This window comes from Apteryx mantelli, chromosome 4 (genome assembly GCF_036417845.1).
Source record: "Apteryx mantelli isolate bAptMan1 chromosome 4, bAptMan1.hap1, whole genome shotgun sequence".
Taxonomy (NCBI): Eukaryota; Metazoa; Chordata; class Aves; order Apterygiformes; family Apterygidae; genus Apteryx; species Apteryx mantelli.
Genome location: NC_089981.1, coordinates 83,567,503 through 83,639,591, shown reverse-complemented (window position 1 = coordinate 83,639,591; position 72,089 = coordinate 83,567,503). Strand labels below are relative to the sequence as shown.

Below are 72,089 nucleotides of genomic sequence, written 5' to 3'. Positions count from 1 at the left end.
TCTAAGTCTGAAATTTTTGGCTAAATATTTTAGCATAATTACTCCTGTTTATACTAATCCCTTTATGTCCCTTGCCTTGAATGCAGTTGTATTAAACTAAAAGAAAATGTTAAAACTATTCAATTTTAGTTATAGGCCAATAGTGATAAAATACTTCTGGTATTTCGGAACTGACTGGGTTTTGTAATGTTAAAAACCAGTGATATTTAATTTTAAATGACATGGTTTTAGTGGTCCTTGTTTGTCTTTTACATAAAATCCAGTTCTTGTTTATCATCTCAATCTGTTTAGTTTTCATCCCAAATGCTTAATGCAAGATAAAGCGACTCAGTGTATGGCTGCACACAGCCCAGCATTTTTGTGGCATTTCTTATACAGTTTTTTTTTTTTTTTTCCTGAAAGGAGAGTATCTGTATCTAAATGGAAAACAGCAGCGATACAAATAATGCCCCTGCTACGTACAAGAAACTGTATGTCTCTTACCAATACCACTTGTCTGCTCAGGGAAAGCTAGTCTATAAATAGATGAGATTCCTCTATTTATAAACGGGCTCATTGCAGTTAAGTCTAATCCACAGTGCCCTGAAGCCCCAGGGGGAAAAAAAAAAAGCATTAGGTCCAGGTAACTTTGGAGCAGATGCTATGTGAAGGGAAACACCTTCAGACGCAGCTCCAGGAGCATTTTTCTTTTAAGAGTCTGAATCTGATGCACAACAAAAACGTTTCACACTAAAGTAGAGGAGCGCACACAGAAGTATGACTCTCATCAACAGCCTTAGATAAGAGGGTTGTTTCCCGTTAAATATTTTGAAAGTGGCTAATACCGTCTTGCTGTGAGCTCAGGATACCGGTGTCAGTGAGAGCAAACCCGTGCAGCAGGTAGCAGACGCCTGCACGGCAGCAAGCCCGGGCGAGCGGCTTTCCAAGCAGCGCAGCGTCGCGGGACAGAGCACGGAGCCTGTGTGACAAGATGCTGCCGTAACCCTCTCCAAGGAGGCGGGACAAACAGGCATCTTTCTTTGCCCCAACCGAAAAAAGACAGAAAATTAACTGAAATGTTCACGATTCAAGAACAACATAACCATTTGTTCATTTAGATGCACTGGCCAATTAAAGGAAAGCCACGTGAGAGTGCAAGGCAAAGTGATGCAGTACTACTGCAACACAAAGCGGTGACGCCTCGATCACGATGGATATGTGTCCTCTGCTCCCTAACTTCTCCCTGCTACAGCATCCCCGGCCATCTCACTCACTTCTGCATACTGAGTGATGGTTAAATTCAGCCTGTCCTTCTCCACAGGGGGACGAACCTATGTCTCTCCCCTATTCAGCCATCGGTTTTCATGAAAATCGGGAGAAACTGGCAGTCTCTCAGACTTGATGGAAAGTGCCCAGGGAGTTTAGAAGTCTGGGGAGACACAGCGCGATTCCCTTAAAATCAAATCAAATGAAGAGATAGGATATTTTCATGAACAAAATGATAGCGAGAGGTAGGACATACGTAAACATTAGGCTCACTGCTGAGGCTGTTATTTTCCCAGTATTTTTTTTACAGAAACAGCTTAGGTTTTTCTTGTGCTGAGCCTAGAACAGGAGCTTTTAAGTAAATGCTATAGGAAGTCGCAAAAGTAGTAAATGCAAATATACTGAAAAACTGCTAGAAAGAAAAGTGGTTTGAGACAGACAGAGAATAAAGGGCCAGACCCACACCCTGTTGCATTCTCAGTTTGCAAAAGGCTCACTCTGCAGCAGCCTACCTAGATAAGCAGGTAGATGGCTAGAAAGACACAGAAGTCTAAGGGGTTAGGCAGGAAGGAGGTACAGCTACAGCTAAGCAGGTAGTCGTGTAGTTTTGGGGAGCTGACAGATCGTGGTCCTGGTTAGAACGTCTTTTTTCAGGCACAACATACATAATTTTTCATAGCATCTTGTAGCTGTGCAAGTGAGCATGAAAAGCAGCTGTTTGCTTTGTGTCCTTTGCTGCCTGCAGAGCACGACCTTGCCGTGGGGAGAAGTCCTCCACGGACCCGAGACCCTGCTACCTCTCTCCCTTCCCCAGCCCCACCACCTCTCATATGCCATACCCCAGCACAGGAGCCAAAGCTAAAGGGTTGCAGGCAAGACACGCTCTTGCTGGTGTGTTGAAGGCACCCAAATATATGATGTGCTGCGCTTCATGACGCAGGTGGAAGCCAAGAGCGATTCGCAGGCCCTACCTGTGGGACTCACAAACCGTTTTACCGCTGCCGCTGAGATGGACGGGCTTGGGAAGCATGGGCAAACACACCAGTGCAGAGGCTACGTACTCGGTAGGGCTAATGCGAAGGCAGCGTGACGATTCCTGTTGCTATGTAGCAAGTGGATGAAGCCACCAGCAGCTGTATTTATTTAAGGTCATGGAAGAACAGGTTCTTCAAAAAGTATTGAAAGTGGGTGAGAGTGACGACTTCGCGAAGCACCTCGGGGAGGCTGTGAATTGTGGTGGCAGGGGAAATGCCAAGAGGTTTGCGGAGAAGGAGGTGCACAGGCTGCTGACGTTGGCACCTAGGGCATGGAGGATGTGAGGGGGTAGCAGGCGAAGTGGGGAAGAACTCGAATTATGCAGGGCACAAAGGCAAGGACAAGGAGCTTGAACAAGATGCGGTAGAGAAAGGGGGAGTCAGTGAGTGATTGAAAAAGGCTGGGCTGATCTTGGCAAAGACAGAAAGGGATTTCAGCAGCTGTGTTCTGCCTGGGTGGCAGGGAGGACAGAGAAAAGGAAGTTTTATTAAATAACTAATAAGCAAATAATTATTCTAGCTTTTTAACAGTGTGATTTGGAAGGCAGAATTTAGCCCTTTCTTTGCATGCTCCCCATGCACAGACCCTGCTTGACTCCTGCCAGTGCTGGAAAGAGCTCTGGCATTTTATTCAGCTTTGCTTTCATTTTTATTGAATTTTTCTTCCTCAGCCACATGCATGGTAAATGTTTTCATTTCATCCTGGCTCAGAAGTGCTCAGAACCCTCTCTGATCTCTCTTACTCCAGCTCCGTGTTGCTGCAAATCCACTGCTAACAATGCAGTTACTGCAGATTTTCTGTGGTGTAAATGCAAGAAGCATCAAGCCTTGTGTTTGGATCAGGAGGACTGGCTGCCTCTTAATAGAAGCATAATGAAACCATCAAGAGTTTTCATTCACTTAGACTTCTTTTCCCTCTGGCAAATGATTATAACACATTTATAGCGTAATGGGCAATTACTTTATACTCCTTGTCTGTTGACATCTTATTAAGTCTACATTTTCTGTCCCTGACAAAGAGATCAGATATAATTGTTAGGAACTGCAAGGAATACATAGGAACTACCAGACTACATTTAAGCAGAATGAATACATATCTGTTAGTGAGATACATGATATGTGATGGCAAATTTCTCCACTCTTTTCTGCAGTGGAGGACTCTCAATTGCATATTCTTCTATTTCTTCATACATTACCTTTTCCTCTGATGTTAAAGACTGATCTTTGTGCTGAGTGTGTGTAGATTATACAATGGATTCTGTACTTGTGAATAAGGGATTGAGAGATGCGATGAAGGCTGCAGAGGAAAGTTTTGTCCCTGGAGGCTTTGGAGGTATGTATAGAGTTGGGTTTTCTTAAACCTGTAGTGGAAAGGCAGGGCAGGGGCAAGAACTGATGAAGTCCGAAACACAGTGGGTAAGGATGCGACTGTTTTCTTTAGCTCAGTGACGTTTCTTATCCAGCCTCTGAAGAAAATGAATCTTCCTGCGGTGCTCTACCACTTTGAGATGCCTTGGTGCCAGATGTGTTCAGCATGAATGTGTATTAATGGGAGCTGCGCATACATACCGCTGAGAGCAGAATACAGCCTTCCATCATGCTACTTACAAAGCTCTAGCATGAGGAGTTTAATGGTCAGGATAATCCCGCAGATCATTGCTCTGGAGAGGCACTTTGCAGAACCAGCTCAGGTCACACACACGATACCAATGGCCTGGGATTCACCTGGCAGTCTGGAGACCTCACATCCATGGCAATAATTCCCTTTTGAATAACCTTGCTCACTGCACTGCAGTGTTCACAAGTCTTTCCTTAGGGATGCTGTTAGGTGATGGGCCAGGAAGCATCCCATAGCAGCATTAGGTTTGTTTGCTGTTACCTTCATTGAATTACTCTGTTAGAGTATGTCCTATACCACTAAGACATGAGCCCACTGGTTGTAGTAAAACATCTGAACGTGTGTGGGACACATACAGGACTTTGCCAATTGCGAATGTTCAGTGAGGGCTGCAGATGCCTTAGCGCTCCTGTCGTGGTCCATGTTGATGGTGTTCCAGACTCGTCACATTATAGTTTCTAATAACGGCAGTGGCTGCTGTCTCTTTACTGCCAGATTAAAGGGGAACAAACAATACGTACAAAGACATGGAAGGCCTTTTTCACCTGCTTAGGTTTATGCTTTGTTATTTCATTATGCTCTGTGACTATATACCCGTGACTGACAGGATAAGAAACACCACATCCTGATAGAGTTGCCTAGGAATCCTGAACATAAGCCAATAATCCCTACCTGGCTGGCTGCAGCGGTATCAACTTACAACTCAACTCAGGAATCATCTTGTAAAGAAGAGCTTTAAGAAACAATGACCGAGTAGTAACCCAGAAAGCTACAGAGCCTGAGGAAGAGGTGAACTTTTCATGTAGAACAGCCTGGAAAAGTAGTGGGCTGCATAGAGATACAGCTGGATGTTGTTATGTTGGTGCTCTATCCGTAGTGTCAGACTGTGACAGAGCTTGGTGTGTCATATCAACCACGGCAGTGGAGTCCCAGCTGGGACTATGGGACAACTGAAGGAAGCAATGGAATCAGTAAGGTGGACAAAACCACTTCATCTGTGAGTCCATTGCACAAAGATCTTCTTAATCTGAGCGCCAGAGACCTGACTCGTCTTTATCTGCTCTGTACACTTCCCCGCACTTTGAGCTAGGCAGGGGCACACTGGCACTTGGGACAGGTAGACCTCAGATGTAAGGCCTTCAGCATGTTAGAGTTAGCATCCTCGTCCAAGTGCCAAAGTGCTTCTCTGTTTTGAATGTGCTTTCAGGCTAACTGACCACTCACAACAGCTTGGAGGATTTTTTTTTTCCGCCCTTAATGCCAAATTTGGAGTTTGGGATGTTTTTCTCTAACCTCTTCAGAAATACCCACATGTGGTCCCAAGCAGAGATGGAGCTTCACGTGAGTTAAGCTGGTACCCCTGCTGATGCTGGAAAACCTCTCAAGTAGCTGGTGATTTATCGTTAACCAAGCTGGGGTTAAACTGATGATAGATCTGGCGTCAGGAAGGAATTTGTGCCATAGATCAGATGGGCACAGGCCATTGGTCTAGGGCTATATTTTTTTGCTTTTAACCATAATGTGGGGTAAAATCTTCTCCAAAGTGTCACCCAAGTTTTCAGTATTTTGCACCAAAAGTGTTAAATTGGTCTCGGGTGTCAGAGAATATAGTGTGACATAGAGGCCGGGAACAACGATGCAAGTGGAACAGTGTGTGTGGTGTTCTCTGAATCTTCCTGAACGGGACATCTGTCACCAAATCGCATATGGGGACAGGGGTGTACTCTGGGAAATGGGCAGCCCTTTTGAATTCTTTGTCCCGTGCATGTATCTATGCATTCCTCTGTAAGATAAATATACAAAAATCTGTGCTTTTGCCTACTGTTCACTCTTGCCTCTTCATCCCTAGATTCAAGCATTACTATTTTTTTAAACTCCACCTAAATTATCCATTTACCACCCATTTTCCACATATTTCTTTTTTGAGACAATTACTTGTTTTTTTCTTAAATTAAATACCTGTATGTATTTTGTTTTCAGAGTAAATATGAATTTCATTATACTTTGATTATTGTTTAATAGCACTGGGGATACGATGTTTGGAGGCAGCTTGAATTTTGATTCAAAATGTCAGGTCTTTTTCTGAATAGCTCCTTCGGCTGGAGACCTTCCCCATTAGCTCTTACATAAAGAGAAAGAAGACAAATGGGAAGATAAGCTAACTAGGAAAGAAAGAGATATTTCTTCCCTTGACCTAGAAGCCTGGCAGGACTCTTTCAATGCAATGTATTATGTAGTGGTTTTCACTATTATGCATATATTTAGAAACTGCCGCTCACCAATCTGCAAAGGGAATAGGATGGTAAAAGATGGAATGCAAGGGAGGATAGAAACGCAGGAGAGGTTTTGTCTCTGCTTTTATATTCCAAAGACCGTGCTGGCATATAACCAAGAATATATCCCCATTGTAATGTGGGACTCTGTAGCTTTTAATACCTTTGGCATCTCTCCATTAATATGCTTCCTGGCGACATTTCTTAACAAAAACACCGCTTAAAACTGCTGTCAAGACCAATCAAGAAGAAGGTCTAATTAAAAACAAAGGTAACAAGATGCACCACAGCACAAGGAGGAATGCAGGGCCTACTAGAGAACATATACCAGAACAGTCCTCCTCCTCCAGCTAGAGAATATGTACTGAGAAAGTCTGTCCAGGAGCTGGATTTTGTGCATCCTGTAGGCATCCTGTTAGTTCTGCTGAGTTCCTACTTTGCCTGCAGTATCTATGCCAGCTTGCAAATAACTTTCACCAGTGAACTCCGGCAGTGTGAGTGCTTGATACCTGCTAGCGTTTAGAATCTCTGTTTTAAAGACCTGTTGGGGGAAAGTATATATAAACGTTGACGCATCGTTACATATTCTGAGTGTTCTTTGATTCCTTGCCATTATGCCCTGGCAGATTATCCAGTTTGCAAATAAATCACTCCTGTGTCGGGCACAGTGCAAGCAACACAGATGGAGAGGGTCTGGTGCAGAGTCACAAAAATGATGCTCTACCCTTTCAGAGTCTTCTTGACCTGGAACCGGACCCACCAAGCAAATGCGGCACAGAGACATGTTAAGTGACTTTACAGACAGCCAGTCTGGGTCAGGTTGAATTCAGCACTGGCCTTACTAGACCCAAGCTGTGTGGAGACAGCTTATTAACATGGTCACGCAGATACACAGACTTGTTATCCAGACCTGAACTGCCTCAGTGCATTTGGGCTGTGCCAGAGTAAATAACCCCTTGCAGGACCCAGAATGTCACAGAGAGCAGTGCACAGGCTGCTCCAGTTCTGGCAGCAATAGCATTATCCAGGTTTTCCTTTTTTTCCACAGTGCCCCTGTTCTCCATCACACCTTCTAGTCCAGAGCTGACTATATATTATAATGTGACCCGTGTGAAGTAGGCTAATGACTGAGCAGACCTGGCCAAACTCCTCAGTGCGGGGACTGTGTTTGCATAGCTCCTACTTGACCCTGCTGGAGGTTCCTAGACATGGCCACAGTGGACATTATAATTAATAATACTTCAAGCTCGGGCTTTCGAAGCAGCAAAGAGGATCTGTTTACTCAACTGCTAGCTTTAAAATGTGACAAGCAGACCAAGAAGACAGGAACTGGTTCTAATGGAGGATATGAGACTAAATGTCCTGCTTCAGCCATCGTGTCACTGGGCCTCCATAAGGACAAAAGAAGAAGACAGAGGGGCTTTGATTCCAAAAGGAGAGGTGAAACCCTGAACCATGATAAGCAACAGGAGGAACTGCACATCTGGTAAAGCCACATTTGAAAGGAGGAAAACAGAAAAGAGTATAAAGGTAATCGGAAGACCTTAAGCTTGTCACCAATACAGATTTGTGAAATAAGACAGTTCTTCTGAGTAAACATATAAGCCAAGGAGAAATAAAGCCAAGGGAAGATAAAATTTTCAGTATACACTGCAGTTAATTAACACATGGTTGGTGGGCCATCTCAAAGCAGGTGTTTTTTGCCTTTATGTGTTCAGATATTTGAAATTATATTTGAAGTTCATTGCAGTTTCTTTGTTTCAGCTCCTCTCTGATCAGAAACAGTCCTTTGTGATCGCTGAGTATTTACTACTAGAGAATTATTCACTCGATCAAACTGCACGTACAGTGAAACATGCTCATCATCAGCCCTGACCTGCCTGAGTCCCTCTGCAATTGCAGCACAAATCCCCATGCAGGAGAACTTGAAATACATTTTCTAGACACAGAGGACCTGTTTCAGAGGACACGTGCAGTGCCTGTGACCAAACAGGGGTGCCAGGCTTCAGCCAAATACACTCTCAGAAGCGGTGTCAAGGGAGGTAGTTCTGGCTAAAGTCGAGTCACTTAAAACGTCAGCATTCGTGGGCACTCTTCACTTTATTCAGCACTGCACATGTTGCAGCAGACAAGCATTTTGGTGAAAGCATCCATGAAGAGAGTAACCCGAGCACTTACAAGGTGCCTGCTGTGGATTCGCTCTCCGTTCTTCCAGCTCTCATCAGGAGATTACAGAACAAAAGCCTTCAGGTGAGCCCACATCTCAGCCCTCCTGTGTTCAAGGGCTCATAATGACATAGCTTCTTCAGGGACACTTTCTGTTTATTTTGCAGCAAAAGCCCAGCTCATTTTATGAGGTGTTTAGTCCCTTTCAGAGGCTTTTAGAAGCAAGGTGTGTGGCTCAAGTTAATTCTGTTCAGTGATCCCAGCAAGGAGAATTATTTCCTAAGTATCCATCACACATTGTGACAGCTATTTTTGAGTGGGCACTAAAGTGACTGAGAATTCCTTAACACCTGGATATCACCTGGTAGATGCAGCTACCAGAGCCCAAATGACTGACAACTAACCTTCCAGCAAAAACAAATCCAATTTCATTTTTCTTCATCCAAGTGATTATTGATTGGCTTAAGGCAAAGCTGGTGACTAACCATATGGGGACGTCTGTTATACGATTGGATTAGCGTTTGCATCTAACTGCACTCCATCTCCATCTTGGGGATCGATAGAAGATGAGGGTGATAAAGAATGATTAGCCTTGTAGCTTCATTGCATGTTGTAATTCTTCAGCTACATAGAACAAAAAATAAGAAACTAATCAAGAGATTCAGAAAAATATCTATCATCTCTAGAAAAGCCATTCCTTCATTTCCTAAGCTGAGGGAATATTCAGCAATCAGCAATATAGTAACATCAAATGCATCTTTTTATATAATTTAACTCTTCTGTTTTAGAGAATACCTTTACTGCTTGGAAGATGCAGAATTTTAAGTGTTTTAGCTGTAACTTTACTTCAGTCTAATTCTCTGCCAATTTTACAAGCAATTTCTTTCTTAAAGGATGGGATGAATGATTTTCTCTTGTGAAAATACAAATTCATGAAGACATTCTAAAGTTTTCTCTATATTTTTTCAAAAATATATTATCTTTCCTTCATTCTATTTTTAGAACATACCATAGGGCTGTTTTTTTCTGCTTTGAAATTAATGTGAAAAATAGATTTCAATATGAAAGAACCCCCTACCTTCCAATATAAGAAAAGGCTTGGGTTACTAATCCCTATTACCAGGAGCAGATGCTGATTGTCCTATTAATCAAAGCGAATCATTAGGCATTAATTACACTTAGTAACAGAATAATTGCTTGGTTTACCTAAACTGTGGTAGGAATGTTTTTTTCTCCCTGAGTAGGATAAGCTTGTTTAAATTATGTCATGTTCTTGCTCACAAAACATAATGAAAGTAAATCAAAATCCACTATAATCAGGTTTTGCACATGGAAGAGGTGAGTCGATCTTTGAAACAATGTCAGCGGTTTGATGTATACCATCTAAGAAAGGCTCAGCTTCAAGTACAGCTTGCAGAGGGAAAGATTGTTATGATATAGGAGAGGGAAAATAGTCAATAAATCTTATATCTTAATTGTTGCAAGTACTGGCAGCTGTTGTTTTTTCTGCTTCCCTCAGCTGCAATTTGAATGCTGGGTGTTCAGCCCTTCCACTGCAGTATTAGCAGATAGTGCGTATGCACTGTGCCTGGACTTCAGGGACAAAAGGGACCTTTTCTGTCCATCTGGTGCTGGAAAGAAATGTTGGTGCAATCGGGACCTGGCCCTCTGTGCCCCCGCAGTTCCAGGTGCATGGGAGAGGTCACAGCTGGGCTCGGGAAGGGCAGAGTTTCAGCACGAAGATACATCTGTGAGTGAAAACATCCGACTGAATTGTGTTGGCTTTTCCTGCCAGTACCTATCTCTCCCCTTAGAAAGACTGTGTCTTTCTCTGCCGAAGCGAGACTATGTCCCTGGTGAATGGAAAAAAAAAAAAAAAAAAAAGGTTCTCAGCCAAAACTTAGAATCTCTTTCACCAGGTTTAAATTCTAATTTCTTGCAGCAAATAGCTCAGCATAATTTTGCTGTATTTATTACCTACAGACTGTCCTGTAGATGTTTGTGAATATGGAAACTTTCTTTTCAGTACCCTGATGAGGCATGAGTCTTTTTTTCATTCTCATTTAAAAGAAAAGAAAAAGAGAGAGATGGAAGCAGAGAAGTGACTTCTTCCAGGATCCCAGGAGATGAACCTAGTACTTCTGTTGCCTTCATCCTAAAGACCCTTTCAGCCCTTTTTAAACAACTGACCTTAAAAAGATAAAATGTAGAAGCCCGTGTAATAGGTAAATTCTCAGAAGCTCACCCTTGGCCTAGCAACCCAATAGAGCTAGTAAGAAATGTGTGTTGTCATGAGTAAGTTGAAGTGTCCTAGGCTGGCAGGGATTCGCATCTCCCTAGCCAAGAACAGCAGCCCTCTTGCTAACCATGATCAGAGGACACTGTTTCTCTCTTGAAGAGCGAACGGGAGCAGCACCCAGAGCAGACAGTTCAGAGCAAGCTCCACGTTGGACTAAGCACGAAAATGTTTCTGATAAATACTGATTCTTGTGAGAAATCGAAACATTTCTCACAATGCCTGTCAAGCAAGATATGAAGAGAGCCACCATCAGCTGGAATATTTGCTTTTCCATCAACACTGAAAGGTTTATCAAATCCGGCCAGTGCCACAGACTTTACTTTTCAGATTGTCATTTCAGAGTTTGTATTTTTATACTGCAAAGAAATATTCCATCTAATTACTTGAAATAAATGTTTCAACTGACCCCAGACATTTGTAAACCATTTTCCTCATGAAAAACTATCTTCCTCAATACAGAAGAAAGGTAAATTTCAAAATGTCAACGCTTCTCATAAAAGCTTCCCTCTCCTGTGCAGCTTTAGTCACAGGTTTAGGTGACGGCGGTCTAAGTCAGTGCCCTGGATGCTCTTTTCGAGCGCTGCGTCCCTGGGTGTTTGCACCACGGAGTCGATCTGAATGCTCTGTGTAGCGAGTGCTGCAGTACGGCAGTATCGGCCACGTGGAGAAATGACATTTTCAGGTGAGGCCTGAAAAGAGATGTGCAGAGGCAGTTACAAAATCAGTCCCTCACGCTAGAGGCAGGAACGGCTTTTGCAAATTACAAGTTCAGCCTTCATGGAGGAGTGGGAGAAGTTGCCGATATATGAAAAGAGGAAACAGGAAGGGAAAGAGGCAAAGTCAATGAGACCGGCTGGACACACCAGTGGAGAAGCTGGGAGATGGCTTATGCGTCTGTTTTAGCCTGAAATCCTGGGATGAGTCATGCTTATGTATTACTAATATTATCATTTAGCTTTATTTGAATAGTTACTGCATGTTCAGACAGAGACTATAACCCTTTGTGCGAGGCACTCAACTCCTGCATAGTAAGAGCTTAATCACGCCCTGTTCAGTTTGCAATCTAAACAACCAAAACATATGAGGAATGCAACATAACAACTGAAGGTAAGTGAAATTGAAGAGAAGTTAGATTTTTTCCCTATTGTTCAGTCTAATAAAAAAATTATCTCCTCTTAAAGACCTTATTGCTCTTAAAAATAATAATGATGATGGTAAGGTCATTATTAATGTTAATTTTTACCCATTGAGACAGGAGGTACAGGTAAACTAGTGACTTGACCAGAGATTGACAGGAAGCTTGCGACAGAGCTGAGGGACAAAACCATCTCCCTAGAGGCTAAGCCTAATGAAACAAATATATTTGGAGTTTGGCCATTGCTCTCAATAGAATAGGACAGGCCCCAGAAATGGGGACACTGCCCTCATGGTTGTTCTACTTACATATTTATTCAATGGCACTAATAGACAAGGACATTGGCTTCTTTAACATGTTTACATTAATTCAGCATTTTTTTAATATCTGCACTAGTACTAGACCTTCTTATATCAACATGTGCTTCAGGAGGTGAGAAGGTGACAACCAAGGTGTGTACGTAACGGTGAATGTATTGCTGTGTGTTTGTGTACGTGAGTCTGTGTTTATACATATTCAGTTTGTAGAGGAAACTCTCTTGCTGAACATGCATGCTTGAGCAGGCAGGTCCGTCAGCCATAGGAGCATGTGAATGGTACTTAAACCACGCTGTAAGTACTGGCAAGAGGAAAAAGCTGAAGCAACATGTACTTTGCCCTTGCTGACTTTCCAAGACTTTGAGAAAGTGTTAGGAATGTAACCAGACTCAGTTAACACTTGCCTCATTATTAAACTTAACTCATATGATAAATACTGCCGCTTTTGGAGAGCTCTGTCAACAAATTCATTTGTTAAAATCAGCTGGTACCTACAGCTGTAACAAGGAGATAAGGAAGCGAACTCTGAGTCCAAAAGATTTGCTCCATCCATTACAAAAGATCCCACACTCAGTGACACATATATCCTTCATAATGACGCTCTGAATGTCCTGGCATTCCTAACAGTATGTCCAAAATCAGGCCAAACATGAGTCCTGTTCCAATAGCGTGCAAGCAGCTGAGATGCAGAAATCAGTTTCAGCAGAGCCTGTCAGCCTGGGGCAATACCTAGATTAGTGCAGCCAACTTCACAGACTAAGACAGACTGTTTTGGCATGTTCAGGTCAAAAATGCAGCCCGAAGAGCCCCAGCATTCCCAAATAATGAGTCATGCTGTAAGCAAACACACAGTGAAAAGATACTTTATGCAGGGGTCAAAAAGGGCTGGTGCACAAGGAGAGTTTGCCAGGCCTGGCACTGAATACAAAGGGGAAGTTACATAAGTAGGGGCACAGAGAGGCTTTGAAATTCCTGTATTGGGCTTTCCGAATTTCCATTCTTTGCTACCGTCCATCTCAGCAACAGTTCTGCTATCTGAGGAGCAGACTTGAGTCTGTCTTCAGATCACTGCCCTCCTAAGTTGATGTAACCAGCTGTTAAGGTACTAACAATAAGCAATAAAAGCAGTGAAAAAGCACTAGCAGTCGTCGGGCACATCATGGGTGTACTGCACAACTTTCACTGGAGCCAGCGCACAGTGGGGAGACGATACTGATGAGGTGAAGCATTTGGATCAAAGAAAAATGACTCAGCTGGAATTAACAGGATCCTTTTGGGGACCTATTTTTCCACCCAGTGCTCTTTCTTCACAGTTCTTGATCCTGTTCTGCTGTCCTGCCCTCTTGCTTTTATCTCTCTGTTTTCCTGCTTGTCCTTCCCTGCTTCAAATCTCTGCTTAAATGCCCCATCCTTTCACTTTGCACATGCCTAGCACTCTGCTCCAGATCTTAAGACACGTGCATTAACTAACCTATTGCACCTGGCCAGCTGATATTGTCAGCATCTTGAGGGCTTACCAGCAGTGATAAGGTTGATCTGGGGATGCTGTAAACAGGTTCAGTGAGTCACATCCACTTCTCCAAATTTATTTTCTCTCACAGCGTAATAATGTAGGGGTAGAAAATTGAGGATCAGGGGCCTGAAATGGAGGCCAAAACCTGCCTGTTTGCATGTTCACTCTGGCTTCAGTCTCATTGTTGCTGGAGACTGAGTGGTGGCAGCATATGGCCCTGTGTTTTTCACTGTGCACTTGTGTCATGCTGTGTTTAATGCAATACAAGCAGAATTACTAGGGATTAAGGGTTTGTTTCTGCTCCTAACTAAAATAAATGGCAAAATCCCCATCGACTTTGGTGATATGGAATCAGGCCTTAAATGACCCATCACTGACATTTGTAAGAATCTTCCCAAATGCAAGATGTCTTGGATACAATTTGCAGAGCCATATGGATGGTCTTCTTGTCACCTCCTGCAACAGCTGCCAGAAGCTGTAGTTCTGCCTCTAGTAATGACAATAAAAATAACCCCAATAGAGATGGTATTTACTATAGGAAAAATAAGGCCAGATTCCCAGGCCATTTACCTGATATAATGCTGTTGACTGCAGCACCAGTGTGATATAATAAATCATGCTAAATGCTGAGATATATGTATTTATGCCATAGATCTACCTTACTCTTCCTGAATCTGGTTCTGAAAGCACTCGAGTGTGCAGGCACTGACTAATCCTACATAGAGTCTTAGATACAGTCTGTAGAAAACAAGGAAAAAGTGTGTCATATCTGTGGCACTAATTGTCAGTCTGTCTTTGATACCAAAGGTTTTGTCCATGACATTTTTCATCTTGCTATTTGTCTCTCTTTCCCTCACCAAATTTATTCTTTCATCATCTTTCTAGACTGACATGCACTTGAAAGGACATTCAACACTTTGAAAGCTGCTGTTTTTCAGGTTTTATAAATTTCTCCCAGCTTAAGTTCTTGATGACAACTCTGCTTGGAGCACGATTTGTCAGTAACATTGATCTAGTGGAAATGGCCCAGTTTGAATTTGGTGCATGATGCATTTCCAAGACATCCTAACAAAATCTGGCCAGGAAGAGGAATTCTGTCTTAATTGCAGCCATCACAATTTTCAAATCACAAATATTTCTTTTAAGGCATTTTTTTCCCATTGCAAATGCTATGAAACTAGCAGACAAAATTATTTATTATTTTTTTAATTTTTTTTTTTACTTGTTGCTTTCTTTATAGTGAGTACTACAGGCTTGACAGAGCCATCTGACTGGTATTGAGAGGTCCTATGCAACCATAACTCTCACCAGCATCACCAGAAACCCAAGGTGCTTAGCGCTTGTGGGAAGCACTCAGCATTTTATGACCAGCCTATCATTGTCTGCCCAGTCTATTTAAACTGTAAAACCTTTAAGGTCTGGACTCTCTCTCATTATGCCTAACACAATGCAGTGCTAAATAAAGCTGCGCCCTCTGGGTACTCCTGTAATACAAATGATAATTGCTACATAAGTCTCCCAGCTATAACTACAAAGAAATCCAGATGCATGTTTGCCTTTACTGTTTAAGGGAGAATAGGAAGGATTGCTCCCAAATCAATCCTTTGAGTCTCCTGTCATAACACCAGTGATGTTTTCCCAGCTAGGAATATTTACACCAAGTTTATCCAATTCTCATATACACTGAATAAGAAAGGCAACCTACTTTTTATTTAGGAGTAGCTGACTGAATAAAACTAGGCTTTGGTCCAATATTACAGAGTTCCTGAAATCTCAGCAATATTATCAAAATATTTAGCAGTGTTTATTGTTTTCTTTTGCCCATATCAATGTCAACACTGGTTATACTGTGTAGGTCTGCATAGCTACATTGCAATTACAGTGTAATGCAGTTATATGTTTTGATACCTAATTACCATTTAGTCACGAGTGGAGGGTTAATTATATGACTTCAATATTTAAACTTTGCCTTTCTCTCTACTTTTTTTTAGATCCTGGTACATTAATTAAACTATATTCATGCTAAAGCTCTCAAAGATATAGTTAACCTTCTAATTATAAGGATCACTGTTTCACTTAGAGAAATCAGAGGTATAGTTCAAGGTTAACTGCATTGTTACAAAAGTACGATAGCATTAGTCACTGAACTGTAATATAACAAAGCCAGCTAATAGAAGCACACATTTGTTATCCATTACTGTTCATAAATCACATAAACAACCCACTATTAATTGGAGAGGGGTTTTTTTAAACAATCTTCCCTCCAAATTTTTTAGTTTGTGAGAACTGATAGATTTGCCAATAAGTGATACGCTAACATTTATTATCTAACATCTATTATCTTCTTTGTGCAATAAGATTACCGTAAAGAAAATGCTGATAGTTGGTCAGTGAAGTTGGGCAAGACATTTAAACCAGCATTTCCAAAATGAATGTTTACAGCTAAATACATCCATCCATGCTTCAGCATCAAAATTCATGGTGTATTTCTTAGAACTGAGTATCTGCTTATTTTGTTAGGTGCCTAAAAATTGATTTTGTTGTTTAACATTAGAAAACTGTACTGACATTTCCAAAAATACTCTTTCTGCTTCAGTTTTGTCTTCTGTGAAATGGAAATACCTTCTTCCACTCAGGAACTTGCAAAGGTAATAAATGTTTCCAAAACACGAGAAGTTTTCAAAAGAAATGCTGAGAATTACATTTTCATCTTCCTTGCTTTATTACAGCAAAAAATTATTTTCTGAAGTTGTTCTGCACAACTTAACAAGTACTAAAAATGTTACCAAGCCTGAATTATAAGTACATGACAACTGATCGCTGAGCTCCAAAAGCAGGAGGGAGACATTTGCTGATCCCAACTTCATTTTGTAATTTACAAAGACAATGTATAAGCACTGACCATCAACTGTCAGTCCTGATATGATGGTCATAACAGATAACTTAACTATTTCTGAAGCTCTGGAAGAAATCACTAACCCAGCAGCACTCCCTTGTCAAAAACATCACCATAACTGACAATGAAAGCCACAAAAGACAGAAAACAGAAATCCAAATCATTATTTTACTTTATGCCAATACTTGCAAATGATAAAAGCACTCTGCCCAGCATTTGACAACCTACTTTATTGCAGTAGCGTCAGCTCCAATAAAACTCAACAAGGGGAACTAAAATACATGTAAAATCCACCAGAGCATCTTTCTTTTTCCATTTTGTGATATAAAATGTTCTGTATTAAAATATGGACACTACAATATGTGAACTTGCTGCTATAAACCTGCAAAGTGGAGCATAATGCTGGCAGCCTTGTGCTGTTGTGAAAGTGTAATTTGCACACTGAAAAAGACTTATGCCTCAACCCTTGGCACTTGCTTTGCATCATAGAGATGATGCTCTCTAAGTGCCAAAACAACACTAAAGCAATTTTGGCAACATAGGAATTCTTCTGTTTTAGAACAGCTATGCCTTTCTCTTTCTCCAAAATCACATGGGGACATGAGCAGAAGGTATGCATGAATCTACCACATCCCAGCAAATCCTGGTTATTATAATGACAGAGGCAGGCCAGGTAACTTAGAGTGAATTCATAGATGCTTTTATCTATGAAGATAGCTGATCTGTATCTGATCATTCCACTGTAATATTTCTGATTTCTCAAAAAAGACACTCTTATGCTCCTTTGAAACTAGCACAAAAAGCTCTTGCCTACCATTAATCTCCTCAGATCCTTTATGTGGATGTCTATCCCTTGGGAATATTACTATTGACAGCTACGCAGATAAATGTCCTTTACATACCCATAGATGGTCCAGTGGTACGAGGAGTAGCAATAGACTGAACAGAAGATCTGAGCTGACATTCCTGCTTGCTAGAGACTTCCTGCAGGACCTTCAGCACTCCAATCCCAGACTCAGTTCCTCATTATGTTATTGAGGATTGTGCAATGCTCAGCGACTGTGATAGTGTGGCTATATAATTACCTATAGCAGATCCATAATTTCAATGCAACACAAGACAGGTTGTTCCAGTGTCCTACTGGTGTGTGCCAAGAATGTTTCAGGATTACTTAAAGAGCAGTGTGAACAATTAATCTCCCATGTCCATTAAATTACTAGCTTTTTTATCAATTCTTAAAAAAAAATGTCACTACAATAGGTAATTTTGATACATCTCTGTCTAGAATGGATGATGACACTACATTCTTATCACGTATGACACCAGACATTCGACAGTTAAAATTTTAATCATCACTACTACCCTACATTAATTTGCAGTTAGCAAACTAGAATTACAAGCTTATGCAGCAACAACAGCAAAACCCCCCAAACACCACAAAATGTAGAGCCACTTTCATCGCTTTTAGTTATTTGAAGTTAGGTTAAAATAGAAAATCTATCCAACAGTTTTTGCAAACAGAATGTTTCCCTTGTGCTAGCAAAAAACCCTGCCTATTTTGTGAAGCCTGGTAAGAGCACAATCCAAGGTAAAGTGGAAGTTTACATGAAGTAACGACCTGCTTCTTAGAATCAGCTTCTTCTGAGTGCTCTGGAATGGATGACTAACTCAGATCTAAAAGCACCTCTGAAGTTCAGTGTTGAAGTTTTCAGTGTAATCTTTTTTACATCTCTTTTACCAAAACCCTACAGCTCTTTGGCCTCTAATGATGATTCATAAGTATTAGTTCACAGTGGGATAGGAATTGAGCTTGCCCTCTACAGAAGGACAAACACAACATTTAGTTGAAAATGCAATTTTCTGGAGCTGGAAAAAGTCTAAGAAGCCATGTTCTACATCATCTTACAAAACAGCAGCAGTGGCAAGCAATGGGGTGTGCAATGAGCACAGGTGGTCAGGGCCTTAGCTTAACATTTTCACATCTAAGATGGAATTGGTAGTAAATTGGAATTTTTTTGAGAGCATCTTCCAGCTGTGAGGGAGAAAGAGAAATAGGCAGTTGCATATGATAAGTCCTTCAGTGTAAGTATCAATGAGAAACATGACTGATCAAGTGTTTGGGGTAAGATTCCCAAGGCAAAAATCATTCTGAAGCATGTACTGTATCAGGTGACATTTGTCAACCCATGTGGCATGATTTGAAATTGTGGTACACACTGGTCCTGCTTTAGGTAATGGCTAGAATGCATCAAAGGCTTGGAACCTCCCTGAAATCTAATGGAAATATTACTTACAACAGATTTTGCAGATAACTGTAAGAAACATTTTTTAATCACTTCTGGACTATAGCTTCTGGACATGAGCTCTCTGCAGCTGTGTTACTATCACTGATCACAGCACCATGAGTTTTGTGGAAATAGTACAACTAGCCAAACATGTGCCCCAAGAGAAAGAGAAAAAGCAGCAAGAGCCCACAGTTAGCTCAAGGCAGTCCTACCCCAGCAGAGTAAGGAGCAGAGAAGAACTGCAAGCTCCAAACTGAGATTCCATATGGATTGTCAACTACCAAGCTTCCCACCAGTCATAACATCTGGTTCCCTACTAGCCAGAACTTTCATCACTTAACCCTAGGCTTCTTTCCCTGATTTTCTGTAACCCTAACCTCAAAGGTTTATGGAATATAGCGTGCTGTGAAATAATTTTGTGGATTGTGAAACAACATGGAAAATCAAGTTTATGTTATTAAAATATTTGATGTTAGTTCTCCTAGAGGATCACAACAATCAAATTGTTTGCCTGTTGTATATGTTTAAACATTTTTTAATATTGAATTGTCCATCTTTTGATATTTTCCTTTATACCCTTTGAGTAGCATCTATAATCCGAAATTAGTAGCATCTGTAATCTGAAATTATATACAGGCTGCATATTATTATTAGTGAATACAGTTGATTATTGAAAAGAAGAAAATCTGGGACACAGCAAGGTGGGGGGAAGAACTTACCTTCTCAAAGGTAATGTGTTACAAGTGCTAAAAAGAGCATCATCTTCACATCAAATCAAGCAAGGTACAGGATTCAAGAAACAACGTGCCAAGAGGCAATTTCTCAGCAAGATGTTAGCATCAGAACACAAAGTGATGTGTCTGGAAGCAGAACTGCTGAGCTGCAAACAACCTGGGTGTGAGTCAGAGAATATTAGGACAGCGCCTGTCCACCAGGAATACAGACTTGATTGCATGTGACTTGTGTCAACTCTGGAGACATCAAGAGCAGAACATAAAAGCAAGGCAACAGAGATATTTCTAAATGAGCCATTCAGCCTCTAAAACAACTAATCTGGCAACAACTCAAGTTCCATGAGAAAAAGTAAGTATTCCAGGTTTGTGATCCATGGTAACAGCTTTCACTCATTTTTTTCCAGGAAGAAGATCACTGAAACATCACATTTTAAATTATTAAAAAACAGAATCATCTCCTTTTAGTTTAGCCCATAACTGTGAAACCAGAATCCACTTGCCTGTTCAGGCTCATTAGTATCTTTGGATCCTAATGACCCACTCAGCTGCAGTAAATGAAAAACTAATCCTTGTTTTATGCAATTGGCCGAAAAAGATTAACCAACTCTTGCTACCCATGCAATCAGCCTTGCAGTGGGGAGATTACTACCTCTAATACTGTAAGTCTACACATTCCAATCTGTTACAATAAGTAGCACTTAAAGCTTACTTCCTTGAAATGCTTGAGCGTATTAATGCTGTAGTATAAGATTGTTTTCTTATGATACAATGATTCTTCCACCACTGCCCCAAAGTTTGCATTTACCTATACATATTTAGGCTGCCACTTTACTTCTAACGTGAAGTTTTAATTATGTTCATAATCTTGAAATAAGAAATGAAACAGAGATGAATCTTTACATAGGGCCTAAATTTGCCAGGCAACCATGTACAGAATTTCCATGGAGTTCTATACAGAAATTTTTTGGACTGTGTGGAAAGACTGCAACTCAGACTGTCAACAGTTGTAACTGAAACCACGGTTTTAATTAACTGTTTGATTTTTAAAGTTCCAGGTGATATTTTTTCATCCTACAGTTAATCTTAACGAGTAGCTAAAAATAGACCCACTACTTACATTCGGTGTTCTCTAATCAACACTGTGTGCTGTAACTCAGTTTCATAACAGTTGCATCACTGCACTTCTTCCGACCCAGAATTCTGGTTGCTGTGGCTATTTTACATATTAAATGAGTGACCAGTCATGTGAGATGAGTGTACCATGTGACCTTACATATACATTTTTTTCACATGATGGCATCATTGAAAAATGAATATGGTAAAGAACCAATTTTAACACTACGATATGCACTGAACTTTTTTCCAGATGTAAAATCGAGGCGCTCTTGTGTTTTTATCACCTTAAGCATTACTTATAACAGCAAAATAAAAATTCTCCTACTGCATGTTAAGATGTGTATGTGTTTGATATTGATAGACTTAGCCATGAAGTTACGGAAAACGAACAAATTGCTCTAAATTGGGAAACCCGATTTTTGAGTGAAAACAGTTTGATGGATATCTAATTTTCCATCAAAGGTGCTGTGTGCAGCAGTAAACCAGGATTACATTAAAATAAATGCTATATCCCACAAGTGCTGGAAGTCATTCCAGTAGTCTTTACCTGCTAGTTTTTAAATTATTTTTTTTAGCCTCAAACCTGTCCATCTGTTGCTTATTTGTTAGCCAGATATACTGGACTGTTTATAAGCATACTTTATGTTTGCATATCAGTAAAATTACTAGTAAAATAGTTGATAGGGTCCTGGTTAAAGAGTTAGAGAAATAATACCTTACAAAATATAATGAAATTCCCAATGTTATGGTGCTTTTAATTGAAAAATGCTACACAGCTAAAGAGCTCTTTGTGGAAAAATAATTATTGGAGGGTAGTGGTTTTTTCCTCTTAACTCCTTTGTCATACTTAATATTTCTTTTTACTGTGGGATAAAAATTAGTATCTTGTAAATGGAAATATCCTATGAACAGTAAAGCAAATATGGAGAAATGCTCCTTCTGTTATTTCTGATCAGAAAAATGAAATTCCAGTACAGGTAATATTTCTCTGGGACAAAGATACCCGAGGCATCAGTGTCTTCCTCCTGGCAGCAGCAGGTTACTAGTGTTTAAAAATGGTACTCAACAAATTCAAAAATGAACAGCTTTATCCAAATGTCAAGATATTCCCTATGATTTTGATGATCTAGTACATGTAACCAGCATTGATCCATAGTCTTCTATAATACTGGGCAGTACACTAGCTCTCATAAGGAATTTTCATGTGAAACAATATTCAGTCAAAAATGCCATTAAAAAATAAGATGGATCAATAAAGATAGCAGAGTCCTGAAAAAACATTTGCCTTCTGATTAGGATACTCATATAAGATTCAAAGAAGATTCAAAGTCAAATTTCTGCTCTGCTTATTTAGAACAGGGATTTTTTTTCTTTTATTACCTCATCACTGAGTTATGAACCTGAACTCTGCTTTACTAGGTACAATACAGGGACAGAAGAAAAAGACAACCCCCACCTCCAAGGGTTTACAGTTCAAGTATAAAGTATAACCATATCATCACTTTAGAGACAGCTGCACTGCTTTTAAGAGATTACAGCTCCCCAGCTGCCCATCGCTATCCCTCTGCTGGAGGTTACGGTCTCTAATTATGCATGTGCTACCTGTTTCTCATCTACCAGAGTCCAGAGTCAACTGAGTTAGCTTTCTACACTTTCAGCCGTGATAAAAATCAAGATTCTCCACGGAGGAATGAGGAACAAGCACACAGTCCATTTACCGTATCTGCACCATGGGGGCAATAATATCAAACAACAAGTGGTAATGAAAAAATAGCACTTTCTTCTCAAACAACCCCAGCTACATTGACAAGAGGATCTCTGCTTACAATTTCAGACAGGAGATGGACATAGCCAAGTGTGTATGTAAAGGACAGAACAAAACAAAATTGGTCACTGTGATGGGTTTTAGTCTCAGCAATCCAACAACATAACTGCTATTGATTTATAGGCATTATAAAAAAGAATCATTTTAAGGCAGAATTTGACAGATACCAATAAAGTAGCTCAGTGAGTGTTTATAAGCAGCTTCTCCTAACCATATGTCACAGCATGAACATTATCTCAGATCTCAGAAAATTATCCCAAACACTGGGTAGTTGCCTCTTCTGTGGTAGTTTTCTCTTTATTGTTATTAATCAAGCTATCCAATTTGTGCATATAATCATCCAGCAAGATCTTGGACTATGTTTTCTCCCACTCCAGCCAGCAGCCTTGACTACTGAACTATAAAGGTCAGAGACAAGGATGCCACAATTCATCAGATGACAGGAAATGAAGGTTCAGTTATGGAATAACTAAGCTAATAAAATTGCACTTTCTAGCCTTCTAAATTATCTCAGAAAAATATCTGTCAGTAGCATACACTAAAACATTACCCAAAAAACTTAAGTCAGCTCTCAAATTTGCCTACAGCTTAAGTGTTCAGATGTCCAGGTATGCAGTAGATTAGAAAAGCTGTTTAAAACAGATGAACAGATAAATAGATAAAGTCCACCAAATCCATGTGTTCCACTTCTTATTTGCTGGATCTCAGCAGCACTTTAGTTAGGCTTCCTGAATCCTTCTTCAGAATCCTTCAAAAATACCCAACTTTCACCATTCTCTAGGCACAAGAACTTAAGGACAAGCTGGGCTGCATAAAGATGGTCCTGAGGCATTTAGGGGTTTGGCAGATAAGGAGAAGCTGTGGCATAGATAACTGAGCTCTTGGTCATTTAGGGCTTTGCAGGGAAAGGGGACTCTACTCCCCTTAGGACTCTGTTGACAGTTCATTGGCAGACTGTGCAGACTACAGTGGTAGGATGCTTTTTATCAGCCTGTTCCACTCACTCCAAGTGCCCCTCTGTCTAGTTTATGCACTTGCAATGTTTTTGGTGAAGTTTGGTGAATGATGTGGTCTCCCCTTCACTTGCTCTGCTTACCTTCCAGCATCTTGCTTGCCTGCTGTCAAGGGTAATCCCTCTTTATGGTAAGTGACTGAGAAATGGACTTCCCTTATGAACTTCAAAAAGACTTTCAAAAATTAATAATCTGTGTTTCACATGTAACAGAAAAGATTAACTCAGAAATGATCTGGTATCTCCTTTAAAGGCCATAACTCTGAAACTGCTGGTTCTAGAGAAGATGGTTTTGAAAAATTCACAGCGTACAGTATGGTGGATGGCTCAGAACAGACAGCATTCCTTGTTGAATAACTGTGATGTTGTCTTCACAGGCAGCCATTCCAGAAGGAAAGCCATTTGTGGAGAACTGATGGCTATACCTGTACTGATTACATTTTGACTTTTGAGACTGTCTGGTTTTGTATCTTTTTTTCAAAAGGTATGAGAAAAAGTGGAAGGACCTTACTTTGCTTTCAGTGTTTCAAGTTAAAAAAAAAAACACAGAAGTTGAAATGTCAAGTATTGTAACTACAACATTATTTCACTTTAGATATTAACAGAACCTTATGTAAAATTAGCAAAAATGTTTATTTCAAAAACTTTATAAATATTCTGTGTGAAACAGATAATTTAACAGATTTAAGAACACTGTATTTAACTCAAATTCAGCTTTGACTGCTACAGTAAAGTTACTTTTAATAACACTTTCCACACAAACTGTTCATTTTATATCAAAGAGTGAAAGTACTCACCTAGAAGTTTAAAAGCTCTCTCACAGATATTCAATTAACTCTACATGCTATTGTAAAATGATATTTCTGCTGCTTGTAAGCACCAATTTAGGGAGAGCATATCATAACATTTTATGAAAACAACATATTTAGAAAATAAATAAGAAAAATAACAGCTACATCTCGAAGCATGTGTGCTTGATGAACATATACATGCTCTTGCAGCAACTGCAATAATGTATTCTTACATGAAATGAAAGGAGAAGATGAAATGCTTTGTACTTTAACTTAACAAACTGAAAACATTTGTCAAGGCTAAGTAGCAAAAGAATTTAAAAGGAAGTCAAAGGTATTCAAAAGAATGTAAATGGCTTTGTATTTTGTAAGGAAGAATGAAAACCTTTCATAGAAGGAGACTGTGATGATCTCTGATCCTGTCCAAATGCAAACGGAAAACTAAAGTCATCTTTTCCATCTCCAAATGCATGAGAAGATGATTCCGAAGGGAAGGGAAAGGCAAATGCATCTTCATTTTCTGATTTCCCAAATAAGCTTCCTATATGGAATACACATTGAATTAATTATTAGATTAAATCTTACTGAAAGAATACTGCATTCAATATAGTATGTTTTTGTAATAATATTGTACTGCCTATATCCTGTTGAGCCTACAGTTGTGTGTTTATTTGTGCCTTATAGATGGTGCTTCAAGGAGAGCATTACTAGGAATCTATGTAGGAAGAAGTGTGAAGTACATGAATTATTTAGAACAACAGACCGCCTCTTGGCGATACACTGCGTTAAATATTTTGAACCCTAAGCAGCAGACGTCTTTGTTCTTTAGAGGAGAAAGAATTCATACAAAGGTATCAACTTACAATGTGATAAACAACTGAAATATTTTGAAAAACAAAGGTATAGACAGAAAAGCCATTTATACCACCTGAGTTTTATATTTAATAACACAAAATCCACACACTTTCCTCTAAAATATTTATGTATGCATACAATCTTATATTTACCCACTTCAAGAAAATAGCTTTGCACCTGTAGCACCTCAAAAAAATCACTTTTCAATAAAGCCAGGATTTCACAAAGAATGTGTAAATATGCACGGCTCACTTAGTATGAGTGGAAGATATGGTTTATTAGGTCTGATTCTCCTCTCTCTCACTTGTGCTATTTTTACATTGTATACTTCCACTGGTTTAAATCAGTGAAAGTCAGTTTACCCTCTAGATCTCTCTAACAAAATGGAAACTCTATTTTCATTTTAGTTGAGGGCAAAAAAAAAAAAAAAAAAACCCAACAGATGTACTCTTCCAACACTGAATTGGTAGCCTTAAGTGGTATTTACCAAGTACTATAGCTTTTTACGTTAAAAGACAGACTTTTATGAAGGAGAAAGCTTACAAAACTCTGATACTATTAAATTTTCTTCTCTCTTGCAGCTCCTCCCAGAGTTTGCTTCAAGCATACCTAACACAATCCCCATTTCTTTCACTCCCACACCTCTTTTTTCATGACATCTAGTACATTTGAAGTGCAAAAGACAGGATATGCTAGTCAAAATACAAATGCACACAATAAATCACTGAATTACAAGGTCACAAATCAATATATAATAATTGAACATCCTTTTAGACAAGCAAGGCTGCCTTATTAAGCAGGATCATCAGCTTGTCAGTCATATAAGCACAAATAGAAGAGAGCTAGTATATACAAGTGCTTTTAACTTTCAGACTTACCAATATCTTTGTGTGGGGACATGGGGTTTAAGTTTCCTGCAGAATAACTTTCACCTGTCTGAAATGTAACAGTTGTTTTATTTAACAAATGAGACATGAAATATAAGCTCTAATGCTGATATGCAATAAGTTCATTTGAGATTGGTGAAAAAGATGCTTTCCCAGTGAATGTTCACATCCTTTAAAAACTCTGCATTAAAATTTTTATTTCAGTTCTTAAAGTTGCAAGGCAAACTTTTTGAAGAGAAAGTTTATCATGATATTTGCTTATATCAGCAAACAGACTCCCTCTGCTCTTCAAAAAGCATCAGTCTAAAAACTGACCAAAATCTGGTCTGATTTTCTGCTGTTTTTTAAACTAAAAAGAATCAAAATAATTTCACTCTGTGAAAACCTCTAAGCAGTAAGAGAACTACTCCCTCATGAGTAGGACCTGACAATACCAGAAGGAGTAGTAGTATAACCACTCTTGAGAAATGTTCTTAGGCTAGATTAATAATCGATACAAAACTCTAGTCCAACTTCAGACAGTTCCACGTGACTGCTAAAGGCTGCTAAATTCTTGGTTTCTGCTGCTGAGCAGGCACAGAGTAACATGGCTTCTGACAGCACCAGGTGACTTAGCACCTACTTCATTTCTAAACAGTTCACAAACTGCCCACCAGTCTACTGATCCCCTGCACACAGCCCATGCTAGGAGATACCACCAGTGAATGTCTTGCCAAACACAAAACTTCTATCTAGTTACCTCAAGATCTGAGCACACCCCCTGGAATATGAGATAGCTGGATTCAAATCCCTTATTTGCATCATGGGGTTTGAATCTACATTGCCAGCAAACCATACCTAACCACTGCACTGTGCTCTGGCATGCAGCTATCTTAAATGACCCAATTACCTATCTATTAGGCCAGGGAGAATAAAAATGGCTCTACAGCACTGTAGTTAGGCAATTTGCAAAGGAAAAGGAAAACCTGGATTCCACTCCCTGTTCTCATTAGTTAGCTACCTAAATCCTCCATTTAAATAAGGTTGCTAACCCTTATTTGCTTTTCGAAATTTCTAATAAATACTCGTTTCTTTCTTTCCTCTCTGTTCTGCTTTTTGTGGGGAAAAAAACAACATTCTTAAGTAACTGGCCCCCTTCAGCAACACAGCAACATGCAGGCTTGGCATGAGAGTTGTGAATTCTGCTAGGGTACCTTAAGTTTTACATTGCAATGCTGAGTCAGGAACCTTTTTGTGAAACTAGTTCACCTATATATCTGCACAAGAGCCACTCATACCATTGCCCATGTGGGAAAGATCCATACTTGATCAAAGTCATCTTAGTAGGATTACCAGGTAAGGAGATAAGCATTTTCAAAAGATAACAAATGTAAAATTAAACAAGCTAGTAAAAAAAAATTTTTGATAAAAACATAACAAGTCTGGAAAACCTCATTCACTGTCAATGCTGTTTTCTTAGCATACTTTGCTTTATGGAAATTTAATGTTCTTAAGTACTCGTTTTTACCTCATCAGATGAATTTTCTGCCCCAAACACAGAAGAATCAAACAAGTTAAAACCAGGTGACCTCTGGGAGAAGCTCATGAGAGAAAAGAAAGCAGGAGATTTTGGTGTTGCTTCTTCACAACCTAAATTATGAATGCTGTAATGACAAAGGAAGAAACTACATTAATAATTTAGGAAAGTAATGTAGGCAGGTTTTTTTTTCTTTTTCTGTTTTGTCACTTTCCTAAATTCCTACAGCTTCCATCAATACTCGTCTCTTGCAACACAGAACAGGTAATATCACTCTGTAAAGTGAAGTGTTCTTACCAATTCCCTTCCTTTTCCCCTCATACTCCAAGAAAATAGTTTAAGGATACAAATTGGTGTAAAAAAATACTATTACAGAAGAAGGCAACAATTTTAGTCAAGGAGCTACAAAGAATGTGTATCTCTCATATTTCTGAGTACAGTCCCCTTCTTTCAAAATAGCTTCAAATAGAAATGATATTGTAAGAACAAAATCTAATAAATTACCTAGTATAAATCAGAAAAATTCTGAGTATGTTCAGAAGAGCTTTCCAGAGAAGTCTTTCTATAGTATCTTTCAGAAATAAAGGAAACACTTATACAATAAACATCAATACAATTTGGTCACAAAATCTAAATAAAAACTGAAATCATACAAGTCATATGGAGGTGTTTTAGACAACTGGGTTTTCTTCTCCTTCGAGTCAGGTGTTCTTACAAATACAGGTGTTTCAGGTGCTCTTAGAAAATGTTCATCGCTTTCTTCTGCTGTGTCAGGATTATCCTCACTTGACTTAAAACATGCATGTACATCCTATTAAAAAAGAAACATACAATAATATTTACAGCAGATATAATTTTCCAAAATATCATTAGTCTATTTACCCAAAAATATATTCATTATATGCTTTAGGGTTAGTTAGGTATTTTTATTTTCATGAAAAATAAAGGGAATTTAATTACATGATCACAGTTCCACATTCACCATAGTTACAACTGTAACCTTAGTTTAGCTAATTTAAAACTGACTTCTGATTGAAACTATATATGAAAATTTTCATTCCAAAAATAAAGAAACTTGTGGGGTGACTGAAAACATGGATTTTGAATAAAAGATCTCATTCTAAGTTATGGCTTGGCATAATGCTTTAAGTCACACTGGAACCCTCTTGATATTCCTTAGTGAAATAAAGGAACATCACCATAAGAATATATTTCAGTGGACTGAGATATTTCCTCTCTCTCAGGAAATGTTAAATGGCAATGTACACTTGAATTCCGTGGAGCAATTTCCATCAGACTCAATGTTGTTTTAAAGACATTCTTCTCCATCAGTTGCCTGCAGGCATGAGTCTGTAATGAGCCAACCAGAAGACACGGAGTATCTCAAACTTGATCTTGATATAAACCTGTATATGCAAAGTGTACACACAACTGGCTTGAATATACTGGTGCTGTGAACTTGAACTCACACTCAGGTACAGTTAATAAAAGCAGTGCAAATGCAGCCATACAGATTCTGTAATAAATACAAAGCCTGTTTACTTCAGTTCTGTGGGAGAAGAGAGTTTCAAATGCAAATGTTTAAAAAAAATGTTCACATGCATCTTAACTCACATTGATGAAAATGACATCCACCAATTCTATACAAAAACATATTATGTGCATAAGGATAGCTGTCCTAAAACTCCCAGTACTTGAGCAAATATAAAAAGCCACAGAACACTGACATGATCAAGAGCAATGAGCGCTGTATTAATAATCAGAAAGTACGGACTGGCTTCTCATCTGTTGGATGTCTTACAATGAATCACATCATTGCCAATTCCTGGGACTTAAGTCCTACCAATAGATTAAAATATGTCAAGATACTTTGACTGCTCTAAATAAGATAATTATTAATGACATAAGAAATGGTTCACTTACTTGAGACATATACGAAGAATCCTTTAACTCATCTTCTGCTTCTTTATCATCACATTTGGCCTCTTGGTTTGCTATATAAAGAAGTCAGAACTGCTTGTATCATAACAGCATTTTAAATGGATAAATAAAAACTATGTTGTGGAAAAGAATCCTTGAAAAAGATTCACTAACTTGGCATTGCTATTGATAAGGAAGTGTTCTGACTGTGATATTCATAACAACCCACTATGTGGCCATTTTCTTAATAGTTTGCTCTCATTCTGCCACTTATTCACTATTGTTGAAGTAATGCTTAGGCTGCTTCATGTTGTTTGCTATGTTCTTCTAATCTAGCTATTGCTCTCTGAGAGTGCTAATACCAGTCAACAGAAACCATGTGAAAACAATATAAAAAGCACATCCATATGAGACTGATGAAGTGTATCTCAAAGAACTGGACAAAAGCCAAGATGGGAAATGAGAATGTTATCAGGCTTTCTTCCCTAATTTTCAGGCCACGCAATGTTTCATGAACTGTGAGCTCAGATCCTGAGTTTCAGGATCCTAAGTATAAAAAAGGACTGTAATTTTTGACACAGACTTCAACTGGCCATATAAGCACAAAAATATATTTAAACTAAAGCTCAGTGCCTTGTGATTTCAAAATTATAAGTGCATTTGTAAACATTCTGTTTTGTTTCTGTTTCAAAAGTTAACCCTCATTTTTAATAATCTCATTATGATGCTTCTAGATTCCTAAATTACTTAGTTTATTATCACCCTTTTCTTTGCATTTTCTCATGCCTTTTCTGGGTAGATTTTCTTACTGGATTTCATTTTATCCATGGAATTTAAGACTAGAGTGTGAATTTATGAGGGATGCTGGGAGGCTCCTTTCATCAGCACTGGCCAATGCAGAATGCACCCCACATCAGTGGGCTACTGCACAGTTTAATCTTCATTTAAATTAGGACTCTGTCTACCTGCTATACCCACAAGTTTAAACTAACATATCGAGGTGGAAAAGGAATATAAATGGTAGTCCACCTAATGCCAAAGTTAAAATCCTATATTTTTATCTTTTGTAATTATTTGATCTGACATAGAATAACAGCTCATCCTATCCAAAAATGTCAGTGGTACTTTACCTACTACTGTATTTTCACTCTCAAACTGTTGATTAGGAGTCATCTGCTTTGGAGGAATTAACAGTCTAAAACACAAAAATAACACTACTGTTTGTCTGAATGGCAATTATTTCCATAATCTTTAATCTCAGTAATGAAAATTACTTTATTAACGAAAAGTTACCTGAATTGCATTTGGTTCTGCAAGCTTGCTATTGATGAAACTTCAGCAATCTGTGGATTGTTAGTCCCTGCATTGCCAATAACCATCTAGAACACAGGAAAAAATTCAGCTGAAGCAGCTTATGAAATTTTTACTTCAGCAATATCACTCTGATTTCTCCTTAAACAGTTCAAATCCATTCTTTTAAACTTTGTTTAGAGGTCATACAAACATTTTTTGCCTTTCTTTGCATTACCTCCAGTCAAACTTTTTTATAGTGTGAGACCCAAAACCTCTTGTACTGTTTTTGATAAAGTCTCATTTACAGCATTAATGGCTAGAGATGAACAATTATCTTTTTAGTCTTACAAATAATATTACATAATAGACCAACTTTAGTCATGATTTCTACCGCTGCAACCAGGTTGCTCCTGCTTGACAACACAGAAGGGCTGGAGCCAGGCCTGTCTCTATCTCTAAAGGCCAAAGCGGGTATGCACGTAAGTAAGCATGTCTCCTATGTGGAGTGCAGAACTGCAGGAGACTTAAAAGCACTCCCCTCCTCACAGATTTTCATCAGATCAGAAGCCCTAGCTCTCACACACAGCACATATTTGTGCCTTAAGGGCACAGAGTGGCCCTAGGAATCTATGCCTCAGCCTCAGAAACACACTATTTCACAGGGAGCTGCTTTTTTTTTTTTTTTTTTAATTTGTAAAACATATCAAACAGAACTCAACTTGGGGTGGGGGACCCAAGGGCTGGGTATGCAGAATCCGTCTGCCACTCGGCTCCTGCAGCTAACAGCACTCCTTTTCTGAACCATAGCAACCTCCTTTCCTCCATTCCTTTTATTTTTCCTCAGACTCCATCCTCTTTTTCCTTGTTGCCATCACCCTTTCTTAAAGTTCCCTTAACCTTGACTTACTGCTTCCCACTATTCTCCTGAGTGCAATTCTAGGTCCCATCCCACCCCATTCTCATCTCTGGATTACCCTGGCAACAGCCCTTCCTTCATCCTCATCATGTTTAACTCCCTCAGCCACTCACCAATCACGATTGTCTGAGATTTCCTCTGGTCTTGCTCCACTCAGTCCAGCCCTTGCCCTTCATGTTGTCTTATCTTATAAAGGCTCTTTCTTCTATTACAGGCTCTATTCTAAATCATTTAGTGATTCACCCACTTCATCTTTCAGTTCCTTGAAATTCTTAAGAAAATCGCAACTGGTTCTCGTAATTTTTTACTTGAAAAATGTTGTTGTTCATGAAAATTTGGGTTGAAATAGATCCAGTGAAATGTCCCTTATAAATAAAGGTTTTTGTATGAAACCTGCCCCAAACTTTTGCACAGCAAAAACCATTGAAAACAATGTGCATACTTTATCTCCTATTTATCTCCTTACCTTATCTGAGTATGTCTTTTATACTTTGATAATCTATTGGTCCTATGAAAGTTCTTGCAGTTAATGAGATTTTATTAGTAGTTTTTATATCTGTGCAAGTTGTTCCTCCAACTTGTTTCTGGATTGTTTTACTGTGTTTGTGTATTTAAGATATTAAGCTGCAGAACATTTCAGCTTTTCAAAAAAGCGCCACAGGAGTTGGGGTTTTTGTGGGCAAGAAAAGGAAAACGCAGCTGTGGACTCCTCAAGTGTACACAGCAGTGCTGCCAGTGGTTTTGACTCCTCTAAGCCTGGATTTTTTCTTCTGACTAATCTTCAGAATTGAGCTGTTGACCATAAAGAGTCCTGTATAGCATCCTGCACATTTAGTCCTTTATGAAATCCTTCATTATGGAGCAGGTGACTGATGATTATTCACTAATGAAAGATTATGGTGCTGTTTTGGAGTTCCAAAAATTTGCTACACACAATCAAGTAAATCTACATAGGTTATTCTAAACTTAAAAAACTATTATACAAAATGATTTGGATAGACTATCCACCTAAACTTTGGGAGGGAACCAATATGAGAATACTTAATAAGACTACCAGTCTCACTTCATAATAGTATGAATCATTTTGTAGTAAGATACACATTTTCAGTTGAATTAGAAATGACACTAAAGGAGGCAAGATTTAGCATCCTGGTTCCAGGGTTAACAAGTTTTATGTAAGATAAAATAGCAATGGGTATATTTGAAGTATTTTAAATTTAAACATGCATATAAAACATAATCTACAATCTCATGTTTTTACTAAGGGGAGAGCTGCATACCTGTGCTTGATTTTCTGCTTGGCTGGAGGAACTGCTAGTGACCTCTGAGTGTTCCACAGATTCTTCTTTTTCTTCTCTGCCTAAAGTAACAAATACTATTTAATATTGTCAATAGTACTAAGTATCTAAAGCATGGCATTGTTAAACTCAATTTGTGAACAAAGCTTATAAACTTTCCTCTTAATAGATAGCTAAAAGAAATGTATTGCAGAATATGAAAGTATCAAGCAATCTACTACAAATAATATTCATTTACAAATGCTGCTAAAGGTAGGTTTCAAATCTTTTTGACACTACATAGCGGATATACCTGACATGTCACTTTCCTCACTGCACAGGCGAGAGAGGAATCAGACACAGAAGATTTTCAAAACATAAGGACAGCTAAGTATTCAACTGCTGTTGAAAGCCTGGTGCCAACAATCACAGTAGAAACAGTTGACTAGATTTATTACCATGGTTTCCATTCATTTACTTCATAGATGAGCCAAAATCCTCACAAAAAGATAATTAGAAACACACTGTACCTGTTTCTGTCCGTTGCATAGAGAATTTAATAGTCCGTACAGACTGAACTAATTTCCGAGGAATGCAAGGGAGATGTAATGGTTTATACAGCTGATGTTTCTCATTTAACAAAGGTGGATGTTCACTCTCTTCAAATATCCTAAAAATAATAAGTTAACAACTGAAAAAAAAATCATAAAATATAACTGCTTCATGTAAATAGAGTTTTAAAGGGAGATCCATGCTTCCAGGGAGGTTCTACCTCTTTTAGCTCCAGCAAACCATAAACCTTTAAGTTCTCCTTAAAGAACAACAGACAGACATAAAATATCATTCAAAGCAGAAGACGTGAAGTATTAATGAGCTGATCATAAGAACATTGTCAGCTTGAATTTTGTTGGTATCAAAGAAAAGTATTATTAGCTGGTGTTTTATACTTTTATAAAAGTACCCTAACCATTATTATAGTCCTAAAAGCACATTTTCACATTTAGAAACACTTTTTCTCTCCCTGAGGTTGTCTGAAATACTCATACAATATACACACACAAGAGAAAACTACAGCAAGTGCTTTCACTTGTGGGTTAATTATCTATGTAGGGTAAATAGCCTTTTATAGCACAGAAACAAAAGTTAGCAGGACAAAGCAAGGTAAAGTGACTATTTGGCACAAGAATGTTTACCATTTTTTTAAATAATGAGTTTTATTTTATTCTCTTTCTGGCATTCCTGCTTGATGCCACTGTGCTTCTAGCTACAACGTCTCGTTTATGGCTGACTAAGCAATACTAGTCAAAACAGCCAAAGATTTGAGTCAGGTTCTTTTCTGTTTTTATTGAAGTTTTTCTTAAATAAAAAGTAAGATAAAATGCAGAATGCACTTTATAGGGTAGTATGGAGCAAAATTAGCAACACTACTGCTGAAACACCACCAAACTAGAAGCCCTGAATAAGATATTGACCTAACAACACATTAAACTAATAAACGTGTGCAACTTTGATCACATAAAACCATGAATGCACCTCAAACAAACTATTCTGATGAAAAGGACTATCTTCACATGTAAAGTTACACACATGCCCCATGCTGCACTGGACTCAGACACCTAACAAACTGCATAAACCATATACCGGCCAATATATCAATTAAATAAAACAGGAATAATGAAAATTTTTTTCTGAATATCTTTCAGTTTTAGTAATTACAGATGTTGCTTGTGTCAAGAACGAGTACTGCAGGAAATAAGATGTTTATGTGAATGGCGTCTCTTCAAGATTGGATGGGGAGAGCTTAAAAGCCAGAAGCAATAAAATGAGAGACCTGGCTAAGCCTGCTTACTCACCTTCGCTCAGAATGGCTTATTTGGCCACTTTATCACAATCACCATTCAGCAGTGAATTGAACAAGCTGCTGATGATGGTTACAAGTTAGATTGCCATCAAGCAGGTTTTTACAGAACTTAGGCTGCCAAATGGTGTTTTTAAAAGTTCCTGGAGTTACTTTCTGTGTGCTTTTGTGAAGTCTAGCAGGCATCTCACCACATTTCTAAATATCTGCCCTCCACAAAATAAAAAGTTCTTTTACAACATTTACCTGGGCAGAAGAATATATCAATGGCAGTTACAAACAGGACTCAAGCTCTTAAGATTTTTTTTTTTAATTTTAGTAATAAAACCTTCCCCCAAAAGCCTGCAGTTAAATTTAATGCATATACAATACATCTATATCCTTCCCTCCCCCAAAACACTATTGAAAAAAAACCCACAGGCATCTTCTCTGACATAATTAATAATCATTGAAAGAAAAATCGAACTGCAGACTGAAGCTCAAAATAGTCCAAATTGCAGCAACAACAAGAAAGATCATTTGTCTTTTTTGTCTACTTCATTGTTAGTAGACATCTGAGTAGATAAAGAATCTTTATCTTGATCCATATTGTGAAACAGATAATATTTTTTGTTTTTTACGGAGTTGCAAATTAGAGAAAAAAATAGATATTCTTATGTCAAAATAACATTGCATTTCCTTAGCAGTAATTTCTTCCCCATATAACGAAGCCCAAAAATGAATATGGCTTTATCTTTACTATTGTATTTAAGTGTATTTTGATTATATCTATGAAGAATCACACTGACTACTGTGGTATTTACCAGGACTGAAGCTGTGTTCAGTACTCTAATCACAAGCATGCTAGCAAGTCCTTTAGGAAGCAGGATTTTTAATGACTAACTACCTTAATAACTAATAATAAAGTAACTAATAATTACCTATGAGGTTGTGCTCAGCACAGTGTTGACTCTCCATACATGTTTACACTTAGAAGTCCAGAAACAGCTTTATAAGTATTTTTCCAAGATTTATGTTATGACATTTTTTCCCTTTAGTCAGTAAAGCTAATCACTCATAATACAAAGACCCTGAAAGAATGGCAATAATCCTCTACAGAATATGCTTTACAAGAAGTATTAGCAAAAAGTGTCTCATTTGGAGCACAAGATATTTTAGATATTCAGAGGTAGAATTAAAATATATAATCAAATTGAAAAAACAAATTTACAGAATAATGGAATTAAATCGCTCTCAAACACTTTAGAAAAGCAAAGGGAATGAACATGACATATGCCAAAGCATTTAAGATTTCAGCCTTTCTATGTAATAAATATGATCTCTAATTAAGAAATAAAGACCAGAGCTTCAAAAGAGTTCCAGTAACTTAGCAGTCCATCTCACTTCAAAATTCAAACAGATATGTGCTGCTATGTAGTGTTCCTGTTTGGTGATTAATGAGAACCCCTGATTTGGAAATTTTAGCTATGATAATTGTTCTGTATAACTGGTGTACAATGAAAGCCCACTAATTAGAAAAAAACAGCTTGTATGAGAGGAAGAGGAATCTGTGTTTTGCAGTCAGCCTAATCAATGACTAGCTGGCCAGCAATAACCGATTCAAACTAAAATGTTCCAAGCTTTTTAAAAGAACAGTTACCATTGCTATTCTCCTGTCCAAATAAAAATATATATATCTGCGGCTATTAATTAACTTCCAAGCTGGTCTCCTGTCTTGTAGCTCTGTAAAACATTTCATGGGTTTTTTTTGCATATTGTTCTGCTCAGTGCTTTCATTGCTCTGCTTAGTTCTTTCCCTTGATGCTGCTGGTTTCTCTTCATGCTGTTCTGCTTCAGTTCACGGAGATTCACAGTATAATTCTTTTTTTCTTTCCTTCTTTTGTGGCAGAAGAAGATATGTCTCATTTCTTCACAAAGCTGTCTTTGCTCAGTAGTCATCTTGTAGTGACTGAAGAACAGGTCACAAGAGACTACTGCCTTTGGTACCCATACTCTGCTCTTACATATATGTACATTGCCTTGAGTCTGCAAAGGTTTTAGTTCATATGACTAGAGAATATCCTTGCCCAGAAGTATTAGTGAAAAATGTCTCATTTAGAACATAAGATAATTTAGGTTTTCAGAGGTAGAATTAAAATATATAATTTTAGTACATATTCTGTTTTCACAGCAATCATATTCATAGATTCGTAATATACCTGTTTTTAACATCAGTAGCTATCTAATCAAATTATCTACTTCTATGCTTTCTAGTAAAGACAATTTTAGCAAATGACAATCCTGATTTCACAAGCGCTAAGTTTTTAATACACTAATGCCAATGGTTTTTTTTAACAATTTTTACACCATTTGCCACAAGTCTTTATATTGTAAATATCTTTGACATGAATAAGTTTAAAAATTTGCTGTAGGCAAAACATATTAATTAATAATCAGATTATGGTCTGATACTATAGCTCATATGCTATATCAGGTAAATGAATACACGGAGGTTAAAGAGAAATGTGAGTTAGGATAGTGCAAAATGTTTGCAGCATCTTATAACCATAATGCAAGTCGTGGAATGGTTGCTTCAGTAAGAGCACCTACCTCTGTGCGATCAAGACACAACTTTTGGTGAAGGTGCAAGCGCCTGAAGACTCCATGGCACAAAAGCAAACACAGAACTGGCAGGTCTAGCAAGATGCCCTTCGCAAACCCGTTCTATGAGAGGTTTGACGGGGTGCTTCTTATACCCTCAGTCCTCCAGCAGATTTCCTCTGTATTTTATAATATGTCTTTAATTAGCATTCTCCTTTCTTCAGGCTGAATATACTTGGTTCCTTTGAAAATTCCATAGGACTGTTTCCAACCTTTTTTACTTAGTATTACATCTAAGTGGATTTCTTGCTTCCCTGTATTTCTGAGGTCTTGCCAATTAAGAAAAGCACATATATGCAAGTAGAACTGGGGTAAGGCTATAAACCATAAAAAGTTAATCACTTGAATAATTCACAGGTCTATAGGAGGACATTTAAAAATGTATGTGCGGAAAGGATCTTAGGGATAGTTACAATGACACATTTCTATACATATAGTCCACTAAACGGCTAATTTAAAATCCTAAAAAGCTTCTTTTTCAAGCACAACAAAATGTAAAGTCACTTGAACCAAGTCTTTTGGACATATTTTCAGTTTCAGATAGAATTTGGTCTAACAGCACTAGCTCTAAGGGGGATGTTTCAATACTCACAAGGATTCCAGACGAGCACAAGATGATCCTGATGGTGATTTTCAGTCACTTGTAAATGAGCTCCAATCAAAGTGAGTCCCAGTTGTAAATGACCACTAACTAATTTACTAAGCCATTAATCCTGTCCATGAAACTTTCACTCATGCCCGTTTTTAAATTTCTTAAGTGGTTCAGAAATGAACACAAATGACATTTGGAACCCTGATTGCTTTTTCACCAAATATTTGTTTAGCAGAGTTAATGTATTTTATTTCTGACTTCACAGTCACTGCAGCTATATTCCAAACCTATAAAGCTATCCACATAATTCTCTAAGCAGTAGCTATGAGGAACAAAGACTTGTATAAAACACTTTTGGATAGTATGTATCCAATACATTTAGCTTTCAAGAATCAAAATTCACCACCATTTTTTACCAAATCCCAAGAAATATGAAACTTTTAAAATCACATAATTAAATCACCTGTCCAGGGTTGGAGAAGCCTGCCAATCATTATCATAGCAACAATTTGTGTTTGTTATAGTCTTTCGGTAAATGCTGAGTTGGCATTCTGGATGAAAGCAAGGAAAATAACTCATTTTTTAAATGTACCTTTCTTTAACCTCCTTTGGCTTCTCTAGACTTTTTTTATTTGTTCCTTCCATCATTTCTGAATTACTTTGATCTTCTGCAGTCCCTTCAAATGTCTGAAAAGATAAAGAACATATAAACATCAAAATCATAAAAACTTGAAAAATTATAGCTACATGCTGCAAATGCTTTCTAAAACTGATGAATCAGTGCATAGTACCACTGTTTTTGTAGCCACGACGGTTTAAAGAAATAAGCAGAACAAGGTTTGAAGAGAGAGGCAATTTTTTTTTGTTGGACCAACTGGAATAAACACAGAAGTTTTTGTGCACAGACACCACAAACCTATTCAGAACAAGGAGCTTTTTACATGGTCTCCTTAATAAATACAAATTAACTGATCTCATCCCTTTTTACTACATGTTTATACAGCACCTACCACACTGGGAACTTTAGTCTATAACTACAGCTGTCAAACACCACTACAAATTATAAATAAAAACCACCACCGGGGCACAGTATGCTTCTGTCAGCACTAGGCCGGCTGCAGTGGACACGGCTGACACAGCTGTAAATGGAATATTTGATCATCTGGTCCAGAGAGGCAGAAGTGGCCAGCTGGGATGCTATGAAAACTTAGCAAACCCTTTAGGAGACCGGTATTCAGGCTTAGGAGACACCTCTGACCTCTTAGTAGAGGAGTGGGTCAAAGTGCTGTCCTGTCAAAGTCTTTTTTTGAAAGATTATCACTTTGGAATCAGGGCTTCTTCTAGTCATTGGAACTGTACTGATGTCCTGCCTTAAATCAGCACGTTATACCTCTGATGTTTATTTATCCTCACATTTATTTGAAAAAAAATTTAGGAATTTATGTGATTTATTGCAAACCATATTTAGTTAAACAGATTAACAGAACCTTCTAAAAACTAGTATAATCTGTGACGGCAATACACTCAAGCCCTGGGGCTCACTAAGGAATGGCACTGCTATATTTTGAAGAATATCGTCTGGCCTTCTTGAGCTAGTACAGAAGTCACCGTGGCACAGTGCCTTGAGGGAAATGATGGTGTAAACTGAGGTCAATAAAAAGCAAGCTTTAAGAGCTCTTACATTCACAGATTCTTCTTCCCTAGGAAAACATATGTGATGCTACGGAAACATAATTACTAATTCTGGAATCATCCTGTTCGTCTGTGTGCTTGAAAATACACTACATTTTTTATGTTTCAGAAAATCTAATGGTATATATCTACATATATAAAAAAATACGCATATAAAATAAAATTAAAATGCACAGTTACCTTTTTTAAATAATTAATTTTCATTTCCAATTCTTCTATTTCTTTTTCTAATTCAATTGATTCTTGTGTAGCAATTGCAGCGTGCTTTAAAATTTCCTGTGTTTTTTGCCTCAGAGAAGCACTTTCATGTTAAGGAATATATATGGTACAAAAAATGTAATCATGTCAAAGAATAAAGATATGAAACCATAACCTCCCTCTAAGCATTTTACTGAAAAGCTTTTCTTTTACAAAGCCTATCAAATGTGAATTGTACAAGTAGGAAAATGGAGGATAAAGCTCCCACTGGGACAACCACTGACTCTGGATTGCTCGTAGGGTAAAAATCCTACGGAAACAAAATGTGGTGAATGAAACCTTAGTGAGGACCTCCCATTTTTTCCAGTAATTTGTCAGAGAAATAGATCTTCATCGAAAAAGGCAGAAAGATCACTCATGAACTTGGTGAATCAAGGAGGTAAGGGCCATCTCCATGCAGGCCATGGGATTTGGTTGAAGTTCTGATCCTATGAAAGCTACAGGAACAGGAATTTCCTGCTCACTCCAGTGACAGCAATGCTGCCAAAGCCTCTATGGCACCTATGGCACCATTACTTTTTTCAGCTTAGGTATTTTAAGAAATCCCTTGCAGCCCTATCCCATCAGTGCCAATGCTAGATGTACAGAAAGCTCTGACAAGTTTACATTTCCTAGACAAGTATTCAGATCTAACTTTGCTTAGTCTTCTCTTCCTTAATGGAGCATTTTGACTGATATGTCATTAAATGAGATTTGTTTTTCTTTACTCAAAATGCTCCCATAAATTTTAACTGAAGCGTCTTATTCGGCCTTCCATTTTCTCACAGGAAAACGCCTATGCTGCCACTCTAGACATAAACCTGTAAATAATTACTGTACTCTTTAACAGAAAGATGTGGAAGGTAGATATAAACTTTTCCCCTGTAAACTGCATAAACGCTACACAACAGGATACATCTGTAAAGCCCAATCATGAAGTGATTTAAAAGGTGTAGGCTCTGCAAAAATAAAATTTCATTTTAGGACATTAATTCACAAATCCAATTTTCTTTACAAATGTAAGATAAATTAATAGATTGGGAGCACTTATCTTTGGATTAGCATACATAACAGAAATAGCAGTACAGAGAGTAAGACCATGAAAAAGAGCATGAAAATAAATATATGAAAAAGACATTAAAATAGAATTTTGAGAGGCTAGACCTAATGTAATTTTATTATTAAGGACTTTTTTACCCCAAGAAGCCTAATGGCAAACCTCTCCCCCTTACATTCATGGGTTGGAAGAATAAGTATTAGCAAGCATATTCTAAATCCTTGTTCAAAATCTTCCCTCTCAAAAAGGTATAACAGAAAAAAGAACTTTTTATTAGTTGAAGAGAAATTGCAAAAAATTAATTAGTTGGTGTTTGTACAGTATTTTTAATGTGCAATGCACTACCAAAGTTTACACCAGGATCTACTGTTAAAGCCCTGATAATATTAATGCCAAAATACCAATATTCAAGTAAGCATCTTCTTGCAGTTTATATCTCTCAGACTGTTGCAAAATTCTGTTTTGGATTTCTTCAAGCTCTTTTTTTTTTCTGTAATATTCCTGTGCAAGCGGAGTTTCTGCATATTTTTCTTGGTGTTGCTTCAAAATCTCTTTATACTGGATTATGTAATCCTGATACATTTTCCTATAAAAATACATGTCATTTAATTTTTTTCACATGAAGCTATTATTCCTAAAGAAAAAAAGTATTAATTTATGGAATCAGCTCAATTAGATTATCAGATTATGTTCAGTATATCACTATTTGGCTCTAATTTTTCTCTTCCAGTTATTTTCAACAAAGATTATACTGCACGTAACAAAGAATACAGTTGTGATGTAAAAAGCAGTCAGGCCTCATTGCTCTGAAAGGAATGCAGATTATACCATGTTCAAAGGCAGCTTTGCAGATGTAACATGTTTTTACTCTCTGTGTAATTATCATGAAACTCACAGCAGCCCAAATTCCTTGCTGGTATACACTGGCACAACTCCACTGATTTCAGTAGAGCTGTATCAAACTTACGCTAAAAGAGAACTTGGCCTCACATCCTGTATTTAGAGGAGCCTGATGCATCACTTCACTAAGAGCTGCCTCCAAGGAAACGCTGAGCAATCTGTATCTGATTCAGGGAAGCCTTAAACACAGAAGTTAGTCACATTAAAACAATAAGGCTATTCATGCTTAAGGTTAAACAAACACTTAAATGTTTAGCTGGCAAAGAGACAGAATGCTCAGCTCCTTTTAAGACTGCCCTCTAAATTAATTTTACATTAATATAATTTCACTGACATCATGTGAGTACATAGCTACAAATGAATAAAGTAGGCAGCACCAATTAAGAGGCCCCATTAAATAAATGTTCACTACATTTTAAAAGTTTAAACTGGCTATTGCAGAAATCACTATACAAACAAATACCATAACAAGTAATTGGATGCAATTCACCACATAAAGCTGAAAATTAATCAATACTATGTTTGGAAAGATGAGAAAGAAAAGTGCTGTTGCACATCATCTTGTGTTAAATCAATGACAGTAACTGCATTGGAAAAGACTTTCCTTGGTCTGTTTCCTCATTCAGGCAAGGAATTTATAGGATAGATTGCTAATGACAGATCAAATATTCAACCGTCTCATCATGATGAGTCTTTTATGTGCACCAGTAATGCTGCTGAGCAAAACTTCCATTGTAGGTAATTTCCAGGGCAAAAGAAGTATCTTTTGGGGAAAGCGAGTAATTAACAATGCAATCAGGGAACTGGTTCTGGTTTCTTAATGTCACACACAGGTGAAGTAAGGATAGGTCTGCAAGAAGTCTATATTTCACACACAGACAAGAGGTTAACTATTAATGCTTTTTAAAACTATGGATAATAACAAGCAGTGCCAGATATCTATATTTCTTTCTGCCTTGGAAATTAAAAGCTTAACAACTGCTTGAAATGAAATTAAATGATATCATTTGTCAAATGCTGATATTCTACATCCCTCATTCTTGAAAAAAGACAAATTTGAGCATATGCAAAATACATTACAGGAATTCTATGTGGGGAATTTATGCAGATAGTACAAGTTAATAAAGACATATCACAGGCACAGACATTTACCACATATTGTTACTGCAGGCTGATCATTTAACTGAGAAAGAAATATTACACAAAGTTGCTTGACATTAGAACATGCCATTATAAAATCATAGATTTGACGTAGAATGAAATGTAATGTTCTAAGAAATGGCAAAAGCGACAACAGAGAGGGGGAAATCTTAGAATATTAAGTTATTAACACACATGTAGATTAGCCAGAAATTCCTTTGTGAAACAAATTATGTTTCTAAACTAAAGCCAGAAATCCACCTGTTTGCCTGCAGCATTAATAAAGCCTACATTAAGGAACATTTTCATTACACGAGAAGAATACAGTATTCCTCTTTAAAAAAAAGTATTTCATCTCAAACTGCAATAAATCATTAAATATAAGAAGACTGAAAGGCAGACATTTCTGGCTGCCCTATGGCTAGGCCAGACAATGGAAGAGAATGAAAGTTGTGTCCAAACACAACAGTGGAAGCTTCTGCTCTTGCGAAAAAAAAAAAGTAAAATCTTTATTATCATAGGAGGAAAAAGGAATATCTCAGTTTTCAAATAAAACCACACTCCAGACACTAGTATCTGTTAAATTGACTGAAGATCAACACACCTGTTCAGAGGAATGAAATTGTAAATCAACACTGTTATGATTCAAAGTTGTGAAACCAAGGAATTGAGACATCTCAAGCTTTGTGTTGACCAGGGCATTAATATGTTTGTACTTCAACAGGAGACTCTTGGGAATCTAAAAAGTTATTACTGTACCAGATTTTCCAGGTATGACAGATGGAGAATGTTGAGCTCTATTTAATTTAATCGATGCTACAAACAATAACTGGGCAATAAAGGAATTTTCTGATATACAATTAAGAATGCATTACAAATAAATTTTAAAAATATAACTCAAAGTGAAATAATTCACTGTAACTTGTACATTTCAAACTTCTGAAAATAATGTGAGGAATATCAAGTCATCCTCAAACTTTAAAAGAATACTTTTCCCAAAATATATTTTCCCCAGATTAATATTTATAGCTGTACATAGTATAATATATTGGCCTTAAGAAATTGTCACTATTTTTAATATTTCTCCTAAATAATTCACATTCTCCAGTCACATAGTTAAACATTGACTATTAAGCATTCAGCAATACACTAAAGTCATTAGCGGAAGTTTTAATTTAATATCAACAGGAAAAGGACAACACCCAAAAAAACCCTGAACACTATATGAATAGCTACTTATTTCTTTTTCCTTCTTCACTTATTTTCAGGATTAGATTTGGGTGGGTTAGATGAGTAGACAGTGGGGTGGATTGAGAACTGGCTGAATGGCAGAGCTCAGAGAGTTGTGATCAGTGGCACAGAGTCTAGTTGGAGGCCTGTAGCTAGCGGTGTCCCCCAGGGGTCAGTACTGGGTCCAGTCTTGTTCAACTTCTTCATCAATGACCTGGATGAAGGCACAGAGTGCACCCTCAGCAAGTTTGCTGATGATACCAAACTGGGAGGAGTGGCTGATACGCCAGAGGGCTGTGCTGCCATTCAAAGAGACTTGGACAGGCTGGAGAGGTGGGCAGAGAGGAACCTCATGAAGTTCAACAAAGGGAAGTGCAGGGTCCTGCACCTGGGGAGGAATAACCCCATGCACCAGTACAGGTTGGGGGTTGACCTGCTGGAGAGCAGCTCTGCGGAGAAGGACCTGGGAGTGCTGGTGGACACCAAGTTAAGCATGAGGCAGCAATGTGCCCTTGTGGCCAAGAAGGCCAATGGTATCCTGGGGTGCATCAGGAAGAGTGTTGCCAGCAGGTCGAGGGAGGTGATTCTCCCCCTCTACTCAGCCCTGGTGAGGCCCCATCTGGAGTACTGCGTCCAGTTCTGGGCTCCCCAGTACAAGAGGGATGTGGCACTACTGGAGCAAGTCCAGCGAAGGGCCACAAAGATGATTAGGGGACTGGAGCATCTCTCTTATGAGGAAAGGCTGAGAGAGCTGGGCCTGTTTAGCTTGCAGAAGAGAAGGCTGAGAGGAGATCTTATCAACGTGTACAAGTATCTGAAGGGAGGGTGTCGAGAGGATGGGACCAGACTCTTTTCAGTAGCGCCGAGCGACAGGACGCGAGGAAATGGACACAAACTGAAACACAGACACTTCCATCTTAACATGAGGAAAAACTTTTTCACTGTGAGGGTGACAGAGCACTGGAACAGGTTGCCCAGAGAGGTTGTGGAGTCTCCTTCTCTGGAGATATTCAAAACGCGCCTGGATGCAATCCTGTGCAATGTGCTCTAGGTGACCCTGCTTGAGCAGGGGGGTTGGACTAGATGATCTCCAGAGGTCCCTTCCAACCTCAGCGATTCTGTGATTCTGTGATTAACTTTCAGTACTAAATGTTCTTATATGTACTTGAAATCAATAATAATAAAGAAATGGGGGGCATTTCTAAATCCTCCATAATAAGAGCCTAATTAAATGCAAAATAAAATTATCTTTCCAGCTAAAGCAATATGTGCTGAATGTCCCCAAATGCCAGGCTAAAAGGGCATCCAGCCTAATAAGTTTTAAATGTACTTATTTTCCTTCCTGATCTGTTTATTTAGAATTTGCTGAATGCACATCTTACTGATTTGAAAAAATTATCAAATGCTTCAATACAGAAGGAGTATATTTGAAAGAACTATCTGAAGACTGCTTTTATAAAATGCATAAATTAAATTTATGTTATGATTTATAGTCATAATGTCTTATAATTAAGCTCAGGAAAACAAATTAAATCAAACACTTTCATGTTGGAATTGAAACTAGTCAACTAAAGAAGCAATTTAAAAGTAATGCTTCTCTGGCTTGTCAGATCAAATTAGTGAAAGCCAAAATGGCTTTATCATATACTAACAGAAAGCCAATTTAGCCTTATTTTCACCAAATATAGAGCTCTGAACAAGAAGAAGACAGATAAACTACTGAGTTAATTAAAGGCTATTGGGCACCTAATGCTATTTCTTCAGTCTTAAACAATTGGCAAAAAGAACACTTAAAAAAAACAAACCTAAAATTTTCAATTACTGTTACCTAAAGTTACACCTCCAAATTGGTATTCAGACATCTAAACGGATCTGCCCTGCTGTCAGCATAGGGCTAACCAATCTCTACTCCTTCTCAAACAGATCAGTAAAGGGTACATTCTGCAACAACATGCTACAACAAAACAAGTGATATCTTCAAAATGCAGAATCCATTCTAGAACCTTACCCACCACTAATCTTAAAATGGTATAGATCAGGCTTTCCTGAATCACTTATCCTATTTTTCACAGAATCACAGAGTCACAGAATCGCTGAGGTTGGAAGGGACCTCTGGAGATCATCTAGTCCAACTCCCCTGCCCAAGCAGGGTCACCTAGAGCACATTGCACAGGATTGCATCCAGGCGCGTTTTGAATATCTCCAGAGAAGGAGACTCCACAACCTCTCGGGGCAACCTGTTCCAGTGCTCTGTCACCCTCACAGTGAAAAAGTTTTTCCTCATGTTAAGATGGAAGTGTCTGTGTTTCAGTTTGTGTCCATTGCCTCGCGTCCTGTCGCTCGGCACCACTGAAAAGAGTCTGGTCCCATCCTCTCGACACCCTCCCTTCAGATACTTGTACACGTTGATAAGATCTCCTCTCAGCCTTCTCTTCTGCAAGCTAAACAGGCCCAGCTCTCTCAGCCTTTCCTCATAAGAGAGATGCTCCAGTCCCCTAATCATCTTTGTGGCCCTTCGCTGGACTTGCTCCAGTAGTGCCACATCCCTCTTGTACTGGGGAGCCCAGAACTGGACGCAGTACTCCAGATGGGGCCTCACCAGGGCTGAGTAGAGGGGGAGAATCACCTCCCTCGACCTGCTGGCAACACTCTTCCTGATGCACCCCAGGATACCATTGGCCTTCTTGGCCACAAGGGCACATTGCTGCCTCATGCTTAACTTGGTGTCCACCAGCACTCCCAGGTCCTTCTCCGCAGAGCTGCTCTCCAGCAGGTCAACCCCCAACCTGTACTGGTGCAGGGGGTTATTCCTCCCCAGGTGCAGGACCCTGCACTTCCCTTTGTTGAACTTCATGAGGTTCCTCTCTGCCCACCTCTCCAGCCTGTCCAAGTCTCTCTGAATGGCAGCACAGCCCTCTGGCGTATCAGCCACTCCTCCCAGTTTGGTATCATCAGCAAACTTGCTGAGGGTGCACTCTGTGCCTTCATCCAGGTCATTGATGAAGAAGTTGAACAAGACTGGACCCAGTACTGACCCCTGGGGGACACCGCTAGCTACAGGCCTCCAACTAGACTCTGTGCCACTGATCACAACTCTCTGAGCTCTGCCATTCAGCCAGTTCTCAATCCACCTCACTGTCCACTCATCTAACCCACACTTCCTGAGCTTCCCTATGAGGATGCTATGGGAGACAGTGTCAAAAGCCTTGCTGAAGTCTAGGTAGACAACATCCACTGCTCTCCCCTCATCTACCCAGCCAGTCATTCCATCATAGAAGGCTATCAGATTGGTTAGGCATGATTTCCCCTTGGTGAAGCCATGCTGACTACTCCTGATCACCTTCTTTTCCTCCACATGCGTGGAGATGGCTTCCAGGATGAGCTGCTCCATCACCTTTCCAGGGATGGAGGTGAGGCTGACTGGCCTGTAGTTTCCTGGGTCCTCCTTCTTGCCCTTTTTGAAGACTGGGGTGACATTGGCTTTCTTCCAGTCCTCGGGCACCTCTCCTGTCCTCCATGACCTTTCAAAGATGATGGAGAGTGGCTTAGCAATAATGTCCGCCAGCTCCCTCAGCGCTCGTGGGTGCATCCCATCAGGGCCCATGGATTTGTGGGTGTCAAGTTTGCTTAAATGATCTCTAACCCACTCCTCCTCCACCAAGGGAAAGTCTTCCTCTCTCCAGACTTTCTCTCTTGCCTCCAGGGTCTGGGGTTCCTGAGGGCTGGCCTGACCAGTAAAGACTGAAGCAAAGAAGGCATTCAGTAACTCTGCCTTCTCTGCATCCTTCGTCACCAGGGCACCCACTCCATTCAGCAAAGGGCCCACATTTTCCCTAGTCTTCCTCTTGCTGCTGATGTATTTGAAGAAGCCCTTCTTGTTGTCCTTGACATCTCTAGCCAGATTTAATTCCAAACGGGCCTTAGCCTTCCTCGTCGCATCCCTGCATACTCTGACAACATTCCTATATTCATCCCAAGTGGCCTGTCCCCCTTTCCACTTTCTGTAGACTTCCTTCTTCTGGTTGAGTTTTGCCAGGAGCTCCTTGCTCATCCATGCAGGTCTCCTGCTTCCTTTGCTTGACTTCCTACTCATAGGGATGCACCGCTCTTGAGCCTGGAGGAAGTGATGTTTGAATATTAACCAGCTCTCTTGAACACTCCTTCCTTCCAGGGCCCTCACCCATGGGATTCCTCCAAGTTGGTCCCTGAAGAGGACAAAGTTTGCTCTCCTGAAGTCCAGGGTTGCGATCCTACTTGGTGCCCTGCTGCCTCCTCGCAGGATCCTGAACTCCACCATCTCATGGTCACTGCAGCCAAGGCTGCCCCCAACCTTCACATCTTCCACCAGTCCTTCTTTGTTTGTTAGTACGAGGTCCAGCAGCACACCTCTCCTTGTTGGCTCCTCCACCACCTGTGTCAAGAAGTTGTCACCAATGCTCTGCAGGAACCTCCAGGACTGTTTGTGCCTAGCTGTGTTGTCTTTCCAGCAGATATCGGGATGGTTGAAGTCCCCCATGAGAACCAGGGCCTGGGATCGTGAGGCTACTTCCAGCTGTCTGTAGAAGGCCTCATCGACTTCCTCATCCTGATCAGGTGGCCTGTAGTAAACACCCACAACAGTGTCACCTCTGTTAGCCTGCCCTTTGATCCTTACCCATAAGCTCTCGACTCGCTCTTCATCCACCCCTAGGCACAGCTCAATACATTCCAGTTGCTCTCTCACATAAAGAGCAACTCCACCACCTCGCTTTCCTGGCCTGTCTTTCCTAAAAAGCACGTAGCCATCCATGACAGCACTCCAGTCATGCGAGCTATCCCACCATGTCTCTGTAATTGCAATGAGATCGTGGCCCTGCGACCGCACACATATCTCTAGTTCTTCCTGTTTGTTCCCCAAGCTGCGTGCATTGGTGTACAGGCATTTCAGGGAGGTGATCGAGCATGCAGGTTTCCCAGGAGGGGTAAAAGAGGGTCCTCCATAGCCACATCCCATGCGCACTTCCCTGGCTGCATTCACCTGTTGGAGGCATCCTGACTTGAGCAGTCTTTTGCCAACTACCCTGTCACTATAGCTCTCCCCTTCCCCCATCATACCTAGTTTAAAGCCCTCCTTACTAGGTTGGCCAATCTGTTGGCAAAGACCCGTGTGCCCCGCCTCGTGAGGTGGATCCCATCTCTCGCCATCAGTTGTCGATCTTCAAACAGGGTCCCATAGTCGTAGAAACCAAAACCCTGTTGCCAACACCAGCGGCGCAGCCAGTCGTTAACCTGGAAAGTCCGTCTCCTCCTCCTCTCATCCATCCCCCTCACTGGCAGGATTGAGGAGAAGATGACCTGGGCTCCCAGACCCTTGACCACCATCCCCAGAGCTCTGAAATCCTGCTTGATGGTCTCCAGTTTGCCCTTGGTGTCATTGGCGCCCACATGAAAGAGCAGCAGGATCTAACATTCAATTTGCATGTTCCTGCTTATTATGAAGAATATACAGAAGTATACAAAATTATCTGAATATAGCTAATATTATCTTATTTAGTGCATATATGAATTTAAAACCTTAGGTTCAATCAGATGATGCTTCTGAATAAACATAAAACCAGACTATTTTCCAAAAAGTCTACCCGAACCTGAACATTACTCTGAAACTACTGATACTACAGTATATCTGAAGATATGTCATCACAACAGAAAAAAAATCATTTATAGGTGAAACTTACTTGATTTCTTGTTAATATGCTCTGACATTTCATATCTCTACCAAAACTGAAACATTCATTGCCTTTATTTCATAGGACTTTTCTTGAAACTGCAACAAGTTGAACAGTGTTCTGGAAAATTCTCATAGGTATTTGGGAAGCAGTGGAATTTGCAGAAGCCATATTTTATCCTACCTCATTAGTAACTACAAAATAACAGATGACCTCCTAATAATGTAAACTGAATATTCTTTTAATTACTCGGTCACCTTATTACCCTGAAAAGTTTACAAAAACAATAGCTCTCTTTAACACAGAATGCACTATCTTTGCTGACCAGTTTAGACTGCTTAGTAAGTACTATTGCCTGAAACCTCATCTCATGTGATCATACATACTTCTCATTTTCTGTAGCTTCTTGATTGGCTTTGAGTTCTTTTTTCAAATATTCTTCATGCTCGCTAAGAATTATGTAAGTGGGTTTCCAACTGTGGAGAAATTAAAAAAAAAAGTATATAAATTATCTTTTCTAATAAAAAGGCATTTAAAAATGAAGACATCAACAAAGAAGATACTTCAGCTAGCTAACTAGGACAAGGCATTCATCTGATGCGTTGAAAGTCAAACATAAATGTTTTTAGTACAGAAAGCTTTTATATGCAGACATTTATTTTCTCAAGATTTTAAAGTCACAAATACAAGAATAGGTATAGGATTGTCAAAAATTACAAAGTATTATTTATTATTTTTTGAAAAAGAAATAGAGTAAGCTTCAAAATTTTTGGAGCCTAATGCTAAGCAGTTGGACATCCAAATCCAAAAAATAGGTACTCAGAATAGTGAAACTGGTAAACCCTTTAGACACATACATTCTTCTTGTTGGTGATGAACACAAAAATATCACTAGCACCTATCTCATACCTAAATGCAAGCAGTACTCGCAAACACAGCATCTCCTCCATCGGCTAAGCGAGCCCCTCTCAGAAAACAGCCAGAAAGAGCTGGTGTCTCTCGGTACAATAGCCCAGAAACTGGGAGCGCTGACCTGGGAGTTTGGAGTCACTAGTCCACGTACCACCTCTTACTGACTAGACTTGAACTCAAACTCTGCCCTTAGAGGAAAACATCCCAGACAACGGTTAATAACAAATGAATGGCAGAGGAGAAGTGAACCTCAGTTGCTGACAGGTAACACTCTTTTCTGCCTCTGAGTCATCGTCCACATATATTTTCCTACTTGAAAAGACTCCAACTAGTACCCGAAACACAGAATGTTTAAAACGTATATGTGACACTGGGTGTTTTCTGCATAAAAGTTCAGTTCTTCACAAAAAACACATGTAACAAAAACACCAGTGATATTTGCAAATTCACTAGTACCTAAAAAATGCAGTTGGTATCTGGCTATATAGGTTATGTCTACATTGCTAAAAGCACCCATTCCAGGAACCTGTCTCCTGGCAAGAGGTGCTGAGTGGCTCATGCCTACCCAGCTCATAACTAGATTCCTCTAGAGTAAACTGATCAGTCCATATTGTGTAATAATTAGTCTGGGTCTCCTCTTGGTCTCATGTGGTCCCTCTACAGCCTTGAAAAATAATTATTCAGTTTTTTGTTATTTTTTCCATTTCAGGTGCCTCATGTAATGTGAGAGCTATGAGGCAGCCCATCAAAGTGCTGTTCTTACAGCAGGATGCTGCAGATTGTACTGAAATCACAGCAACTTCACGGAATACATAAAGGATTTAGGACACTGGAATTAAACCAATACTACTGTCTCAACATCCAGGTATGCCTGGATGCCTCTTCCTTGGATGTGTGAAATCTGGAAAACAGGCAAATATATTCCTGATTTAAGTGCAATGCAGATGCGATCTTTGGAAGAAGCATATAATGTATCTTAAAAAAAACATCTTGTCTGAAAAAAGATACTGTAAGGAGCATGAGCCATTAAGGCATGGATGTCTCCTGCCCTTCCAGCTGAAGTAGCAGTTACAACAAAACACGTTTTCATAGAAAGTTGTAACTGAACAAATTGCCAGGGTATGGCTCAGTTAGAGAGGATGAAAAACAAATTCGGAAACCTCTGGTGCATGCAGACTTTGGATAGGGAGTAATATCTCATTGAGACCTATACATACTTATGTGTTTTGAGGTAACAGAAACAACAGAACAATGACTTAAGTCTATTGAGCTCAACAGGTTTATCTGCTACTAACAGACATTTCCCTCACGAAGGGAAAATAGGCTCCGCAGTGACAGGCTGCCAGTAGCCAACTTCGGAGATGCAGGGAGCTGCGGTTCATACGATGGCTGCTCCCTGTGCATTACGTAAACAGGCTGGGCAAGAGCGGTACAGAAATCCCATTTCGTCTTTAAAAAAATCACATGCTCCCTCCATAGAAACTTTCTATTAAAAAAAGTCACACACCCTCTCTCTCGAGTCAGGGCTTAAATGACCTACAAATCCAGCATTTGTCCAGAATACACATTTCCCTAAAGCAACACCAACACCTGGAAGGAACTCTGGATAAGTGCAAGTATCCAAGGAGATGCACACAGAAAACCCAACTGTAGGAACATTTATGTAGATCCTACCAAAGCTACAGACTGACGAGACAGAAGAAGGATGAATCCGTAAGGACTGAAGCACAGCTTTAGCTGGAGATCAAGTGGATCTGGAACAGCACAGATGTGGGGCAAAAATAAAGTTACATTTAAAGGAATGGAAATCAACAATGAGAGGAGAAAGGGCAATACAGAACAAGGTTGCAACTGAACAAGGCAAATAATTCTGTACTGGACAGGTGAAAGCAACTGAGAATGTATGATGCACTTTGCATTGCGTATTCATGAGTAGGGCAAGCAAAGGGCATTTTTGGATGCGAGTATGCCCTTTTGTTCATAACTGGAGTGTTTGTAGCATGCAATCACACGAAGTACAAACGTGCACTTGGACAATCGCTCCAAAGGCGGAATAAAACAGAGGCTTCAGAAACAGCTAATTTAATGTAATCTCCACCAAGGAAATAAATGAAGAACAAAGACCTGACATTTAATTTGCTGAACAGAAGTCCAATAACCTTGAACAAAAAATGATACACTCCAGGTGCTGAGACAACGCAAGAACATACAATCAGCACTTATAACAGCATTAAAGTTTGCCAGCAAAAAAGCTGAATGAGAAAGTGCAGGATCCATCCAGGAAATTTAGTATTATTGGTACAAATTGTTTGACACTATCGATGATTAGAAGTGTAACTGGAAAATGCTACTTCCCCACAGTTGCTGCAAATTCAGCAGAAAGACACATTTTAAAAGGGTCAGATTTTAAAAAAGTAGAAACCAATGGTACTTATATAAAAATGCACTAACTAGCATGCAAGCATTGTGATTTTCCTCCACTCTGAAAATTCCATGCCTTTCTTCCGAGGGAAAAAAAAAAACAAGCAATGAAAAAGTCATGGAGCTTGTATTAATCAAAATACAAAGCATTTTGTGTGTTGCATTTTGTATGCACATCTATTCTGCTGACATGCTAAAGACACAGTACAAGAAGGCAGTTTCGTAAATTGAGCACAGGTATGCCGGATTCAAGTAGCTGATCTACTACTAACTTGTTAAAGGCATCACTGTTTCACAGAGGTTCTTGGCAGCTATCAAATTTATTTGGCCTTCTTTTCATCTAATAGAGTATACAAAATCTTTCTCCACACTGATCTGATGGCAATAAAATTATCCTGTAGTTTAACTAGTGGGACAAGACAGCAGTTTCTTGCATAAATTAGCAACATTCTGAGCTCCTCTGGCTTAATTTTTTTTTTTAATTTTATTTCCATGAAATCACATCATCCTTAAACTGAAATTTAAAAATTAGAAGAGAAACAACAAAATCAGAACTACGGTTCATCAGCAGTATTTTACCACTTTCTCCTGTTCTTGGATCAACATTTATAATTTGAAACATTCACAAGACTAATTATCTGAAAAATGTCATCACTTGTCTAAAAATGTGAATTTCATTATTGCCATTGGGTGCCTTCAGTTTGTTACACAGACCTATATGGTTTCCTTTAGAAGATATAGCAGTGTCATGATATTCCTGTCTTGTATGTCATATTTTCTATAGACTTGTTGAATATAAGAATCCAGTATTTCACTCAAAGTCTTCATACTGGATTCAATATACTTATGATGTCCAGTAATCCAGACAAAAGAATAGTTTCTTGAAAGGTCTATTAAGTATTATTGGCAACTAAATGTAGTAACATTTGTCTTTCACTCAGTCAGCTACAGGGAAGATTTTGACTACAAACCAATATTTGAATTTACAAAATCTACATTAGAATGATGTCCAGTGAATCTTGAGTATTAGCTAGATTAAATACTAGACGTTCTAGATGATTGTAGTATGTAAGTTCTTTCATTTCTTTTGATTGTCTGAGCATATAGCTAGGGTTTGTTTATTGTACTTTTCAGTATTTTGTTGAACGACATTTTCAATAATCTAAGACAAGTCTTTACTCTTCTGCAAGCATCATCTTTGTATGAATACAAGTATCCATTAACGAGTCACTTCTCATTTTCAATCACTTTACATTAATGTCATTGCTTATTCTTTTTAGGACCTGAGCAAAATCCCATTGAACTCAATGAGTAAAATTCTGATCAGATCCCTTAGTTCTACCTTTAATTCTTTATATGCATTACACAACAGTTGATTTGCAACTTTAAAAGATACCTGAGAAAATAGTGTGAACAGTTTTAGTAGCTTATCAAAGTGTTCACTTTGTACTGCATTGGAGGCAAGTATTTAGTATAAATAAAACTGGAATTTTCTTATCAAGCTCAAATCTTTTCCCAACTCTTTTTATGCTAAAGCTGCTGCTCAGAATAGAATGACAGCTGATTCAAACAGCTACCCGCTATACCCATCCCACTCATTAATGACTCCATCCCATCCTTCTTCTCTTTTTTCAAATAGTTCAAAATAAACCTAAAAAGGACCCTGAGGCTATCTTCACTTCTCTTTTGATTTTTAGGAACACCCACATTCTCCATTCACATCCTGAAATTAAAGAGTACCTTACAGTGTAATAAGAACATCAAATACATGTTGCAGACATTTTTTGAAGCATTTATCTTTGTATAGAATTGCAAGAAAACAGATAGGATTTGCTAACAGATCATCACTTAAACTACAGAGGAGCTAAAAAGACTGTAGAAAGAGGAACACCACAATGAAAAAGACAGGATTATATAATCTGGGCCAAATTTTCTATATTGTCAAATACAGATTTGCCTGATTCGATATCTTGGTAAAGCACACCTAAAATTTTCATTTTATAAAACAAGACTATCCATGCCAATATGGAGAAACCCTTTGTAGCCAAATACTTGCTTGAAGAATTTCCAATTACTAAGACCCCAAACTGATCTGCATTTAAAACTTCCCCTAATAATCTGATAGAAAATTTTCTACGAAGAAAACTATTGACTGCAGTCCAAGGGGTTCATCAGAACAGTATGTGTAGAAGAACAATTTTAAAGCAGTAAAAATTATACCAGAATCTGATGTAAAAGTATGCTCATATCTACATATACAGGCAGTTACGAAACATCTTAAGAGAGAACGCGTATTAGAACAAAAAGTACAAGTTGCGAGCAAAAAAGTAGAAAGATACTTCAATTTCAGAAAGCCAAATTCAGTATTAAACAAAGCAGAACAAAATGAAGCCTTATTATCACTGACAGTTATTATCTTGTTAGCAAAGAATATTCTTAATACTGTTAAAATCTCATTAAACTTAGACAGACAAAATTAAGAAAATTATGTTTCCATTACTTGACTGCCGAATTCATCAGCATGCTGCAAAGATGGCACCTGTGATCTCTGAAAATTATTACTGATTCTAATGAAGTACTAAAATAGAAAGTAATCTCTGTTTCTAAAATGTACTTTATCAAGGGATAGATAATACTGCAACTTTTTTACCTCATAATTCACAGCTTAAAAACATTAGGAAAATACTAAAGATAAAAAATTTCTTTACTATCACTCCTGTCTGCTCACACACATACATATTTTTACACAATTTTTTCACTGTCTTTCTTAAGTCTTTCACTGACTTTCTCAACTATCTATAACTAAAAGTTCAGCTTATATTATACTTACTCATTATAGCTGTCCTTTCTGCTCTCATTTTGCTTGCGCAAATGAACAATTGCATCGTTGCTGCTATTTATCTTTTCCTGCAACCTAACGATTTCACTCTTTTTTTCCACAATTTTTACAGTGTACACTGAAATAAAAAAATATTTTCAAGTATGTCTTACCCACGCAGACAAAATATAATATTCTGGATGTATACAACAGCAGGATTTAGAAGAACAATATTTTCACTAATATGGGTATTGCCAACAATTACAATGTTAATATGTGAAGTTTGATAGCAGCAGCATTTCTGACAGGCAAGATTTGATTTCACGTGCTTTGTAAGATAAGAAACCACTTTTTTAAACTGTTTGTTCCATATATTGTTTAATATAATAACCTGTAAAATAGATACAACTATTGAACTGCTATAATATTTAATTTTATGAAGCAGCAAAGGCTTCATCAACTTTAAATCTAGTTGATTTAAAAGAATCCTAAGTTTTAAAAGTAGTCTCACAAACTACAGCTTCTCCCAAAAGATATGCTGATTCATATTCATGTTTGCTTCTCTTTTAAAGGTTTTGTCTCTCTTTTATCATCACGTGAAAGATGCTTAAAAACAATGGAAACTGACTTTTGAAAAAGCAAAACCTGCCATCATCAATATGCAATGGACAGTAAATGAAAACAGAAAAGAAAATAGTAAAATATTCTCTTTTTACCTTTTTCACTCTGTGATGTTCTCTTGTGTTACGAGATATATTTTATAGGCCAGGGAAAACATTATCTACTGAAATAAGTGGCTGAAACTGGGTGTTGTAAGAAACCTAAAAATTTTGATCCCCCAAAGGGTAGCAAATAAATACAGAGAACAAGAACCATTATGGATAACGTAGAAGGTGATGGGTTATGATATGAATAATCTTAGGCTTTTATTTCAGAAAAGGATACTATTGCATTCTATCCTGTTCTGAGATAACTTGGACACAGTTCATAAGACAGCATGATTTGTCCACTGTTCATTACAGGAAATTCACTCAGAGATCCTGCAGCCTTGAAGCTAGTGTGTTTTGCTGGCTTTTCAGTTTTGTTTTCCATACATATTTCCAACATATTTATGAAAAAAGAAAAGTCTAAATTCAGGAGGATTCAAAATTTCTTCCAAAACACCTCATCTTGATAGTGCCAGATGAGTGGCAAGCCTGCAACTAAGTAAAGCAACAACAAAGTGAGTCAAACCCAGGCATTTTGAGCTGTGTGGTGAGTACCTTAATTTTCATTTAATATTGTGAGATCAATGACAAAGAAAACATTATCTTATGCTGTTTCTGCATCCCAGTCTATATAGAGCTGAAGTGACTATTTGTGGTGGAAATAAAAGCAATCTGACTAACAGTTAAAGCTGACCCCTCATTTTTCTAGAGAAAGACGTGTCAAGGTACTAGAAGTGGTATACAGGGAAACTTGAGCGTAGGTCGCTTTGCCTTTACTAATGCTTGCAGCTGGGGGGACTGACTGGAGTACAAAAATTGCCTGAGCTAAAGGTTGCTTTTAAACATTTGTTTTCTTTTACAGAAGTCCAGAACTACAGATGTTCTGAATGGGAAAGCTGACTACAAGAAGGGAGAAATAAAAACATCACTAACAACATATAAGCAAATGATTTCTAGAAACACTAGCAGAGAAAATTCAAATTAAAAAAAAAAAAAGGAATTTACTCTAATTTGAGATGTGCAATGCATGATAAATTAATATACTGAGTGGGAAATAGGGGTTAATTTATGAGGAGCATTCATCACAGTGACAAATCCTCAAGCAGCAAGAGATTTGGGAGGCACAGATTCTTATTTCTGCCTTTTCTAACAACACACAGATAACAAGAGGAAACAGTTTCTTAAAAAAGCGGTTAGTAGAATCCAAACTGATCAATTATTTTTCACAAGTAACACCTGTGAGAGCTATCCTGCATGCCCACAAAGCAATGCAGTAAGCACAACTGTGTGCACATTTACCCTGTGCGCTGTTTACTTCTTATACTGTCATACAGGGTTTTAGATTTGTTAATGCCAAATCAGCCCTTGCCAGCATTGCTGCTCTGATGCACTGTGTCAAAGATGGGACCCCAGAGGCCCCACCAGAAGTCTCAATCACAGGCTTCCTGCCCTTCTCATCCGTTTAACTGGGAAGGACATCTTAGTTACGTGGGATGTATCTTGGGTTGTGTGAATTACTGCTCTAGAACTCCAGGTCATCCCAAAATTTGGGCCTGGTTTTGCAGCATTTGCTAACAGTCACATTCAATCCCAGCAGGATTTACACCATGAAAGAATATCTGTCAGGGAGAAACATTTATCAGCGAAAACCAAAAGATTCTCAGTGTATTTTGAGCAATCCTGAGTAATTCCGATTGTCTTTAATATCTTGAATATCTTGAATAACTTGAGTCTTTACTTAGCATGAGGCATATTGGACAACTGACATATGCTTCATTTCTGTGAAAGAAGTGTATTTGGAAGTTGGCTGCAGACCACATTTTGAGAATCACCAAGATAAAGGCATTAAATTTCAGAGCACAGCTTTCATATACAATCATTAAACTTCAATTTGTTTTAACATAAGTATCTATTATATATGCAAAGCCATGTCCTTAACATTTTCTATAGTATTTTCTATAGATGAACACTTCTGAGACAAGTGTGAGTTGTTCTATTTATTCTTTCATTTATTCTTTGGTTTGTAAAGACATTGCAGATGAGCTCTAACTCACCTAACTTTACACTGCAGACATCTGCATCAAAACTAGACAACCAGGGCACCCACCACACTCAGTGGAGAGAAATTGGCATTTTTTAAAGTATACTTTATCTAACCTACTTTAAACTCTCTCTTTAGGATGAGATGAATCACACCCTAAAAGTGCCTGTTTCCCTCCACTGATTATAAAGGGAGTCAAGCCAAAAAGCCCAGATGAATCCCACACATTAAAATTCAGAGGCTGAACGCTACAACTGTTCCTCTGCCAAGTAATACTTACAGAGACGAAATTAAATCAGTAGAAGTATTTCTGGTAGGCTTCTGAAGGATTTAACCCAAACTTTAAAAAGACTGAGGGCCAGTTGTGAGTTCATATATGTATGGATATTTCTAATCTGAACCTGCAAATAGCTATACCAAGTTATTAAGCAGCCTTTGCATTTTCCCTAAAAGCATGTGCATTTACAGCAAGCTTGCATAAATGTTAAGGAAAACTCCATCTCTAAGTTTCAGTTATATGACCAAATAGCTACAACAGAATTCCAAGTGTACCAGAGCAGTGTTACAGATTGTTTTTAATATTTAAGATACTTCAATTCAATATTGACAGTCCTCATAGCGTATAAATATGTGCTTGCACACATCTGCCAAGATTATTAGGAATGTTGCCATCAACAGGAACACCAATCAGACCAGAACTATCCCCTGTTCTTTTTTCTAAAGGTTACAAGCTTCAACTCCTACTTTAAAATGTACCAGTGATGAGCAGAGGTGTCCTCAGATTGTCTGAAGAATCTTCTCTACCACAATCAGGCCCATAACTGAGTGATACCACATAGCAGCATGATAAAAAAGATTTAAGCCTGAAATGTTATATGGTATGTTAGTCCTGTGGAAAAGGAATGTGATGTGGAGCAAGACTTTCTCATTTGCTTTACTGTTTTGAAATCTCAAGGAAAAGTACAAGCTACTGGACTGCAGAAAAAAAGAACAAGGCTTGAGTAGGCAATATTAATTGAGAGAACTTTTATTATTACAGAAAGAGAGAAGAAAGAATGAGGCAGAAGTCCAAATCTGAGAAGAATAGAAAACATGAAGAAAGAAAGAGAGGCAAGTGGCAGATGTATTGAGCAAGCACAGCTGAATCAAAGAACTGCCAGTGACTGCGAGGAGCTACAGAGTAAGAGCAGGAAATGGCGCAGCATGAAACTGGCTGTCCATGAGACAGCTGAACACCACCAGCTAAAAGTGGAAAGCAAAAGCAAAGTCTGCTAGGGAGAATGAGTGAGTATTGATGGCAAAAGATGAGGTAGGGTGAAAGCAGGACATAGGACAGCCTTCATTATTAGGCTTGCTTCCGTCTTTGAAACTCAAAACATGTATCGGGTCCAATGAATTAAAAGCAGTGTGTTCAACGTCTGATAAAACAGCATATCTCTACTTACAATTTATCTGTTGCTTCACGCATTCCTTAGCATAAGAGGTTTGTTCTAGCTGGAAAACTAAGAAGAAAAAAAAAATTTTTCATACATATCTATAATGAACAGTGAAACAAATAAATGCTGTGCAATATTTATAGCACAAACAGTAATTAAGCTTTAACAATCTAAAATTACCCCTTCAGACAAGCAGTTTTGCCATTAAGTAGTAATTAGCCCCTCTCTCCATAAACTCATAGCTAACAAATCACCATGCAGGCAAAAAACCCAAAACTTTATTTTTATTATAAATTTGCTCATTTTAAGTTAATGTAACTGTTTAAAGTTGAAAACATCACTAAAAAGTATGTATTGCATTAGAAGTTAATAGCTCAGAAATACACGATATGACCTACCAAACTCAAGCAGAAGTTTGTCTAAGTTGCTTAAGAGTCTGTCACTCATTGTGTAAACTACAAAAGAAAAATGCAATTCAAGGTTTTACAGAGGAAGTCAAAAGCTTTGTTAATACAAGTAAACAAGTCAAGATTACAAGAAAATACCACATATTTTAAGATAGAAGGGAAAAGGCAGTTTTAACTGCATTTGAATTCATTACCTAAACCATTTTAGTTTAGATGAAAACTATGAGAGAGAGATAATAGTTCTACCAAATGCGTTCAAAAGCTTGAAAGCCTAGTTCCTAGTGCCTTAATGGTGCCTGGCAACACTTCTAAAACAGCAGACAAAAAACTTTCTGAAAATTCTAAGAAAATATGCCGGAAGGCACAGGTCAGTGCAGAATATTTTTGCTTTCACACACTGTGAAAGAAAATAAAGTAATTCTTTAGGATGCAAAAAATAACATTGTTTAGTATGCAGCATGCAAAATGAAACAATCCTAAAACAGTGGAATGATGTGTATTTGACCCTAAAACATATTTAATTAGACATTGCAAATAAATATCCTAGGGAAGCTTAAGTAGTACAGGAAACCTATTTAGTAAGCTGGGGATCAAACAGCAAGCACGATGTGAAGAACACTTAAAGATTTGTTCATTCCTTCTCTAGAAACAGTTTAACAATGTTAATGTTAGTTGGTTCATAGACAGTTCCCATAAAAACTGCAAGAAATTGGGGCATGAACAGAAGGTAGACAGGTAAATGCAAAAAAAGCACAAACATTACCTTACACAGGTAATAGCAAAGTATTTCATATTCATTGGTTTATAAATCACAACACAAAGTCCACTAAGAATAGAGCAGAATGTACAGCTGCTTATTATTAAGATGATACCTATTATTCTATCAACTTGTCACTAAGACAACTATTATTATTTTATCATTTGGATACTTTTGTAAAAGAAAGGAACAGAACTAAAAATAGAGGGTTCTTCTTCTATAACTTCACAATACAATACCATTTATTTAAATGGTGATGTTGCAGAAAATGACAGTGCTTCTGAAAACATGCATATGGAAATATTTGGTCTTCTGGATATTATTAAAAGAAGTAACATAATTGCAAATGACAAATGTTATTCTGTGTTGCGAATCAAAAGGATATGTGTCACTAGTAGAAAGGGCTGAGAGATTCAACAGCACTGGCAAGCTGCATGTTAGTAGATTTTAAAAACAGTGGTTAACACCAGCCTGAAACAAAAACCATCTGAACTGCTGGGCAACTGACAGCTTCCAGGATGTGACTGTTCTAAAGCCTCATTGCTTGTCGTACTGGAGAAAAGTTGCATCAAACATCATCATGAAAACCATTAGCCCAACCTTGGATGACAAATTCAGAGAATGTTCTCATAGGTGGTGGGGGTTTTTGATAAATGTGACAGAAGCACTACAGAGCAGAAAAATAGCTGTATCAGCTCATGCTTCAGCAAAGATCAAGCACTTCTAGAATACGCTGTGATGCTTATTTTCCAGAGGAATCATAAATCGGAAACTATCACTGATGTAACATATTTCACAGCTCCTTGTATATTAAATTGATAGCTTTGATAGCAATGCAGTTTTCATTTGTCCATACTTTAAAGAGTGAGAAACATGTAATATACAGCAATTGCATAAAACAGTGTTAAACAGTATTATATGCTGATGTATCTCCCTGTCTGCTACTGCCAATGCTATTCAGAACACTACCACAAATAAAATATTAATATGAATACTGCATTTTTGTACTACAGTAATAAACATAATTATATGGAATTCAACTGTGCCAATAAAGTTTCATATATTTTAAGGTTGTATAGACAGTAGAAACCGCAAATGGGTTGCCTGATTTGAGTCTCTAGCCATTACTACTATACTAACATTAATGTCATTTCTCATAGCAGACTTACAGCAGTATGATTTCATATCCTATCTGACAACAGCCACTACTAGGTTCTTCATTAAAGGGGTAAAATACCAATAATCTATGAGACAGACTTCTTCCTTCAAATCAAATGCTTAGCACTTAGATTGTGCCCTGAAACATGTAGGCATCCTTTATAAACATCTTCCCGAAGTAACTGGTGATATATTTTTTACTGGTATGACTTCTTATTCTTTAAAAATCTGTTACGACAATTAATGCCACACATTGTCTGCTGTGCAAAGCAGTATTAATTTCTGTTGGTTTTATACAAATCATTATAATGATTTTTATAAAACATTTTTGATTTTTTATCTTGAGAAAGATAAAATGCTATTCATTATTGTATAGAACTCTTTTACAAGAGTAATTACTTGATTCTTCTTGAAATTTAGTAGACTTAAGATTTATAGATGAACTTTTTACCTCTGAAAAAAACCCTGTGCCTCTCCTAATGCTGTTATCTTTCTCTGGCCCTTTTTGTAACATCAGTTTTGGGTCCCAGTAATGAGACTTGAACACTGTATTCAAGGTGAGGTTTCTTGTCAAAAACCTGCTGCTGTTTTCACTGTTTATAACAACATCGAAGCCCTTTCCTGACTGGTGACAATTCTAGTTAGTACATCCGAGTTAGCATAATCGCAGGGCTCGTCATTTATGAACTCCCCGTTTTTAACATTTATGTCTTCAAACGCATTGCCCGAGTGTGTTATGTACCATGTCTGCATGACTAACTACAGATGTGTCTTTAAATTTGTCGTAAAGTCAGACCGCCTCTTCGGTTGACACGTTTCACTTTTCCCAGCACGTACTAAATAGAAGGATGTTGCTGCAGAAGATTCGCTGAGTTCCTGGAATTAAAAATTAAGGCTATTTTTGACAAAATAGCGGGGGGAGGGGGGCACCTTGCGGGATACCTCAGGGGCGGTGGGCGAGCGCGACAAAATGGCCACGCCCGAGCGCAGCAGCGAGGCCCCGGGGGGGCAGAGGGGTGGCGGGGTCGCAGCCCTCAAAATGCTGCAGGCTGGGCGTTGTGCGGTGCCCCAGCACCCGGGAGGCGGCCGGCCCCGGTGGCCCTGCTCCGTCAGAGAAGGAGAGGGCGAGGAAAGCCGCGGCCCGCCCGGGCAGCCGCGGGGGCACAACATGGCCCCCGCCCGCCTCCTCCTCCTCCTCAGCTTCGCGCCGCCGGGCCGGGGAGGCGGGGGGGGAAGGCGAGGGCGGCCCCGAGCGCCGCCAACCTACCGCCGCGAGGGCCCGCGCCGAGGCCCTGGGCAACGGCGGCGGGACGGGAGGCGCGGCGGGGCCGAGCACCGCGTCGCCCGCTCCCTCACAGCCGCGGCGAGGCGGGAAAATGGCCGGGCGGCCTTGGGCGGGCCGAGGCGCGGCGGCGGGACGGTCCGCGGCTGGGCGCCAGCAGCGGCCTCCCCTGCGCGGCGGGGCAGGGAGCCGCCCCCGGGAGCCCCCAGCCGCGGGGGGGCCCCGCTCGCCTCAGCGGCGAGGGAGGGAGAGGCCGGCGCTTCCCCCGCCGCGGGGCCGGGGCCGGGGCCAGCCGAGCAGCGCGGCCTGCGAAAAGCGAGGAGGATGCTCCCTCTACCGGGGAGACGGCGCCGAGGCGCCCGCGCTGCTCTGCCGCGATAAGCGCCGAGTCCCGTCCCGTCCCGTCCCGTCCCGTCCCCGGGCAGCGTCTTCCGAAAACACAGCGCGGCGCTGGGCATTTAAAAGCCGACGGCAGCGCAAAAGCGGCGGGTTGTAGCGCCTAACTGACCCCCCCCCCCCGCCCCGGGGCCACGCTTCAAGGCCCCCTCCGGGCCTGATAAACCCAGCGTGTTTGGGGATTTTGCGCCTTCATGGGGAGGGTCTCCAGCCCCCCCCCAAGGCCCCCAAGAAAAGAGCCCCCATGTCCATTAACAACTCTCGGTGCCTCAGCAGCTCCGTGTTACTTAATCAACGATACTAAGCGGAGTTGAATTGCCCGTCGGTTCGTCGGCCGGGCACGTGAGCTGGCCTGGAAGGTCGTCATTCATTTTAGCAGGCTTTGGGTAAAGTCAGCGGGGATTTTCCCGGTTAATTCCCGCTCGGGACTGCCGGGAGCCCCGCTGGGGCTTGCCAGGGCGCAGGAGCTCTTTTAACCCGCCAATTGGGTTTAAACCCACCATGACCAGCTGCCCCCAACCTGGCAGACCACCAGGATCTGTGACTCCCCCGGCAGAAAGTCCCAACACCGCCTCTCCGCGGTCTTCAGCTTCCTCGCTACTGCTGCTCTGCCTGCTGGCTTTGGCGAGCTCCCTTCAGCTCGCTGCTCCCCCTCCGGCTGGTGGAAAGGGCCAGGAAAAGCAGGGATTGCGGTGCAGGGAGAGGACAGGCCCCGGCCGGGGGCAGGGGCTCAGGCAACGCCGGCCACGGCTTTGGGAGGGTGTCTAGAGCCACCCCGCCAAATCCCCCAAGAACAGAGCAGGGAAGCGCCGTTTTCTTCTGCTTTTAAGTCTCCAGTGATTTTCCTCCCGGAGAGGGAGAGTGGCCGGTGTCTAAACTAAGGCGATAGCGGGGCGGCCGGCAGGAAACGGGGTTCCCGCAGAGTGTTTTGGAGCCGCGGCGGGGGAGCGATCGCCGCGGGAGGGGAGCAGGAAAGGGATGAACGTGTCCCAGCCACATGCCTTTCTTTGAAACCTAAATGACTCTTGTTACTGCGGAAAGGAAATGAGCAGGTAGCGCGAGGGGACTGAAGTACTGGCCCTTACAGCTCTGCAAGGTCCAGGGAGCTGCAGGCTCCCTGGCATCGTCCGCAAAAATGGACTAATCCCGGGTTTTTTTTCACTCTTCCCGTGAATTGTTCACATTCTTGCTTTCTGTTAAATACGTGTTTTCATGACAGCCCCCCCTCCTCACCCTTGGGGGGGAACGTGTAACATTTGCAGGGTCTTTCTGCATTTCCATATGCCCGAAACAGTTTTCCGTAGACTCCAGCTCTGTTTCCTTCCAAGGGGAGGGAGCCGCAAGAATACCTTCTTTTCGGAGGAAAAACCTCCTAAGGGGAAAAGAAGGTATAAAAGAGGGACTCGTTGGGGAAAAAAACATCCGAATGGGCAAAAGCGTCCAGATTCATTTGAAGTACTTATTTTTTGTTTCTTTCCTTTTGCTCGAATTTTTAGAGAAAGCCCTGAAAGAAATCAAACTTTTTAAGGAAAGAGACGATTTCACCTGAAACACAAGTTTAAAAAAGGAGATTCAGTGTTTTGTGTATTTACCTTCAGGAAAAGGTACCAGCCAACCAAATCCGGATGGATGAGGGGCTATAAAACCAGGCCCACAGCTACGCCCTCAAGAAAATTGAGGAGAAATCTTGGCCAGTGGATCCTTCCCACTAGCAGTCCTGGCCTCAACAAGGACCTCGTACAAGGACGGTCTTTTCTTACCCGTCCCTAAATAATTCGGGCTTTTGAGTTTTCAGTGATGCTTTCTTCTAACATCAAATACATTAGCCAATGTCCGATACTCTCATATTACAGGAAACCGAGATCATAAGCAGAAGGGCGAAGAGTTAATAAATGCATGGTCTGAGAGTGGAAACGGGTTGTCCGGGGAACATCTTTGTCAATCGACAGCGTTTTGGGGACATTTCGGTATTTCCAGCGGGTGTCAGCAGTTTAACTGAGGAACCAACCTATAAACACTTCCTAATATTAAGGAGATTACGGCTTTAAGCATAACTCTTTTTAGGAATAAAAGGAGTGGTAGCGGCTGCTATTTCAGCAAGGATGACAGTCTAAAAATAATAAAAGGAAACACACGAAACACACGGCGACACTGTGTAACTCCATCGTTGGCCTGAAGATCTGGAGAGATTTTAAGGCTACCTAATGCTCTAGGGCTGCTTAACCAGCGCGGGTTTTCTTTGGGGCGCTGTATTCAGCGTTTAAAGTTGCACGTAGCCCTGGAATTAAACGAAACGGCCCCGGGCACTGTCCCCTTGCTGAGCATCCCTCCTCCTCCGACTGCCCGGGACGAGCTGGCCAAGAGGGCAGGGAGCCAGGCTCGGGGCCAGGGCGCAGCGCAGGAGCTGCCCGGGGCTTTTCATTCCCGGGGGTATTTTTTATTGCAATACTTAATGCCAATCAGAGGTTTTAGAAAAGGTGTTTGCACCTCTGCCGCGTGTGAAAACTCCTTCTGGATAAATGACCTCTAGTGACTGCGATTCTGCGACCCAGTATAGTTGAACTGCTGAATATGCAGGTGTGTGGGTACACCACTCAGTATATTTTCGCTTTAGGACACCGTCGAGGGACGTCCTGTCCGCAGGCCAAAGAGCACGTCGCGTATAGATCGATGGCAGTATTTTATTTCTGATGAATCACTTTTAATGTGCAGTTTTATTCCTCATTCTCAAGTAGGTTAATCTCTGCAGGGATAACCCCTCGCGCTACCTGTAGCAGAGGTCGGAGCTGTTACCTGAATTAAGGCTGGTTAATAATGTCATGAGCAGTGCCCCTATTATACGAGAAATGCAGAAATGAGGCGGACGAGCCTGAACGCGCTCGTCGGCACTCAGCCCTCGCGCTCCCCGCCGCAGCTGGGAAGTTGCTCCTTTCGCCCCAAATTCTTTCCCTGAAGGATAACCCACCGGGGGGGTTGGAGAGGGTCGGGAGGACCCCGTGGCGCCGGTGGTGCCACTTCCCAAATAGCCACCCCGGCGTTTGCAGCTGCAGGAGGCGCAGAGCGGCTGGGGCTGGGCTGTTTCCCCCTCGGTCACACCGCAAACGGTTAAGAGTGGACTGCTAGGTATTTTCGGTGTCCCCTTTCCCCCTCTCTCTCTCCCCAGCGGGTCTGTCAGCGTGTCCCCAGCCGGGCCCGGCCCCGGGGACCTGGGGGGCAGCACCTCGCCCCGCAGCGGCGCTTTAGCCTGCAGCCTTGGTTTTCACTGCGGAGCCTGGCTTGCTCTGCTCGTGGCCGCGCCGGATCAGGTGCACGCTTAAAAAAAATTTTTTTTTAAGACTTGCAGTAATAACAACACTCATAACACGTCCCGTCTGAATGAGGCACCCGTTAGCACCCTGGAGGCGGCAGGGTTTCCACCCCTCCGCCCTCTGCACCCCGGCCGCTCCCCGGGCCGCCCGCCGGCGCCGGGCTGCGCCGCGGCCGGGAGCCGCTCCGGGGCACCGGGGCTCAAGCGCACGGCAGGAAAACCCCCGGCTCTGCGCAGGTTGCCACCTTCTCACGCCCTCGCTAGGGAAGCCCGGTGCTCGTATCGAGGAGGATTTGGGGTTTTTTTCCCCCCCTGTTCAGTGGGGGTCTTTGGGATCCTTCACTGAGCCGCTCCAGCGACCAGCGGAGAGGGAGTGGGTGGAAGGGGAACTCTCCCTCAGGGTTGGAACCTCAGCAACATTTACAGATGATATTTTTATTTTTATGTGATTTTTTTTTTCTTTCCTCCTTTCCCTTAAGCAGATTGACATATCAAACCTGGATCTGCAAGGTGAAGCTGAAGTGTGTCCCCCCCCCCCCTTTTTTAAGTTTCTATTAAGTGTCTCTGAACTCGTGAGTTTTGTATGTTCTTTTTTGTCTCCCCAGCTCTGCCGGGTTTTATGAAAATGAGCAGTATTGAAAGCTTTTCCATCCCGCTAGCTGTGAGCCTCACATAAATGATGTAAATGGCTCGGAGGGTTTTTTTCAAGTGAACTGTGTAGATCTGTGAAAATAATATCAGGGTTTTCCGTCAGAATGATCTTAGCACTGTACTGAGGCGTACCATAATCTGACCCGACACCTCCGACCATCTGCGCTATCTATCTGCCTTCTGATTTACCAAATCTTCACAAGCAAAAGACAAACTGTGCTTGATACTAAAGAAAAGACGGCGAGGCCCAGTCTGGCTCCTTTCTGCGGAGAAATGACTGGAGAAAATGGAAATCTAGTTAATTTCGGTCTATGGGCAACTGGCAAAAGAGCGTCCTAAAAAATGAAGGAAAAAAAATACAAAGAAACAAAGAAGAAAAGAAAGGAGGAAAGAAATAACAACAAGATATCAAATTAAGGAGGCATTTCTTTGACAAGTGTTCCAGGAAAAAAAATGCATTGCAAAGAGCAGAGGAGAGAGCATATTGAGCTTAATTCAAAATATATGCTGCCTTTCCAAGCATGGCCCCTAATGTTCCCGGGAAGAAATTGTCACTGAGCAGCTCTATGCAGAATAAAGCGCGGCTGCTTGATTTCTTTCCTCTCTCCAGAAAACGAATTGTTTCCTAACAGCTCAGAAAGTGATTTCATTCCTGCCCCGAGAGCACTGGCGGTTACCCCGCTCTGCTTTCCCTCTGCGGAGGGGTGAAAGGGGCAGCCGGGCGTTCACCTTCCTCCCAGCCCTGGGATCGCTCGCTCGGGGCGTGGGGATAAAAAACCCGTGGGGAATGATTACTACTAAGTGATCAATATTTCAAAAGATTCCTGAAATCTGCTTCAAGTTGCTGTCCTGACCTACAAATGACTTCTCACTCCCCGCGACTACTCTCGGCGTTTATTCAGGGCCAGTCAGCCGAAAACAGTAAGGTTTTCAATGTTGAAAAAAAAAAATATATATATATATATATAAAGCTTTAGTTGAGCAGAGAAGGGCGCTGAGCTCTTTACAGTTAATTACTTTTGTCAGAGAAGGGAAGTCACCTATAGGGAGAAGGGGGGAAGTTATTCCTAAAATCCGGGCTGCTCCCGCAGCCCTCCAGCTGCACCCATTGCCACGGGCCCTCCCAGCACCGCTGCATCACTCATCCGGTTTCTCGCCGACCCCGCGGCGCGGCCTTACCCCCCTCGCCGCCCGCAGGGGGTGCCGAGCCCGGGGGACGCAGCACCGGGGCCGGGGCCGGGGCCGGGCGGGGGTGCGCGGCGGGCGGCGGCGCCGGGGCGCCGGGCGCTGTCGAGCCGCGGGAGGTGCTGAAAGCGCCGCGTCGCGCTGCCTCCGGCCTTGACGGGCAGCGGTGACAGTGAGTGACAGCCCCCGCCGCGGGCGCCCGGCCGCCAATCTGCCAAGCCCCGCCGCCAACCGGGCGCTCCTGCGGCACCGCGGCGGCGGCGCGGAGCTGCGTGTGCGTGTGTGTGCGTGCGTGCGTGCGCGCGTGTGTGTTTTTCCCCCGTTTTTCTTTTTCTCCTTCCCTCCCTTTCCCTCCCCCCACGCCCGCCCTCCCCCTGCTCCATCCTCCTCCTCCTCGCCCCTGCCCGCCGCCCCCAGTCGCCGGAGCCGCCGAGCGCTCCCCATCGCCTCTCCCGGCACAGCCAGCGCCGCCGTCGCTCCCGCGGCAGCTCCGCCGGCGCCCGCGGAGGCAGAAGCGGGCCGCGGGGCGGCCGCCGGGGCCCCTGCCCGCTCGCCCGGGGCCGCGGGCTGTGCGCGGCGGCGGCGGCGGCGGCGGCGGCGGGCAGCGCCGCGAGTGCGCGGGCGCGGAGCGCTGAGCGCGGAGCGCGGAGCGCGGCGCCGCCTCCATGTTCCAGCTGCCCATCCTCAATTTCAGCCCGCAGCAGGTGGCGGGGGTATGCGAGACCCTGGAGGAGAGCGGCGACATTGAGCGCCTGGGTCGCTTCCTCTGGTCGCTGCCCGTGGCGCCCGCGGCATGCGAGGCCCTGAACAAGAACGAGTCGGTGCTGAGAGCCCGGGCCATCGTGGCCTTCCACACGGGGAACTACCGCGAGCTCTACCACATCCTGGAGAACCACAAGTTCACCAAGGAGTCCCACGCCAAACTGCAAGCCCTCTGGCTGGAAGCGCACTACCAGGAGGCGGAGAAGCTGCGGGGCCGACCCCTGGGGCCGGTGGACAAGTACCGGGTGAGGAAGAAGTTCCCGCTGCCCCGCACCATCTGGGACGGCGAGCAGAAGACACATTGCTTCAAGGAGCGGACGAGGCACTTGCTGCGGGAGTGGTACCTGCAGGACCCTTACCCCAACCCCAGCAAAAAGCGGGAACTGGCTCAGGCCACGGGACTTACCCCCACGCAAGTGGGCAACTGGTTCAAAAACCGCAGGCAAAGGGACAGGGCAGCAGCCGCTAAGAACAGGTAGGTGCTGCCCGCCCCGTCGGGGCCGGGGCGCTGAGAGCCCGGCGGCAGAGGCCGGGCAGCCGCAGCGCCCCGGCGAGCCCCGCTCTGGGGGAAAGGGAAATGAGCCCAGGCGCCGGGGAGCTGCTCCCCGGGAAATGCAGCGAGTTAAGTTAGGAGCTGCGGGGGGAAAAAAAACGACAGCTTTTCTTTTATTGTAGGGGGTCCCGGCCCGGGGCTTCCCGCTCTGCTCGGGGGAGCGGGCAGGGCAGAGACCGCCCGCGCACCCCCGGCTGAGGTGACCCCAGAAAGACCCGAGGGGAAGGGCCGTATTTGGCGGTTAAGCAGAGAAAAACACTCTGCCAAGTTTTGCCCGGACACGCAGACACCCGTTTCACGCACCTGCGGCTGGAGCAGAGCCGGCTGCGGGCAGTGCCCCTCTGCCGCGTCGCTGCTCGCCCCGGCGTCTGCCCGGAGCCGCCTTGCGTTAATCTCAGGCGGCTCGGAGCCACCGGGGCACGTTTCTTGGGTTACTTTTGTTATGTCTTTTCTTTCTTTTTGTTTTCTTTTTTTCCTTTTTTTTTTTTTAAGAGCGAAATCGCAGTGCTGCCGCCGCGCTCTAAACGCGTGGTGCCACCCTGAAAGCGGCGGCGCGGGCGAAGGCGGCGGGGAGCGGCGCCGGGAGCCCCCCCCGCTGCCGCCCGCCGCGCCTCGAGGAGCGGGGCCCGAGCCGCGGCCGGGCGCCCGTTGCACCGGCTGCGAGGGAAGACCTCGGGCCTGCTGGAGAGCAAACGCGGCGCGGGCGCAACCGCTAACCCCGTGTAGTCCAGCGGGAAATTCCCGGCCCCCTGGACGAGGCCGGCTGGGAGAGCAGCCAGCAGCCGCCGGGGGGGTCGGGGCAGGCGGCGAGGCCGGAGGCGGGCGCAGGGCTCCGCCGGGAGCGGGCTGCGGGCGGCGGCGGGCCCGGGGGCGCTGGGGCCGGGCCGTGATGCTCCGTGTGCCGCTTCCTTGCAGGCTGCAGCAGCAGGTGCTCACGCAGGGCTCGGTGCGCTCGCTGCAAGCGGAGGAGGAGAGCGGCGGCGAGGCGCTGGGGGCCGCCTCCAGCCCCGCGGCCAGCCTCTCCAGCAAAGCGGCCACCTCCGCCATCTCCATCACGTCCAGCGACAGTGAATGTGACATCTGACCCGAGCGCCGTGGCAAAGCAGGGCGAGCGGCGGATGCGGCTGCCCGGTGCCCGCCCGGCACCGCGGGGCCGCCGCCAAGGCCGGGGCGGGCAGCACTGCCCGGCGACACGCCGACCCTCTGGCCCGCAGGAGACTGCATTAAAAAACGTGATAAAAATCGTTGTCGCCTTCATTTCTACGGGATCTGCAGAACTGATGCCTCGAAACAAACAAACAAAAAAATCACGCGAAACAAAA

General features: G+C 41.0%; 2 protein-coding genes across 2 annotated transcripts; one reads left to right on the top strand and one right to left on the bottom strand.

Annotated features, from left to right (window-relative positions):
* Positions 1 to 24,568: 24,568 nt before the first annotated feature.
* C4H14orf39 (chromosome 4 C14orf39 homolog) lies at positions 24,569 to 63,968 on the bottom strand. The gene is made up of 18 exons (XM_067295646.1): positions 63,899 to 63,968; positions 60,708 to 60,764; positions 60,319 to 60,375; positions 56,138 to 56,264; positions 50,361 to 50,450; positions 41,401 to 41,585; positions 40,859 to 40,901; positions 39,886 to 40,006; positions 38,606 to 38,700; positions 33,454 to 33,593; positions 32,927 to 33,006; positions 30,731 to 30,816; positions 30,568 to 30,632; positions 29,441 to 29,511; positions 28,171 to 28,328; positions 27,509 to 27,644; positions 25,993 to 26,050; positions 24,569 to 24,800 (listed from the first exon to the last, which is right to left on the bottom strand). The coding sequence occupies exons 2-18, from the start codon at positions 60,754 to 60,756 to the stop codon at positions 24,598 to 24,600; spliced, it is 1,764 nt and encodes a 587-aa protein (XP_067151747.1). The 5' UTR covers positions 60,757 to 60,764; positions 63,899 to 63,968; the 3' UTR covers positions 24,569 to 24,597.
* Positions 63,969 to 70,117: 6,149 nt separating this feature from the next.
* On the top strand, positions 70,118 to 71,851 carry SIX6 (SIX homeobox 6). The gene is made up of 2 exons (XM_067295645.1): positions 70,118 to 70,689; positions 71,683 to 71,851. The coding sequence occupies exons 1-2, from the start codon at positions 70,118 to 70,120 to the stop codon at positions 71,849 to 71,851; spliced, it is 741 nt and encodes a 246-aa protein (XP_067151746.1).
* Positions 71,852 to 72,089: the final 238 nt, after the last annotated feature.

What these genes read in the sequence shown, in the direction of transcription:
- C4H14orf39 (XM_067295646.1), bottom strand. Translation starts at nt 60,756, where the DNA reads ATGAGTGACAGACTCTTAAGCAACTTAGACAAACTTCTGCTTGAGTTT. An exon ending in ATTCTTCGTATATGTCTCAA is followed by an intron (nt 28,329 to 29,440) that starts GTAAGTGAACCA and finishes CTTTTTTAATAG; the next exon opens with GATGTACATGCATGTTTTAA. An exon ending in AAAACACCTCCATATGACTT is followed by an intron (nt 27,645 to 28,170) that starts GTATGATTTCAG and finishes TTGTCATTACAG; the next exon opens with CATTCATAATTTAGGTTGTG.
- SIX6 (XM_067295645.1), top strand. Translation starts at nt 70,118, where the DNA reads ATGTTCCAGCTGCCCATCCTCAATTTCAGCCCGCAGCAGGTGGCGGGG. An exon ending in GCAGCAGCCGCTAAGAACAG is followed by an intron (nt 70,690 to 71,682) that starts GTAGGTGCTGCC and finishes GCTTCCTTGCAG; the next exon opens with GCTGCAGCAGCAGGTGCTCA.